The following is a 72,089-nucleotide window of genomic DNA, read 5'->3' on the forward strand; positions in this document are numbered from 1 at the left end:
TTTTGGGCATGTTTAGGGCCTGAAAAAGGCAAAACAGTAAACTTCCAGGAGACTTTCAGAACTTTTTCAGACTGTATGTTGTCCAATATTTTGACCATATCTCCTTGCTCGTTCATCGTATTTTTATGAAGTTTTGATATGTTGTAGAGAACATCCATACGAAGAGAATGGTATATAAATCATCCTCAGATTCCTTGTAGGTTTCTCCCAGTTCGTAATCTTGTACAGGGAAGAGTAAAATCTCTTCAGATGAGCTTGCCGCAAAGCGTATTTTTATGACTTTCACGCTATTTGATCGCGTATTGAGTGCATAATAATGAAACTTGATGATGTTGGACTGCTTGTATGCTGTAGTTTATGATCCTATTTGGTTTCCATGTCTAGATTGCTCTAACCTCATGTAATCTTCGTATTAGGTACCAAATACCGAAGTTGAGGATACTGAAATCAATAATAATAACGCGAGCAGACCTGGAGTTATTGATGAAGAGACAACCATCCCTTCACTTCAAGGCCATGATAGGGTTGTTACTGAAGTTATGGAAACCTCGATTGTTGCTACTCCAGTAGTAGAAGAAACCGAGCCACAAGTAGAGGAGACTGAAGAAACTGCTGCCATTATCGTAGAAGTTTCTAAAGTAATTGAGAACCGTATAGTGGTGCATGAATATCCAAGTGCGAGAGTTTCTTTTGATCCCAAATCTGATGCATCACTTCCATATCATGAACTAGTTGGTGGATTCGGCGTTCCTATTGGATATGCAGGCTTGTACGAGAAGATATGGAGGAAGTTTGGTCACATCATTGTTACCAGAGACCCTGGACGCGCTTATGCTTTAACAATGCAAGTAAGTGTCATCTTGCGTGTTGTAAGTGATATATGCGCTAGGGCCAGAAATACTGTCACTCCAGATGTACTCTTTGATTGGGAGTTCAACTTGGAGAATTTGAAAGACTTGGCTTCAACGTGAAGTGGCTTCGCAAGAAAATAGATGCAATCAAGAACTCGTGTGAGAATAACATACCCTTTCCCAATGATGCTGTGATGGAGAAGGAAGACAAGATTGCTAAGTTGAATGAGGAGCTGAACATGGAGAAGGCGGCCTTGCAAGTCTTGAAGGATGCAGAGGAGCAAAAATCTTTCTTTGCTGATTTTCTTTGATTTCCCTTTTCATAATCTCTTGAACTTCTGAACTTCTGAGAGATGTGAGGTTTTATTTTGGTTTTGGATTCGTAGGTGATTGAGGATTTTCTTTTTGGGTTTGATAGAGATTTTCTTTAAGCAAAATGAACTGAACTTCGATAAATTGCTGAATTCAAATACTGAATGCAAGTATTGCAAGCGTTTTGGAGAAATTGAAATACAAATGAAAGAAAATCCTAAATGCCAAATCCCAGACGTTATGAATGCTCAAACGCCCAGTACCTCAAATGCTTAACAATTTCAGGCATCAAATGCCTTAAGCCAATTCTCATGGATCACGGGCATGGTCCTGCCATCCATGTTGATAAGTTTGTAGTAGCCTCCAGTTATGGATTTTGCAACCATGAAAGGTCCTTCCCAATTGGAGCTTCTTGCAGAATAGAGATTACGCTTAGTTTCTTTAAGAACTAAATCTCCTTCCTTGAATTTTTTAGGCTTGGTCGTCCACACTTTGAATATTTTCTGCTGATTCGGAATTCCTCGTGTGATGGTATTCCATGGTTGCGGCACATATGGACACTCGTGCAGAGGGGAGTATCCAGCATACTGTCTGTCATGCTTAGCCATGTCTTCGGAAATAAATATTTTGAGAGAATGCTCAGTTTACAGAAACTCTGTATTCAACCATTTAGTGTAATATTGTCGTGGTGAAGCTATCCACTTGTAGATCTTTGCAATGGCTAAGTTGTTAGTGGGAAAAAGTCCTTGAACCAGAGCAACATAATTAAACATTGGTAGTATAGGCGCATGAAGAGGAATCAGACTTGCCTGAGTACGGAACCTTTTGATGAAAGAATGTGCACTTTCTCCAGGTTTCTGTGCTAATTCCACCAAGGCTTTAACTTCCTACGGATGCTCGAATGATGGAGTATCTTCTATTTCTTCTGATTCGGAGCTTTCTTCAATCGAAGGCATTAGAGTCACTTTTACGGTATGAATTCAAGGTCGTCCAAGAATCATGTCATATCCTGGATCTTCCCGGATTATATAAAACTTGGCCTTAGTGCAGACCGAATTGTCTTTGACTTTGAGGGTGATGTGGCCGTATGCATCTGTTAGTGTCCCTTCGTGATCTCTGATTGACATGAGAGCATGTGTAGATTCTTTTCGAGTAATTCCAGCGGCTCTGAGAGTTTTCAAAGGAATGATATTGATGGCAGTGCCAACATCAACAAATTCTCTCTTGAATTCGTTTCCTTTAACATGCACTGTGGTGTGCAGTCCCCATTCATACATTTCCTTGCCGGTGGCTGGAGGTTCAGGAGGTACTTCTGGAATCAGTAGAAGTTTCCCAGACACTATGTGGTTCAGAGCCATGAACATGTCTCCCCTATGCGCCTTCGACAGATAGAGAAATTCGCATACATGTTCGATAAACGACTGAACTTCTTCTTTGACTGGTTGTTCAGAGATGGAGAAAGTCCTGACTGGGAGAGGATCTCTGTGTACTCCTTCTGTCCCCAAGTTAAGCTCTCACGATTCAACCTTTTCCCTGAATATGCGCTTTAAGACTCTGCAGTCACTTGTGGGATGATTAACGAACCTGTGGAAGCGGCAGTAACGAAGACTTTCCATGTCTTATTCAATCGGTTCTTTCTTAACATATGGTAACTTGATAGCACCATCTTGGATCCAATCATCCAGGAGTCGATCATCTCTTCAATGGAAAGAGTAAAGTCAGGTGCGTCTTGATCAGGAGCTACTGTGCGCTGGTCAGGGGCTTGTGCATCTTGCTTATCCTTCTTTTGTGCTTTTGAAGGAGCTGAGGTATGCTTGCGTGGTGGTTAGGATTTCCGTTTGCTCCCTTCTGCGACAGTGTTTGTGGAAGGCTGGAGGTTGTACTACTTGTTGATCAGACGTCTTCTACCTCGATCATCTCACGGTTCTTTAGCCTTTGTAGCTTTTGTTCTTTCCAGTAAAGCGGGTGCAGTAGTTGCCGATCTCTTCGCCGTTTCATGAAGCTCTGAGAAAGTATGGAAAAGAAGATTTTCCAACAAAGATCTGTAGACCAGGATCATGCCGTTGATACACAAGTCTACAAGTTGTTGCTCTGTGACGTTTGGATCATGACAGTCCAGGGCATGGACTCTGAATCTTTTCACGTAGTCATTGGGATGTTCATTGTTCCTCTGAAACATTCTTCCAAGATCAGAGAGAGTAACCTACTCTGACACAAAGAAGTACTTTCTGTATAAGACGTTAATCATTTCTCCCCAATTGTTGATAGTTCCTGGTGTGATGTTTTTGTACCAGGTGTATGCCCTGCCTTTCAAGGATTTTAAAAATTCTTTGAGGCGAACAACATGGTTATGCTCAAGTTCGCCCAAGGCTTCCAGGAACCGAGAAACATGCTCCCGATCATTGCCTGTTCCGTCATATAAAGTGAAGGTTGGAGAGGTATAACCTTTTGGAAGAGGAATCCTTTGCGTAGAAGCAGGGTATGGAAGTTGGTGACGATGGATATGTGACGTCTTGTCTTTTACATGGTTCTCCAAGAGGCGTTCCAAATCTTCCTGAGTAATGAAATTTGATGATTCCTTCGCTGATGGATCGTCTGCAGCTTTGCGAACTTCGCTGTCATCCACTGTATGAATTGGAACTACTTCAGGATCAGCATCTGAGGATGTTTCCTTTTATTTTCATTTTCCTCGAGTCTTCTCTGACATCCTGTCAGTGAGAGTCTTTAGATAATTGAATAGCTCCTTCTGTGTTGCAGCCATGTCAGTTTGATTCTTTGCAAGAGTCTCTTGCACCTTGATGAGATCAGCCATGGTAGGTGGTGGATTCCCCCTGACTTCCTCAGGGTGTCCTCCGAACAGGGGGTGAACTTCCATGTTAGAGTGAGGAGGAATAACATCACCACCGTTAGTGTTAGAGGCCATAATGGTATCCGGGATATCCTCATTGTTATTGTTGCTAGTGCTAGCGTCGTTTGTGTTGGAACCTGTAACTAACCCAGACCTAAGACTAGCCATCTTTGTGAATACTGAGATTGCAACCGAGAGAATGATCTCCCACTGTGGTCGCCAATCTGTAGATGAGGAAAAACGATTTGCTGGTTTTTACGAGATTGAGGAGATGCCCACGTCACTATAATGTCCGTGTCTCAGTCCTGAGAGTTTCGATATTTTCCGGTGTGCATTTGAGCAACATTTTGAGAAAATATGAAGAAATCAGGGATTTTTGCTGAAACCAGGAAAACTTCATGAGATGAAGAAATAAATAATAAAATAATGAAGGAATCATGAAGTGTGGGACCGGCTATGGCCAAGGCATGGTCGGCCGGCCAAAGAGCCCGGTCCCAAGGCACTTGTCCTAATTTTATAATATTTTTCATGATTTTAGAGAAATATCATAAAATCAAGGAGTTTGTTGAAACCAAGGAGTTTCCATGAGATGAGGGAAACAAAAAAAATAATAATAATAAAATAAGGGGTGTGTGGGACCAGATAGGGCATGACTGGCCGGCTATGGCCCGGTCCCATGAGTTTCTCTAATTTTATATTATTTTCATGACTCGAGGGAAATTTCATGAATTCAAGGAGTTTGCTGAAACTAGGGAGTTTCCTTGAAGTGAAGGAGTTTCCATGAGATGAGGGAAACAAATAATATTAAAATAATGAGACAAGAGCATGTGGGACCGGCCACGGCTAGGGCATGGCCGGCCAGCCAATGAACCCGGTCCCATGAGTTTTCTCCCTAATTTTATATAATTTCCATGAGTTGAGAGAAATATCATGAAATCAGGGAATTTCCATGGGATGAGAGAAATAACAAAATAATAAGGAACCATGAGGTGTGGGACCGGCTACGGGTAGGGCATGGCCGGCGGCTAGTGAGCCCGGTCCCACGACACCTTTCCTAATTATTTTATTTCTTTGATGCGAGTAAACACCATGAGACTGGGGATTTTCCTTAAAACGAAGGAGATTTGCTCGAATGAAGAGATTTTCATGAGATCATGAAAAAATAACAAAGTATGATAAAATATAGAATTGGGCGTGGGACTGGCCATGGCGTGACTGACCGATTGGTGGGCCCAGTCCCCTAGCGCCTTTGCTAATATTTTATTATTATTATTTTTTTATTTCTATTTCTATTTTGCATAGGTTCATTGTTCCTTCGTGTTTTGGAATGCTCGTTTGCACATTCAGGCGCTCGTTTGTGCATTATTGTTGAGTACACTCGTACCATTTTGGTCGGGCTTACTCTATAGCTGCTCAGATGCCCGTTCGTTGAACATTTATCACTAACTCGTGGAATTCTGCTGGGAAGAACCACGAATTGAAGTGACGAAATATTACGAAGAATCGTAGAATATTGCTGAATATTTAGTTAACGATTAGAGATAATTAATTGATGGCTCTATACTAGCAGGCATGCTTTCTAGGAGCATTAATTATCTGAGAATTGAGAAATATGAGCTTGTTGAAACGTCATATCTCCTTTATATAGTCAGGGAAAACCTTGTTGCATCCTGAAGACGTTATTGCTCTATACTAGCAGGCAAGCTGTCTAGGAGCCGTCCAATCTTTCGATTCTATATAGAAGTAATTACCGAAATTGCTCAGTATTCATGAGATGTGTCGTTGCCTCAGCTGAGAGACTACACATCTACATATACTATGAGAGACAACATTCTCAGTCAGAGATTTTGTGGCATGAGCTTTCATGCTTTCGACGAGAGACATGAGTCTCAACACTCATCTGATTGTTGGATCAGGAGTACTACAATTACGGTTTTACGATTTTAGCCTTTGTCGAAAATCCACCGTCTACAATGGGATTTAGAGAGACCCATGTGACACATTATGTTTTCTTCTGAGCTGATAGTAAATTATGCTTGGATGATCCAAGTTGCAGCAAATTCTTATTTTCCCATACACGTCGACCTTATTCACCGCTCGGAAATCTTCTCTCTGCTTATCTTCAACAGCGTTTCTCAGCTAGTTTCTCGGTCAAGGGACTTACCTGTTCTCAGCTTCATATCCTGTTCAACTTCAATATTTCCACATGTTCCCTGTTTGGATTGAGGTCCAAATCTGCCAAGCTCGAGCAAAACCAACTCGTTCCCAATTCTTTCTGATCAACTTATCAACGGCCCGAGCTTCAAATTCAATATCATGAACAGCAGCATCGGTGTCCCGCTTCTTCGTTTCTTTATCGTAAACGGCAGCAGCAAAACTCGAGTCGTAACTGATTTGAATCCCAGCTCGAGTTCCACCTTCTCTATGTTGTTCCAGCGAGCAATCATTGCTCATATAACTCCACAGACTCGAGCACGATCAATCCAACAATCACAGCCAACTCCATCTCGTCTCTGCCACTATCAATCTTCCCAAAAATCACCGACTTCACACGATAATGGCATTAACCAACAGATCCATTGATCCCCACCATCGTTCACGAGCTCAACTGCCAGTCTCTCTTGACAGCAGACTAACTCCAACTAAACTCCTTCACCGGAACCTTCACCCCGAACAACCCATCACTGCCAAGCTCAACTCCATATCGAGTCTTTTCCACAACCCGAGCAGCAGAACCATATTCTTTAGATTCTAACATCTTCATGCTCTGTCCAGTTCTAAACCAACTAGAGCTTAACTCTCGCCAGCAATGCCATCATCCACAATGGCAGCAACGTTCACTGCCAACACGAGCTCAAAACCCATCTCCTTTAATCTCCGAACAACTCCATCAATCACCATTCCCTGTTAATCTCCAAACTCCATCGTCAGCAACAATGGTTCCCGGAAACCAAACCTCCGTCGAGTTTTTCTGTTGAGTTGGGGAAGAAGCCCAAGGTGCCCCTAGTAAAATGGCCGGTGTCCTTAACAATATTTAAACAGTGGCATCCCCTTAGTAAAATGACTTCTCCTTAACTCACAGTGGGGTGCCAATAGCTCTTGTCTTGCAAAATGACCATTTTGCCATTTTAATCTTCTAAGTTCTTGTTTTGCTCATAACTTTTTCATATGAACTTAGAATGACTTCGTTCTTTCGCCAGTGACTTCGTCCTCTCGTCGTATACAAAATGATAACTAAAAATCCTCCATTTGAACGAGTTCCATTGGGTCTTTGGCCCTTCTTCACTTGTGACTTCACTTTTGTAGCTATTTTCAATTCTTTTCGGATGATTCTCCTAATGAAAGACAAGCACAAGGAAACAAGCGTAATATACAATAAATTCACCAGAAAGATAACAATTACTAGCATGGAATTGACACCAAATATATGTGAAATATGCACTTATCACTCAACATAAGAGATCTTATGGAGCCGCACAATATATACATAAAATATGGATCAGGGAAGACCAATACTGCGGAATAGATAAGGATTCATTGTATTTTCCATCACTATTTGCACAATGACATATAATAAGCATAATCCTCGTAAACAAAAGTTCATCCTATCTTCCATCAATAATGACATAATAGGCTTCAAACTTTTGTAATGTCAAAAGTTCATTCATTCTTTTATCAATACATGCATATCGACATACGAAAGACTTAACTTTTGACAAGGTATGAGACAATCATAGTTCGCGGACGCAAACACACATTTCCCATAACAAATTGCAATATATAAAACCATAAAGATTAATACTTCAAAAATCATCTTCCAAACAATTTTAGAATTTAAACAAATAAACCTAAAAACATGATGATGAAAACGTTGGACATAGCTATGTGTAATCACAATAATGGTTATTCCAAACTCTAGTTATTCTTCCTAAAAACACAAGCATAAGAAGATTTACTAGATGTTAAGATCTTTGAAGAATTCTTTATCATCCTCGAACTCCTTGTCGTCAACAGCCATTGGGACATAAGGTTCATGAAGATAGGAGTTAATATCAATAAAACTTCTTGACTGATGTCGAACCAGAGCCTTCTGAATCTCATGATTCTTAAACACAAAAGCCTTTATTTGTTGAATCTTCTTTTGCGTCTCCTTCAACACTGCAAGAACATCAGAAAACTTCTGAGAATTTGAAGGAACAACTCTTGGCTTCCTCACATTCCTTCTTTTTATTTTCAATGTCGGAGAAAACGGAGATCTCTCTTTTTCCTTCATGATTGATGGCTTGACAATCATATTAACATCTTTTCCATCAGAAGGCATGATGCTTGGAGTATCCATGAACGTATGGGTTTGTGAGAGGAATTCACAATCTCAACAAGTAGTCTTAAGATAAAAGAAGTTTCAGGGAAGGAAAAAGGAATGTAGGGTTACGCAACCTTTAACAGGTTCGTGCACGCACAACTCTGAACCCTAGAGAGTAGAATTGTCTAGAATACCCCTCCTTTTGATATACATGGAATTAAAAAGACTAAGAAAAGAATAAAACAACCTTTTCCTAAAGCCTGAGAGGTACACAACCTTGTCTCTTTGGATCAGGCACGTGAGACAAGATCTTCAAGTCAACATAATCAAGTTGTGTTGCGGTGAACAACAATTTAATAACCATGTTCCTCTTGAGAGGAATCCACAGACCTATGTCTATCAAAACGATTTGACCATAATTTCTTCTCTAATGGTCTTGTCTTGTCATTGGAAACTAACTTCTTAGACGAAGATAAAATCTTACATACCTCAGCGGTCTTCTGAGCAAGTTTAAGCTTGTTTCCTAATCGATTTTCTATTCGTTGAAGTTTGTTGACATGCCTCAATTTGTGTTTTTACTTGTAACACTTTGATAGTTTTCATGACCCTTGAGTGAAAAATATGAGCACGTCAATCTTGGATATAATTCAGGCATCTGAGATGTGCAAGCAGCTAGACACATAATGGAACCTGAAACATTATACACAGAGTTTCCAAAGAAGGGGTCAACTTTATCTTCCAGATCGGTTGAGTTTTCTTCTGAAAGAATATCAAGATTGATGTATGTATTGCTACAATTATCAAAATCAATATTTTCACAAAGAAGTGCAACGCTTGATTTCTCGTCTTCATTAGAATCATAGATATCAGACATTTCATCAAGAGTTGCAGAAAGACCTTTGTTCCCAGTGTATTTATTTCGATTTGGACACTCATGTGCAAAATGACCAAAACCTTTACATTTGAAGCACTGAGGCATATCCTCGTCACCAGTTTCATTAACATCCCTATTTTTAGGAGGAACACGACTATGAGTTTTATCTGACGACTTGGATTTATCTCTGGAAAACCGTTTACTCCTCTTCAAAAAAAGATCCCTTGTGATCAACGAGACTGACTTGTCAAGATATTCATGTGATGAATCAGACTCAGAAAGATCATCTTCAGAGATATAAACACTTTTACTTTTATCGAGTAATTTAGTGTTCTTATGTGCTTTGAAAGCAACATCCTTACTGGACTTGGACGTATTCTCATGATCAAAGATCTTTAGCTTCCCAACCAGAGTATTTCTGGAAAACGTTGCGAGATTATTTCCTTCAATGATGGCATGCTTCTTAGAATTGTATCTAGATTGGCAGCGATCTGAGAATTTTCATCACAATGTCCTTTTCAGGAATAGTCTTACCCAATGCAAAAGATGCATTAACAGTTTCAGACAGTTTGTGATTAAACTCATCAAACGTTTCTGCATCTTCCATACGAAGGTTTTCCCAATCAGAACTTAGGTTTTGAAGCCTAGCTTCTTTCTCATTGGTATTTCCTTCAAATACGGTTTCTAAGATATCCCAGGCTTCCTTAGACTTTGTCCACATAGTCACATGGTGCTGAAGGTCTAGGGTAATGACATGTATGATAGCATTTAAGCCGTCAGAATTTTGCTTTGCAGCAAGAACTTCTTCTGGGCTATATCTACCAATATCCTTCGGCATAGGTACATCGCCTTCTGTATCAAACGGAGGTTCATAGCCATTAATAACACGTACCCATGTTTGAAAATCACGAGCTTGAAGAAAAGCACGCATAACAATTTTCCACCATAGGTAGTTTGAGTCATCGGAGACTGGTGGTACGTTTATGGAGATAGAATTCCTTTCCATAGAGTAAGATCTCTACAAACACAGACTTGTAATATCTTTAAACGTGTTTGCCTGCTCTGATACCAATTGAAAAACAGGGGGTACAACAACCACACCCAATATTTCGATTAGCAATCTGTATGGACTAACTCCAATATACTTTCAAGAGAATCAACAAGACTCAATCTTAATAAAGTATATCAAAGAGTTATATCTCTCTTTATCGATTCAATTCTTACTCAAGCAAATAGAATTCTGCGAGTCTAATTGAATACAAGAGAAATCACTTGAACGGTAACAAAGACCAATGTTCAAGGATCAATTAATTTCAATCAACAACCAAAGGTTGGATATGCTAATTAATTGATTCAAACGCACAACCTGTGATATTTCAATTATACAACAAAATATAATGCGAAAAAGAAATAACACAGACACCAGAAGTTTTGTTAACGAGGAAATCGCAAATGAAGAAAAACCCCGGGACCTGGTCCATATTGAACACACACTATATTAAGCCGCTACAGACACTATCCTACTATAAAACTAACTTCGGTCTGGACTGTAGTTGAACCCCCAATAAATCTCACACTGATCCAAGGTACAGTTGTGCTCCTTACGTCTCTGATCCCAGCAGGATACTACGCACTTGATTCCCTTAGATGATCTCACCCACAACTAAGAGTTGCTACGACCCAAAGTCGAAGACTTTAATAAACAAATCTGTATCACACAGAAAAGTCTACGATAATAGATAAATCTGTCTCTCACAGAAATACTTACAAGTTTTGTTCCGTATTTTGATAAATCAAGGTGAACAAGAACCAATTGATAAACCAGACTTATATTCCCGAAGAACATCTCAGTATTATCAATCACCTCACAATAATATTAATCGACGCGGCGAAAGAAGATATTGTGAAATCACAAACGATGAGACGAAGATGTTTGTGATTACTTTTATATCTTGCCTACCGGAGATATCAATTTCAAGCCAATCGTTACGATTGTACTCAATACGATAGAATCAGCAAGATCAGATCATACAACTACAAGAAAGTAGTATCGGTATGGCTTCACAATCCCAATGAAGTCTTCAAGTCGTTAACCTACAGGGTCTCGGTAGAAACCTAAGGTTAAAGGAGAATCGACTCTAGCTTATACAACTAGTATCACACAGGAGGTGTGGGGATTAGGTTTCCCAGTTGCTAGATTTCTCCCTTATATAGTTTTTCAAATCAGGGTTTGCAATCAATGTTAGCTTAGTAACAAAGCATTTAATATTCACCGTTAGATGAAAACCTGATTAGATTCAAGCTAGTATCTTTCAACCGTTAGATCGAAAACGTAGCTTGTTACACACAAATGAAATGCACATTTTAGGTTTGTGTAACCATACCCAAACATGTACGTTCGTTGGTTCAACAGTAATTAACCAAATAGTTAGCCATACGATCACTTTCATATCAACCATATTCTTCTTTACCATAACTAGTTCAAATGACTCAAATGAACTAGTTAGAGAGTTGTTCAATTGCTTAGATCTTATAGAAGTATACAAGACACAATCGAAGAAAAAACGATTTGATTCACTCGAATCGATTCATGAACTTTATATCCACGGTTTGCAAACTTGCATTCCTTAGTTTATATAAGTATAAGTTCACGAATAATCGTTTTTAGAAAATAACCAACCTAAGTACGCATACTAGGTACGCGGACTTAAGTACCCGGAATAAGTTTGTAAATGGTTTACAAACTCCAGCAGATTTTCTCGGGAAGAGAACCTCCGACAGTACGCGGACTGGGTTCGCGGACTCTGTTCCGGTTTTCCTGAGCAGCAAAGTACATATATGTGTTACCACACAATGCTTATATCCAACAATGGTTATATAATCTAAACTCTCATTTCAATCATTGAAACATTCTTAGAGGACATTATATGGTTGTTGTTCACAAACTATTTTTCGTAAAAGCCATTTTTCAAGTAATTTAAACATAATATGACTTTCGTCACTAGGTAAAGATGAACTTGGCTAAAGCGAAAGCTTAACAACACATATTTCGAGAAATAGATAAGCGAGATAAACTCGGCTCGAAATAACAAATGTGTATAATCAAATTCTATATAGCAAAAAGACTTTTGTCTCAAGATAGGAGATAGAGTAGATATACCTTTGAGTGATAGATAAGTTCAAGTCTCCACATACCTTTTAGTCGATGAATTTCCACCAGTTCCTTGAGTAGTTCTTTGTCTTGTATGATGATCACCATGGAGTTATTGAGCTCAACTACACTTTCTATCCTAGTCCGAGACTTAGCTATAGTAGATTAGAAATCAATACTTATAGTTTTGATCACTAACATTGAAAAACATGCTTGAGATAACAATGCATGTGAGTTCGACCGAGCAGTGCTCTAACACTTTGGACATTGGTCTTTGGTACCGTCCAAGAACTTTCTTTGTGATTAGGTTCACGGATTCAATTCTATAAACGTTCTAATCGCAAGAGAGATAGAGATATAACCCTGGACACTTTCCTTTATTGAGTTTTAGCTCTCAGAGTTATGTTGAGTTTGTCCATACAGATTGCCTACTAAAAAGTTGGTGGTGTATTTTGGTACCCCCCAGTGTTTTAAATTGCTTTATACCGTTTGAAGGTGGAGATCAACCGAAGCTTTTGGAGAACTTCTTCAAGAAAACGTAAGTGAAGACTGAACCACCTATTTCTCAAGTTATATTCATTTTTCTATCTATGATACGATATTGCATAACTAAATAGACTATCATAAGCATATCAAGAATTTCGAGTCACGATTCTTCTTGTAATTATTTCTCGAAATATGACTAAGCTTATTAATTAACATTTTTTTTATACTTGATGAATTTCGATTAAGGACAATTTATTGTTTGCAATCAAAAACATGATTCAAGAATTATCACTCGGAAATAACCTGGAACAGTGATATGTGTCGTTGATGTTATTTGGGAATGTTTCAAATTGATTTAGAGAGAAATATAAAACTACTAAAAATTCAGATACAAGACAATGTACATACCAATCTTACAGACTGGGAAAACTGTTATAAGTCTGAAGTCGTAATACATGTAATCAATACACGTAACGGAGTAGTTATATGTCGACAAACAGATTTTTGGTACGCATATTAGTATGCACACCTTTTAAAGTCTGTGAAATCGTGAATCCGGATTGGTACGCAAACCAGTACACGTATCATGAAAGAACTGTTGGCTACGGAACTGGTTTCGTATCCATACCGGTATAGTACCAGAAAAGTTATGTGGACCCCGGAACTCGGTTATGTTTAAATGGTATCCATACCAGTACCCATACCTAAAAAGTTTTGTGAACTCCGCAACTCGGTTATTTCTTAAGGTTTACATACCGGTATACGTACCATGACATAACTATTTACGAACAGGTTAAGTATTTGTACCTTGTACGCCTACTTACCATGTCGATTAAATTCATATGCACATAAATTATTTCTCTGAGATAATTAGCATTTGAATAATCCCTAAAAACAAACAATATAGATATATTGATCACATGATTGTGCTTCGAGTTAAGTCTTAAGTGTCATATGAAAATGCTCAAGCTTAAAGTTCAGTTGGATAGCTTCGGCTAACATTCATAAGCGCGGTCTTGTATACGGTTCGGTTACGGTTCATCCTAACCAGAGTCTTGTTATGTAAATCAGATTCAAAGATTCATCTAACCGTGGATATTGTTTGCTTGGTTCCAAAGATATTTTAGGTAAACCTAAAGCACCATGTACTTTGAATGTCTATAAAAGGGGAACTTCAAGCAACTGGGATCTTTGTACCCGACACTACTTTTCTTGGTGTGTCCTGGTTGCAAAACTAGAGTCGTCCTCTTCCTAAAATCCTTTTAGGGTTTAGCGACTACAAATACTTCATAGGGATTCGTGAAGCTAGGTCCATATGTTGTTTATATGATAGCTCGAGTATCCTGATCTTGTTCGATTGTTGAGCTTCTCACTTGAACAAGATAGATAGAAATCACCAAAGTTCTCTCTGTCTCATACTTTGTTGATTCCACAAGTTTAATACTTGTGAGGTGAATAATAATCTAGGTTGCACTTCGGGTTGCATAAGTCCGGATTTTGAGGTTAGATAGACTTTGTCTATTGTTATCGATTTCCAATCACCTTGATCTACGATCAAAAAGGAAATCACACATATAGGCTTATCTGTGGGAGAAAGATTGGTTTAAAGTGTTTAATTGAGTTGAAGAAACTCTTAGGTTGTAGAGTGATCGTATTTTTATATAGTGATAAATAGAGTTGTCGTTCACTTGAACTTGATGAGATTGATTTTTAAGGTTGAATTAAAGAAAATAATAAAACTAGCAAAAATATAAAAAATATGAGTAACAAGATGGAGGGGACACTAGGACTCAGGATTTCACCAAACAACAATTTTATGCGGTTCAAATATCAATTCTAAACAGTAATAACTCATAAAAATTCATTAACTCTAATTCATTGCCTAAAGTAGATTTCGAAAATAATGGATGTAAATCTAAAGCATGGGATATCAAAACATTTAAGAAAGCATAACCCATCAATTGAAATAACAATCATTCAACGAAAATCATAAATCAATTAAATACAGTGCAAATAGTCATAATAAAATTAATATAATTACCGCATTCATGAGATTTGGTTTCCTTCGTCGTCCCAGAAATGGGGTCTAGCTCCTCATGATAATACCAGAGATGATAATATGATTAAATAAATTTATTTTATTAATCACCATTGGAGTTCTCACAATAAACCGTACAATCCTTTTTCTAAAATAATAATAATCAGAAACAGTGAAAAATAGAATTGAAAATATTAAACTCCAAATGAAATAACGCTCTTGGCTCCGGACTACCCGCCTCCCCAAATGTGCTCTCTAGCTCTCTATTTATACACACAAATTCACATTACTCAAATATATTCTTCCATAACTCCAAAATCTTCTTCTTTTTAATTAAAAATATCTTCAGAATTTTTCCTTCTCTTTATTCTATATATTTCTTTACTAAACCCATATCTTCTTTAATTCGCAGAATAAAATCCAAGATAAAATCTTCTAAGGATATCTTTCTTGTTTAATAGAAGATAACTTCCTTTTTCTTCAAAACTTCATGTTTATAAGGCAATAAGATATTCTTATCTTAAAGATAATGAATCCTTTACCGTTGACACCAAATTTCCCGCCAATTTTTCTTTTCAAATCAAGGAAGAATATGGATTCCCCTTAACCAGTGATGGGGTGCGATTAGCAGCTGGCTCCCTGGGATGCCCCTTATCAGTTATGTGCCTCTTATCCAAAATTGAGAGTCCGAATAACATGTGTCCTCCGGGTGCCTATACCAACTTTTCGAGCCAAATTTTCCATAAATGTTTATTTTCCAAAAATACCTACAAACACATAAAATACCATAATAAGTAGAAAATCGAGTACCAACAATACTGAAAATTGAGGACAATTCAGTCACAAAAATGTGTCTATCAAATACCCCCAAACTTATTATTTGCCAGTCCTCGAGCAAATCTAATCTAGAAAATAAAATCCAAACTCACTAGGTGGACCTAGTGACCGAGTTATAGTCTCGGGAGGGTTTACCAGAGGTGTACCCACAAAACCTTAAACTCCAAACCCTAGCTACTTATGCAGAACCTTGGATAGCACTAAAGGATCTCCTTGGTTGGCATACAAACATTGACTATAGGAGGAAGTACCCTGATGCGAAATTCCAATTGTTGTACACGAGTTTGCACTCAGCATACTATAATTCATATATAAGTGACAGAGCTCTACTCAGATAGTTTCTAGACATCATAACCGGAGTCAACCAATCACATGGAAAGATTAAGAAGATGGATAAAGAGAAAAATAGATGGTTTAAAGTGAACGGTGTTTCCCATATCTGTCTGAAGGCCTCTGCCAAGATGAACCTATCCTAATGGACTGAGATACCGGTCTGACTAATATCAACACAACTGGAAAATACAAGGGAACCAGTGGTCGATAAACCTAACTCTAGGTCAACACAACTGGCATATACAAGGGCACCAGTGGTCGACTTTATTGAATTTATTCCGGTTGGTCTGATGGTCTGGTCTCAATTTTTTTTTTTTATGGTATCTCAATCACTCTATTTCACCCTAGCAATGGTAACAACTTGAATCGTGTGCTCCACCAAATCACTTAAAAAAATAAAAACATAAGGATTAGGATTCAACGAGATATGGCGAAACTACCATTTTTTTTTAACACCCGGGCTCTGTGCTTTTATGAATAGACTCTTTAGATGTTTCCATCTAATCAGATTGGTTCCTCAACTCTTATAACCAAGATGTTCCCATACACTTAGATTGGTTAGTGCCAACCTTAATAAACATAAATTTCTAGGCTTTGGAGTTTATTTATTGCAACTAAAAAGTTTCTCCCATACCCCCAAACTTAAATCTAACATTGTCCTCAATGTTCTAAAGATAAAATTAAAAGCATGAACAAGGAGAAACTGTTACTACTCGAAGCAAAAGAGTTAAGGAAAGATATTACTGTGTTGCATGAGATTGGGTTACCTCCTAAGAAGTGCTAAGTTTAAAGTATTCAGCCAGACATCGGAAGGAATTAATCACCTCATAGAATCATAAAGTAATAGCCGGAATAACTGCGGATCACCAAAACCAAATAGAGCTATCACAAGTAAAAGGAATCTGCAACATGCCAAGAAAATTAACAAATAAAGCACTACCTTGTGTAGTTTCCTATTTAAGATAACTACACCTAAATGTGGTTCAGGTTCAGGTTATATAACATGGTCTAGATAAAATATTTCCATGGGTTGCATTTCCTCATAAGTTAGATCCGAATGTTCAGGTTCTAGAGTCTGTAAAAACTCAAATAAAAACTTAGAAGCACATAATAATAACCTGAATAACTGGGGATCCTCTAAGTCAATCATATTTGACTCACACATCTGACCACAATGAGAGTGGTGGTGTTCCTTAAACAAATGTGTCGACCCTAATCTCCTAAAGCAATTAGGTTTAGTCTCAAAACTCAATAACTGACACATTTCAAATTCAAACGTTCCCACAATTGGAATAAAAGTTTTTGGTGGGAAAACAAAATCAATCTGGGTATCATATCCTGGGTAAACCACATCAACCAGAGGATGGGTTTCTAACAACTGAACTTCTTCTCGGACATTATTAGGTTCGGGAAAGCGCGTATGAAGATAATCTTGTAAAATGGTTGAGGCACATATGTCAAGTCCCAAGTGAGGGACCTTTCTAAGAGTTAAAGCACATGGAGAATGATGATCACCCCCAAACTTAGAGTTTTCAATGTCTCTAGAAAGACTAGTCACAACTTCCCTAATTCCTAGGTCATCAGATTCCTGGAAATGGTCAATTGATTCTTCTAAGTCAGGTTCATCCTCACTCATCTCTACGAGTTCATTTTATTCTAAGAGTAGAGTTTCTAAATTTATAGACTCGAAAACAATATTCTCAGGATAAACTAGTTCCTCTAAACCATCATTGGCTTCGTAATCAAAAGGAAGTACAACTTCGTCTAAAACGGTATTATCTCTAGTCAAATCCCCGTCCTTTCGAATAGGTGGATAATAATTAAAATTATCGGGATTTGAACCAGAAATATTATTATCATTATCAAGCTCAATAGGAGTAACAAATTCCTGATCACCATGCCTAAATACTTCAGATTCTTCATCAACATTGTCCACATCATACTCATCATTATCATAACATGGAAATGGCTGAACCTCATCTACACAAGGAGTGTCACCAATTATAACCTTGATATCTTGATTATGAAAATAACTATCCTCATTTTCAAGAGTATTATTGGATACACTATATTGGAAATTCAAGTCATTTCGAGCAATACTTCCGTTCGTCTCTAACTCAAGTTTATGTATCGACTCAATTATCCTCTCAAGGGTCTCTTCTAAAGAAAGCTCCCTAAGTTTTGGATCTAAGTTTTCACTTAACCTATTGAGGATATCTTCCAAAGAAGATTCAGTCGTTGCTGCAGTTCTTTCGTCCATAACTACGTTGTTCACCTCATCTAATTTGTATGTCGATTCAGCTAACTTACGTGATGACTCAGCTAAATTACTGAGAGACTCTTTTAGAGAAGGAATAGGAACCGAAGGATCATAAAAAGGACTACTTTTCAATAGTTTGATTGTATCCTCTAAAGACGAAGAACTAGTATTATAATCTTCTTTCCTGTATGACCGATTCACGTGTGGATAGTAATTGGGCTCACCATGGTATGACCCAAAACCTTGAAAAGGTTGGCGTGCCCAACCACTATTCACACTATGATCATAAAAAGAGTAATGTCCATGTTGTTCAGTTGGATAATCATTGTATTGGCTATACCAGTTCGACATCCTAACTGCAAGGGAATTCTAAACAAGCACAAACAAGGCTGACTCGACCACAACAAGCCTATTTTATCTAGCCAACAAAAATCATGATGGCTCCACTTAGATTGTTTCTAGACTAGCTTCTATTCTTTCGAAAAGGAATTCGTTACAATCTGAGCAAACCTCTCTGGAATCAATCCGAGTTAAAGTAAGTTGAATAGAGACGAGGGAAGCTCAGTGGAGCTTTGACACCCAAGGCCTCACCAGCGTTACAAGGCGGCGTATTTAACTCACAATAACCATCATGAACTTCAAAGTATGCTCAAAAGAGTAACCAATATTTTTCGAACGACTTTCCTAATAAGCTCGTTACTCTATCGGTTTCGTTCTAGTCCAAATTTTAAGGCTTAGGTTCGCGTAGGTTAAGTGTTCCTAAGGAGGGCAAGAAGGAAACGGTGATGAAATCCAAGTCCTTATCTTGATTTGTCCAGGCCTTGACCTTTACTAGAAAATTAAATCCGATTTCAGGACCTCAACATATATGCATACGAAATCATCCAGTAAACCCGCTGACAGGGGTTTCGCGGGTGTTTAGAATTCTTACCTCCCGTTCCAGACGGGGGATGAACCGTTGCAGTCGACTCGGGCCACCGACTCCAATGTCAGTGTACGAACCCGAGGGGCCGAGACAGTATCGTAACTATCGTCCTTCCTTGTGCAGTTTATATTTAAACCAACCCTTCCTTAGGGTTTTAAAAATAAAGTCCAATGTTCAATGTCCAAAAGAAAAGAAGAAAAAAAATGTCCAAAAATAAAATATTACAAAAATAAAAACCTTAATTACAGTTTCTAAGAAAATAAAAATAAAATTATTTACAAAATCTTCTTCTTCACTCCTTTTGGATTTCTCTTTTCTTTCCTTTTTGGGCTTTTCCTTTCTTTTCAGAACTTTCTCTTTTCCTTTAGCTTAGCTCCAAATCTGAAAGCAAACAAAAATACCAAAACGCGTAAAAAAGAACAAATAAAATAAAACATAAAAACAAATCACCGGCAGCGGCGCCAAAATGATCGTATTTTTATATAGTGGTAAATAGAGTTGTCGTTCACTCGAACTTGATGAGATTGATTTTTAAGGTTGAATTAAAGAAAATAATAAAACTAGCAAAAATATAAAAAATATGAGTAACAAGATGGAGGGACTATTTGCACTGTATTTAATTGATTTATGTGGGAATACAGTGCAAATAGTCATAATAAAATTTATGGAGGGACTATTTGCACTGTATTTAATTGAAATAACAATCTTCAGAATTTTTCCTTCTCTTTATTCTATATATTTCTTTACTAAACCCATATCTTCTTTAATTCGCAGAATAAAATCCAAGATAAAATCTTCTAAGGATATCTTTCTTGTTTAATAGAAGATAACTTCCTTTTTCTTCAAAACTTCATGTTTATAAGGCAATAAGATATTCTTATCTTAAAGATAATGAATCCTTTACCGTTGACACCAAATTTCCCGCCAATTTTTCTTTTCAAATCAAGGAAGAATATGGATTCCCCTTAACCAGTGATGGGGTGCGATTAGCAGCTGGCTCCCTGGGATGCCCCTTATCAGTTATGTGCCTCTTATCCAAAATTGAGAGTCCGAATAACATGTGTCCTCCGGGTGCCTATACCAACTTTTCGAGCCGAATTTTCCATAAATGTTTATTTTCCAAAAATACCTACAAACACATAAAATACCATAATAAGTAGAAAATCGAGTACCAACAATACTGAAAATTGAGGAAAATTCAGTCACAAAAATGTTTCTATCATAGAGGATGTCAGCTAAGGGAATCAGTTGCGCGGAGTCCTGCTGGGATTCAAAATGCCTAAGGAGCGCGTCGGTAACTGAATTGTTGTGAGGGTTTAATTCGGTCTCAACTATATTTCAGTCTTAAGTTAATTGGTAGTAGGCTAGTGTCTATAACAACTTAATACAGTTTGGTGTTTAATCTAGACTAGGTCCCAGGGTTTTTCTGCATTTGCGGTTTCCTCTTTAACAAAACTTCTGGTGTCTGTGTTATTTTTTTCCGCATTATATTGTTTATCTTTATAATTGAAATATCACAGGTTGCACGTTAATCAATCAAATAGATACATCCATCCTTGTTTATTGGATACGACTTGGTTGATACTTGGAAATTGATCTTTGGAATCACCAAGTACTCTTACACGCAAATCAGGTTCATGGACTTGTCTTTGTAAACTTTCTGATTGTGAGAGAAAGAGATATAACTCTAAATATTATTCCTTGATTGAGATTCATTAAGTTGAATTCTCAGAATTGTATTTGAGTTTGTCCAAACAGGTTGCCTAAGAAAAAGTTGGTGGTGTATTTTGGTACCCCCGCGTTTTCAGTAACGCTCATGGATTGTGTGTTTTATCTTGGGTAACGTAAAAGGATGAAGGTCAATCATTCGAAGTTACGCTAGTTGCGATACCCATTCATTTTATTTGTCCATGTGACTGAGGTAATAATGGATTTGTGAGTAATGTGTGCATAATTTGTTGAAAGACGTGCATCAAGTATAATAATATGCTTATTTGAGTTTGTTTTACATCCCTATATGAATGTGGTATGTGAGAATTACCTTGTGTATGGTGATCGGGATTTACGCAAGATAAGGATTCTTACGGTTTAAGAGCCCAAATAGACAATTAAATATGTTGTTTAGTGTTTATCCTTAACATCTCTTAAATAGTTAGTAATTTGAGTAGATTTTTTGGGTATATCTTATGTAAATTCTCACGGGATTGTAACTCTCCTACTAAGGTCATCTAGCTAGGGATTTAAAGACTTGTTGTACATGCTAAGTGCAACCTTAATTCCTACGAAAGTAAGATATGATTTAGTTTAGGTTGGGTATTTCGCTCGAGGACTAGTAAAGATAAGTATAAGGAAATTTGATAAGTGCATAATTTAATACATTTTAGTATTAATGTATGCTCCTACTTGCTTATAGAGTTAATATCTCTATCTCTTCTCAGTTAGAAAGTCTAGATAAAGTGAACCTGATCGTTAAGAAGAGTACTTGGACGATCTCAAAAATCAATATTCAAGATCAATCTAGTCGTATTCAATATATTCAAATCTGAATTCTGCCAAGTATGAAACTTGTTATCTGTCTTCCATATACAAATTCTACAAACGAGTCTCTTAATTGATCTTAATTATACATACGTACTAGAATTGAATACGCACTACTTGTGTAAGTCATATTATAAAGATAAAAAAATATAATGCGAAAAAGGAAAAACACAAGACACCGGAGTTGTGTTAATGACGAAGCCGCAACTGCAGAAAAACCCCAAAATCTCGTCCGATCTTGAACACGAAACTTTATTAAGTCGCTACAGACATTAGCCTATTATTAGACTTGGAACCGGAATGTACCTGAGACTGAATCCATCCTCCAAGTGATTTAGTTAAAGTGGCGCTCGTTACTTCTCTTTAACCTCGTAAGGCTCTACATAATTATTTTCCTCGGCTGATGTCCTTTATGGCCTAAGAGTTGCTTCAACCTAAGAGAAGACTTTTGATACCAATCCGCCTCTAACTGATAAGCCTATTCGTATTCTCTTTAGTTCAATGATCAAGGCTTGGAAATATGTTTGTAATAGACAAATCTAGCAAACCTCATAAAATCCAAAACACTTACACTCAGTTAGCTGAGAAACTTAGATTCTTAACCACCTCTATAGAATAATCATGAACTAATCAATTAAGAATAATATTCGGATATCTATCTTGAGTAATCACAAAGTATGGACGAAGAGAACTTTGTGATTTCTATCTATCTTGCCTGAAAGATATCATGAGAAGCTCGATAACAAAAAAGCAAGATCATGACACACGAACTATCGAGGAAAAAGATAGTCGGACCTAGCTTCACGAATCCCCAAGTTAAGTATTTAAGTCGTAGACCTAATTATATTTTTCATAGGAAACTCAGATGACTCTACCAATCAACTAGGACAGGAAGTGTCAGGGATTGAATTTCCCAGTTGAATGAGTCTCTCTATTTATAGATGTCCAAGACTAAGGGTTGCTTAGAATTTAATTTAAGATAACTTGAGATTCAAGCAAACACTTTTTTATGTTAGATGAAACTCTAATTAGGGTCGCAAGTAAGCATGTGAGAAATTTGTCTTTAAGACACATAAAAGAATATACACAGTGGTCTGGGTACGTGAACCGTGTATAATGATAGTTCTTTGCAAGTTTTCCTTTCGAACTAATAAGCAATATCGTGCCCATTTAAACACTTAAGAATTTAATCTTGATGCACATACACAAAGTGTTTTAGTGATCATATATGTCTTAAGGTGTGTATGAGAGTAATAGCAATGCTAAACATATTTAGAAAAATAAGACTTTAAGCATATGTTAAAAATCCACTAGGACCATTGGTGAAACAGTTCGTGAACCGGGTTCACCAACTGTTAATGACTCGTGAACTCATGGCACTACGGTTCGTGAATTGGGTTAGTGAACTGTCCCATTTTGAACTTAAGGTCAGTGAAGTGGTTCCTTTTTGTATTTTAGAAACTCCTATATTTATGGTTTGCGAGATGGTTCGCCAACTTATCTAGAGCCGAAATTAGAGAAGTTCTGAATTCCTCTCTTTGATGTTTGAAACCTTCCCAATGATAAAATCTCTTGGGGAGTTTCCAAATGATCCACAAAATTAATTGTTGAACAATAAATTGTTTCGAACTAATATCGTTAAGGTCAAATGAACATTCATTGCTTGAATCATATTTCGAGATGTTTAACAAGACAAGCTTGACTCAAAATTTCTTCTTTGCAATAAATCTACTAAAAGCCACCCGACATAGTCTCAAATAGATATAATGGTAAAGCCTGTGAGTAAATAGAATGGTTCATTTTTCACATACACTGTTGATGAAGATCTCCAAATGTCTTCGTCGATCTTCAATCTCCGAGGGTGATGTCTGATACTCAACTACCAACTTATATACATAGTCCGAGACTTGATTTAGCAGACAAAATTTCAAGATACAATTTTGTTCATCTAATATTAATAACAAATTTGAGATAACAAAATTACGTATAAATTCCTCTCGGCGGGAACCTGAATTTCTACCATGTACAAATAGCCTAGTGGCCCTAGTCCCATAGTGCTTGTTTTCTCCTCCAACGGCCACATTTAGATTTTCTAGCTTAGCCTACGCTCAACTTAGTCTACACACACCGAAGTTTCGTACTTCGATTTGTCCCGAGAAAGAATCGACGGCTAGCACCTAGCATTCTATGCATTTGGATTCATAAGGGTTAGAAATGGAGCCCGCCTTCTGTTTCAGTCGATGCAAATCACGGTGAAAAAGCCGAAATATATCTAGACTTTTCGTTTTTTTTGGATAGGTTAAGCATGTTTTGTTAGGTTAGACGATAATTAAATGAAGCACACATATGCCAGACAAATGGCGTGATCCGATCCTTCCTTATTTTTCACTGTCTCATTTAGTTGCACGGTTAGACCTAACAAGAAAACAATGGGTCATTCTCCTCCTTTCCGCCTATCAAATCCAACAACGCTAAAGGTCAATTACGTAATAATACAAAAAAACAAGCAATACACCCAGACTGAATGAAAACCATAATAATGACCGGTACCAGTACACATGAAAAAACAACAGGTTCTCTCTCTCTCTCACTATCTCTCTCTGTGGTAATCTTCATCATCTTCTCGGTTTGTGTAACTCTCTCTCTCATTCTCCTATCCCTGGTAACAACATCCAGGTAATTGATTTACTGAATTACACTATATCTTTTCTGGTTTTACTTAATTTTGTTTTCTATTGTCTGTTAATATAACAATTTTAAGCTTTTTATACAGATGATTTCGTGTATGTCAAATTATCCTACTTGGGTTTTCTTTGTTTTGTTTTGGTTTGCTTATTTAGAAAGTGTTACTGCTATTAGTATCTCCTGTTCCTTGTAAGTGCTCTGTTTATAATAGAGATTTTGAAATAAATTCCAATTCGGGTTGTTTTGATTGGAAATTTGTAACGTTGTTAGGATTAGTTACTGAGAGATCAGTTTCTGTAATTCTTTATTTTTTTTTCTTATTATTTGATTTATGTATTATCTAGTTACATCTTTTCCTTTTTTTTTGTCATTTTAGGACCAATGATGAAGGGTGACTGTAGACTGTAGTTTAGAAATTTACACTAACTATGAGATATTATCTGTTAGAAATTCAATTATGATAAAACTGTTCATGTTATTAATAAAACCATGGAAGCCATGTTTTTATTTTTATTATGTAGCCGTAACTTAAGTAACACTCACCGTGGCACCCAAAATGTACAATTCAGCCTTTTTTGGCTTAAACTAAGTCGTATTATATTGGTTTCCTTGACATTCTGCCGAATTACTTTAAGTGGGAGTGATAAGTTCCTTATTTTTTCTTAACTTTTTTGATTAAACCAAGTTCACCAATCTCTATTGTACCATATCTTGTATTATATTGTCATTTGACGCAATGACCCCGAATCCCGATTGTAATGTTACAACAACTACTTGGTGTAGATAGTGATCATTTATCTGATAGATTGGTCGACAGTTATTAGATTTAACTTCAATCGTAGATGTCAAATACACGAATACCAATTTGGGATGGTAGAATGCACTGACTAGTCCCACACATTCCTTGTGAAGTTTTCTTGAAATGAATGCTTAAAGATAATCAGATAAATGCAATTTTTTGTCTTAAATCACTGAGGCCTTCTCAATCCTTATTACAAAATCCAAATTCTACCCTCATCTGTCAGTCAATGAATTTGGCTCTTACTATGTTTGAATTTCCCAGAATGACCAAATAACCCTCGCATTTGGAATGACAATACTACCCATACTGCCAGTAGAACTCTGTTTATAGCTCTCTTTTGTATACATGCATCTTCCACAATTCATTCTTTGATTTATCGATAGAAATTTTCTCAAAGAAAAACCCCCCCAGTGTTTTTAAGTATTTTATTGTTTTACAGGCTTGATATACCAAAAGCATGAATTCAGGTGGGTATACGTATACAGTAGAAGTTACTAGTTTATCTCCTAATGCTAGTGAGAAGGATGTGTATGAGTTCTTTGCTTTCTCCGGCGAAATTGAACAAGTTGACATAGTCAGGTACTACTAAAACTCTTATTTTGTTAATTGATGATACATATTAAACCTTTCTCCATTTTTCCATCATGTTATGGGTGTAACTATATTGAATTTGAACTTTCAAGTCTGAAACTTTTAAGTTCATACTCAACATCCATATTTTGTTATAGATAACTTCTTACAAACAAAAAATAGGACTTTGTTTATCCACCCAAAATTTGCTTTGGTCATTCATTTACGTTCTATAAGTGCGTGGGGCTGTCTTCAGTCAATTTTTACTAGATTTGGATCCCAGCATATTTTGGGATCCAGAGTGTATCAAGTTTTAATTTTTAGATGTTTCAATGTTCAAGCTTTTGGTCTGTACCGTTTAACTAGATTCTGGTTTTCAACTATAGAACTTCAGTTGATTTCTAGATGTAATTCAATTTGAATGATCATATGCAAGTATGTTCAACATTGAGGCAACACCCCCCCTAGTCGTTTCGTCAATGAGTTTTTCCAGTTTAGCGACTACGAAAGACTGGGTTAAAGTCACACTTTTGGCAGTTTTTCTTTTTTGGTAGAAGAAGATGCTTTCAGAAAACCATGAAAAACTATTCTACCTGAAACTCTGTTGCTTAAGAGATCGAGTTGTCACTTCTCTTACATATCTTCTCATTCCTGTTTGGAGTCCAACTTTGTACTTGGAAGACCAAAAGTATGTCTTTTTTTATAAGAAATGACACATTTTAAGTTAACAGTACTTTGGAATCGGTTTCCGTTTAGAAAATACACTACCATGTTTGATTGCTCTAATTTGTGTGCTTCTGTTTATATCTGGGAAAAAACAGGTCTGGGGAATATGCTTGCACTGCCTATGTAACATTTAAGGATCCACATTCTCTGGAGACTGCTGTGTTGCTCAGTGTAAGCTAGACCTATCTTTCATTTTACCATCTACGTGGTGTTTTTCTGTTATTTGTATCTTTAATATGTTCAATCTGAATTCAGGGTGCTACAATTGTAGATCAACGTGTATGCATAACACCTTGGGGAATTCAGTACACAGATCAGTTTGATTTCTGGAATAGACCTACTTGGAAAATTGATGATGAAACTGTTTCTCACACGGTAAGCTTAACATTTGATGTTTAAATTTCTGATTGACAGTTTATTTGTGTTAAATTTCTGAATGAATTCTATTTGAGATGAGAAAAAGACTTCAGTCCGAAAATCTATCTCCTGAAAGATATTCAAACTCATGAGTATTTTGTTTTGTTTTGTTTTGTTTTGTTTTGTTTTGTTTTGATTGTTTATTTTTATTTTTTTGATTGATCAAACTCATCGAGCACCTATGCGTTTTCTGAAAATTAATTGTGTTTCATATGTATCTGATCCTTCTATCATATTAGCGTGCAACACATGCAAATCAATTTGTTTCAACCCCTGGAGAAGCAGTAACACTGGCTCAAGAAGTAGTTGTAACCATGCTATCCAAAGGATATGTACTGGGCAAAGATGCTCTGATCAAGGCCAAAGCACTAGACGAATCTTATCATGTTTCAGCTTCTGCAGCTGCAAAGGTTTATGAAGTCAGCAAAAGAATCGGACTTACAGATAAGATAATGACAGGGGTCGGGGCAGTAAAATCTGTGGATGAGACCTACCGAGTGTCAGAGATTACTAAAACAGTTGCATCTGCAACTGGAAGAACAGCTGCGGCAGTGGCACATACAGTGGTGAATAGTACCTACTTTTCGAAAGGAGCTTTATGGGTTTCAAGTGCTTTAACTAGGGCAGCTAAAGCTGCAGCTGATTTAGGTACTCCTAGTAAAAATTGAATCTGAATTTTAACTGTTACGGTTTAGTTATATAGCTTATATAGTTGTATGAAATTGGCTGGTGCAGAGTTTATAAAAGTGGGTTGTTTTAACTGGATTCTGTGAGATCATGCATTAGCCTCTTCTGTCTATGGTTAGCAAACTCATTTGTCCAAATAAGTACTGAATGATTTCTATTCACGCACCAGTTGTCCATGTAATAAAACTATTTATAGAGGAAGAAACTGCAAACTGCATTGCTGAAAAGAGAGGATAAGCTTAACTGGTTACTTCCATCTTTTTTTTTACTCGGTGACTGGTTACTTCCATCAACAAACAAATAAGAGCAGTATACAACTTTCAAAGCAAGTGTTGCAATATTGTGCCCAATGTTCTACTTTTGCAAGAAATTCAACTCATTACGAGTCAGACAGATAAAAAGAAACGTCAAATCCCCTTAATGAAATAAGGCGTGCTCTGGTGATGCCACCGGAAAAATCCTACCCCAATAGAGTGCCCTTGAGAGGATTCGAATAGTGACCTATGAGCATTCTCATCTTCTAAGTCATCAAACGTGTAAAGAATCACCGAATCAGAGACATCCGAAGTCTCCCTCGACGTTCCTGCAAGTAGGCGTGCTTGCTGCTTGGAAACAAACAATCTGGCACGACTTATTCAGATTCAGAACTCAAGTCAGCCACAGAGAAACAAAGTAACACAAACACCTCTCCAGCAGAAGCTACTTGTTTTTTTGGCTTTTTGGCTCTAGTTAGCTAGTGTTCCATAATGGATCCGAACCACACCGCTAACATTTCACAGTCAATTTGCGAATTTGGTGCCACGCATGGCAACGCGTTTGAGTGAGAAAGCAAGACTTAGACTCAAAGGTGTCGGTGACTGTTTATTGGACCAAACCAAACCAGAGAAACCAAGATTTCTTGAAATTGACGAGCTTACCCTTCATGTATTAACAATAGTATCTTTAAGCAAACAGAAATTAATGTAAGAAAAAGAAATATGGGACCTAAATTACTAACAAGGGAAGGAAAAAACTAGGATTGCTATTCAAGTACTGATCTCCCGTGCACCCGCCAAATTTGAGTATTACTCTCTTTATGTATTTCAGATCTTGGTACAAACCTTAAAATAACAAATCACTACCTCATTCAGAAGGGACTCCGGAAAAAGAAGAAACCTAGGAATGGGATCTGTATTTTATTAATGGAATTTCACTGAATTTTTGTAGATTTTTTATTATTCTTTTAAGAAATAGTTTTTGGGTGAGAATTGAACGGAAAGATGGAGAATTCAGTACCGGTACGATATCCATACAAGAATCTAAGAGAAGAAACGTTACGAGAAGAAGTAGAAATGGTTAGATTAAGTGATGTAAATCATCATATTGATTTGCATTCTAGATCTTCATCAGCCGATGTTAATGGATCTCCATCTTCAAATAATAACAATAATAATCATAGAAATATTAGTATGAAGACATTGATTCTAAGTTGTATGGTTGCTGCTGGTGTTCAATTTGGATGGGCATTACAACTTTCCCTTTTAACTCCTTATATCCAGGTTAGTAATTCCTTCTAATCTCCTTTTTATTCATTTTGGAATAAAAACAGTTGAATTTTTAAATCATGTATACTGTTATATTTTGATTATTTGGTTTTGGAACACTATAGGAATTTGTTAGCTAGGAAATTATACATCTCATATTAATTAGGTACCAATACATCTGCAAATAAATTGCGTATATGTATATATTGTAGTTGCCGAGGTATAGAGGCTTCGTTTTAGATTTGGAGAAATTTTAGGTTTAGTAAGCTAGTGGGTGAATTGGAGGACCTGGAAGAAGAAGGCACTGGTGTTATACTCATAGTTGTAATATTGGGCAGTGCTTTCTCAGTGTTAAGGAAGTTAATTTGGGGGAGTTCAATTAGGTGCATGTTGAAATCATGAGTACTGTAATGGTTTTGGTAAATCATTTAGATTTTGAAATATTTAGGATTCTATATTCAATAGGCGCGTTTGTGGATTTATAGGACCTGCAAGTAGTAGGAACTGGTTGTAGACTGTGTTTCCATATTGTTAGGGAAGTTTGATTAGGTACGTGTAGAACTTAAGGACACTGTAATGGTTTTGATAATTTAGTTTTTTTGGGAAGCTGTAGAGGTTGATAGGTAAGGAATTAAACAGCTCATATGAAACATCATAGTTGTGACGTTAGGCAGTGTTTTCTCATTGTTGCGGAAGTTCGATGGGTGCCGAAACCTTTGATTTACCATTTTAGTTGACCAAAATCAAAAAATCTCGGAGGAATTTTTCTTCTATATGTAGCGTCAATTTTTAAGATTTGTTCAAAGCTAGATCTACATGAGGCGTGTAATGCATTATTTATTTTTTGATTACGGACATCCGTTGATGTGTTCGACGTTGTTCAAAGCTAGAACTATGTGACGCGCGTAATGCATGTTTCTCTTATACATGTTGGTATGGGTTGCAGAAATTTTACTTGAGAGTGCTCTGTGAAATTGGATCATGCCTTAGGGAGATGGGCATGCAAATTATTTTATGGTTGTTTATTTAGTCTAGCTCGACTAAGTTCTGAACAATATATATTTTGTTTCACTCTTTATGACACTCATACAAAGACTATATATATATATAGATACACATCTTGATGGAAACACTTGATTTCTTATTTCACCACTGATCTGATCCTTTTCTTTTTTTAACTGGTTGGTGCAGACACTTGGAATAGGGCATGCTTTTTCTTCCTTCATTTGGCTTTGTGGCCCTATTACAGGCCTTGTGGTAGGTTATTTACTTGGCAGTTCATTTTAAGTTGTTAGTGTAAGAAAATGTTAAATAAAGTGGCTTTTATGTGAGAGTCAAAGGGCTGTTCCATTTGAAAGACAAAATAAAGATTATTATTGCCACATATCCCATGATTTTCAAAAATTAAAAAAATGCAGTTTCTCTATACTTAAGGTTATCTGGTAGGTTATTTAACCTTAGATACTTTATCTGATCAATATTTTAATTTCTCTATATTAGCAGGTGACGTAAGTTCCTTTCAGTTATTGATATCTATATCTTCATTTTGACAACCTATGACTCTATGAATTATATGGTTCTTATTCTTAATCTGGTTTAAGTGCCTTTTTAGCCAACTGTGAATGATCTATTCTCATATTGGTGTCTAGGTTCAACCTTGTGTTGGTATCTGGAGTGATAAGTGCTATTCTAAATATGGAAGAAGGCGACCATTTATTCTTATCGGATCTCTCATGATCTCTGCTGCCGTGAGTTCAAAGATATCTTACATTATATTTTCCAGTAGCTGTTGCAGGGTCCTTTTAGTTTTGACATTATGAAGTGTCTTTCAAATTTAGGTGACAATAATCGGGTTTTCTGCAGACATTGGATATTATATAGGGGATACGAAGGAGCATTGCAGGTGAATCTTGCATCTATGCGAACTGTCTTTTCTCTTCAAATGTGCACTTTGGGGTTTATGTTTGACCACTATTTCTTCTAATGCAGTACTTATAAAGGTACTAGAACTAGTGCAGCTATAGTCTTTGTCGTTGGTTTCTGGATGCTGGACCTGGCTAACAATACAGTTCAAGTAAGTTATATTGTTGGTTTCTTTCTATCGATTTAGGTTTTTGTGGATCAACTACCAGCATTGAATTTCATGATTTTTTCTAGGGCCCAGCTCGCGCTCTTCTCGCTGATCTATCAGGTCAGATGTTTTACCGATCCTAATTCTAATAGGATTATTGAAGAACTGTAAGACATGTATGCATTTGCGTTGTAACTTCCAAGGCCACAAGATCATCAATCATTACTGATTTTGTGTTAATTACAGGTCCTGATCAAAGGAATTCATCAAATGCAATATTTTGCTCATGGATGGCTGTTGGAAATGTCCTAGGGTTTTCTTCTGGTGCCAGCGGAAATTGGCACAAGTGAGTTTTCTTAAGTTTATGATTTGCTTGAGTATATATGTCCTTCCCATTGACCTAGCCACGAGCTTTATATCCTAGTTCCTGCTACAAACCACCTTCAGCTTGAGAACCAAATGTTTGCATCAGTTTGGCTTTCTATGTAGCCAAAGCTTCACCCTTCTTGTTAAGATATGCAGCTCCCCTAAATAACGTTAGAAGCATATTTTTTGTTTGGCTTCTACAGACAAGATCATCTGATTATTATTTTTATTAAACTGTAGATGGTTTCCTTTTCTGAAAACACAAGCTTGCTGTGAAGCCTGTGCAAATTTAAAAGCAGCCTTTTTAGTTGCAGTGGTAAGCCTCTTAATCTTTCTATATTTTGTTTGATTTTTATTAATTTCCTTCCCTAGTTCCAACCCCTACAGACAAATATATAATCTGAGTCGTGAAATGTTTAAATCTTTAATCACGATAGGTCTTTGCTTGCCTGTGGGCATCTCTGTTATTGACTAGTTTGTAATGGGAAAAGAAAAAGAAATGAAAAGATGTGAGTTTCATAAACAATATATTTACCATCCTAGATAACTATCCATCCTTTCTGCCTCGTCGGCTTTGTAATGATCAGAATACTTGGAATTGGGCATCCCATGAAGGACTAAATATGCCTGTGGCTCTCTATTAGTGTTAACATATAAAAAAAGGTTACAGATGGACTTTGAGTTTGTTTAAAGTTTAGAATGTACATGTGGTTTTTTTTGCTTCTGTTCTAATCTATTTGACTGTTATCTTACAGATCTTCCTCACGCTCTGCACTCTTATCACTCTGTATTTTGCTAAAGAGGTCCCTCTTGAAAAACCTGCATATGTATCAGATTCCGCTCCTTTATTAGACAACGGTCAACAATCTGTAAATGGGAATTTAAATTCTAGTGGTCATGCATCTGGAGTCAATACTGTGGTTGGTGGGAGTAAAAATGTAAGTCCAAAGCTTCCTGAGTCAAAAAATGAAGATGATCGGATGGAAACTTTTACTGATAGCCCTGGAGCAGTTTTGGTTAATCTGTTGACAAGCATGCGGCATTTACCACCAGCAATGCATTCAGTGCTTCTTGTTATGGCTCTTACTTGGGTATGTGATACATGTTTTGCACAAATTATTTGATTGAATCAATTATATAATAATATTTAACACACATGTCTACTTATTTTTCTATTGTTCATCTTGAATGGTCAGCGATATCATTTGTCAAGTTGTTGCAAGTTGTTCCCAGCCTCTTTCCTTTGTCTTCTAGATTCTAACGTATATCCAATTTCTTTCTGGCAGCTATCATGGTTTCCGTTCTTTTTGTTCGATACTGATTGGATGGGACGTGAAGTTTACCATGGGAACCCAAATGGGACTTCTGATGAGAAACATGCTTATGATCAAGGTGTAAGAGAAGGTGCATTTGGTTTGCTATTGAATTCGGTAAGAACTCAGCACCAATCAAATTTGATTTTTTTTTTATCTATGATATGTTGCATGATCAGTTAACTGAACTGAGGTGAAAATTTAGCATAGAAGTTCTGGAAATTCTCTTATTTTCCCGTGCTTCTAAGTGAATGGAAACTTTAAACTTATCTTTTCTGGTTAGGTTGTTCTTGGGATTAGCTCCATCCTTATTGAGCCAATGTGTCAGCGGATGGGTTCAACTATCGTATGGGCAATGAGCAATTTCGTTGTGTTTCTTTGCATGGCAGCAACAGCAATCATTAGCTTATGTTCGGTCGTAGAATATTCTAGAAGGGTTGAAGGTGTCACTGGAGGGAATCCAACGATCAGGATTGCTTCCTTAGTTGTATTTGCAATTCTTGGTTTTCCTCTTTCTGTAAGTAGCGCCATCTGTCACTTTCATTTCGCCTGCAGTACTTTTTAAGTCTCCCACTGTTTAACTGATCAATTGATTGCAGGTTACATACAGTGTTCCCTTTTCTGTTACGGCAGAATTGACAGCTGATACAGGAGGTGGCCAAGGTTCGCTTACGATCTCTTTTGAACTTTATATCCTGTTACTCATTCTGTTATCTACTGGTTGCAATGGAATTGTGATTCTGAAAATTAGGGGTTATTTTGCAGGATTAGCTATCGGGGTCTTAAATCTTGCAATTGTTGTTCCTCAGGTAATGCTTGGTTTGTCTTGATAGTTTTGAATCCTATTACAAGCTTGTCTTTATGTCACATCTTACTAGATGATTTATGCTTTCCCACCTTTACTCATCATGTGAGTTCTGTTTAACAATCTAAACTGCTGATCAGTGAGTAATAGTGGCAAATGATTGTCAAGGTGCTAAGCTGTTTGTTTACCAATATACTTGCAGATGGTTGTGTCCCTTGGTGCAGGCCCATGGGATGCTCTCTTTGGAGGAGGAAACGTGCCAGCTTTTGTTATGGCATCTTTTGCTGCCCTTGCTGGAGCTACTATTGCAATTATGAAGCTTCCAAAGCTTGCAAGCAATTCCTACAAATCAGTTGGTATGCATATGGGCTGACTACCCCTCTACCTTCTTCCCACATCCATCTCAATGAGGCAATCGACTGCGCTCCAACTCTGTATATGATTCTCTGGCAACACTAGTGGAAGCTCCCTTGCCGGTTGGTACCCAATTCACTGTTGCCATATTCAAATTAATTTTTCCCCCCTCACTTAGTTTGGCAAATAGCTCATACAGAAAACCGGATCTTCAGAGCTGTCAGGGCTCTGCTTGTATTTTTGTTCCTTGTTCTGAGCTTGATCTCAAAGATTTTGTATAATCATCAACCCAGAGGGTTGATCCACAAGTAGTCTGGATGAGGACCAATAGAGTCTACATTATTGGCGTCTTCATTTGTAATTGTAGAGCATTGTATACCCTACGATAAACTTTGTATGACCTCCTATATCAATTCTTTTATATATACTTCATGAACGGAATGTTGTATCTCTACTGGTCGTACTATAATCAAGTCTTCTATATATTTCATGAATGAACATTGTATCTCCATTTTCAGGCATTTTGGCAGGCTTTTACATTTTATCAACAAAATTGATCTATTTCGAAGCTATTCGTTATTTTAATTCTTTGTCGGTTCAAAACCCTAATGATGTGTTTGCAACCTCCTAGTACAAGGAGGGAAAAGTAAAAAACAAAGCTTCAGCAGATTAAAATCAACTTTTGTGTTTTTTAAATGTCATTACTTGTATCAACAATTTCTATTTAAACTGAGATAAAAATTTCAATAATCTACACAGTAACTACAAAAACTAATCAATTTTTCTATCTAATAATGACAGCATACGGGGCACCTAACAATCCCATTTTCATTACAGTAAGGGCACCTTTGAAACACTCCGTTTCCTCCGATTTCAATCCCACCACCATCATCTTCTTCCTCACAATAGATCTTGCAACTCCCTGAACAACTTTCACAGGGAATAAATCTAACATCACCACACATTTCACAAACTCCTTCCTCACCCACCTCACAACCTTCTAAAATGTTTTGCAGCTTCCCATCCTCGTGCATCTGTCTCACCTCCTCGGCATCACCGAGGTACATTCCCTTAACAAATACTTTGGGTAGTTTCCCATTACACTCATCTCCAAGTAACTCGATCAACTCCTCCCTAAACTCCTTGTGCATCGAAACATCCCTCTCGTCTATTCGAAATCCCGAGCCTTTCAGTATCATTCTCACATAACAGCAATCTTCGTACGTCGTTCTTACTCCTCTCATACTGGTGAAATAGATGACCACCTTGTCATGCCCAAACGGTGGGAATTTAGTTTGTCCGACTGCATTAGTACTTTGTACCTTGTTCTTGGTTTCCATTGTGGAATCCTTCGTGAACAATGTATTATTATTGCATGGAGAAGTTGCACCTGATGTCCGGAGTTTAAATGAAGTCCTTGGAGAAAGTTCTTCAAGTGCTTTTCTGAATGTGTTGATGATGTCTGGATCAAAATCCGAAATGATCGAATTTGACTGTGTACTTGATTCCTTATTTGCCATCTCAAGCCACAAGGGTTTTGGGGATTCAAGACCAGCTTCTTGTAACCTATGGTTGGACTGATAGAAATTTGTTTGGTTGAATACATTATGGAAGGAAAAACAATGGTCAGGTACTAGATTAGCTTCGTCTAATCCTTCCATCAACTCCCAAGTGTTAATGTTTTCCGGTTCACCAGGCGGCGTTCTTGTTGGTGTTTTCGGGATGATTTTACGAACCTCGGACGAAACCTTATCTTGGATGATGACATCCTTGGGCATTCCTTTGTTTTCCTTTTCACCACTGCACTCTTTGTTGATGAGATTCTTCTTGTTGTTACTGCTGCTGTTGGTGTTCGTCTCCTGGTGCTCTTGTTTGCAGTTGTTGTGATTAAGATGATTATGGCTTTGATCCAACGAGTCAAAATGAAGAGAGCCAATTGTAGTAGAAGTTAAAGCAACAAAATGTTGATCGGTACCTTTGCCGGCTTTACTACGTCGAACTGGTTGATAAACGGCTACAGAGGAGCTTTGAATATAGGGATTTTTGCAGCGCTGACATCGCGATTTCTTTGAGTTTGCACATCCCATTGAAACGATGCAACCTAAGGATTTTTATATATTACGAAACCAAATTTCAAAGAAATTGCTTGGCGCTTTGTCTTGTTTCCTCCCGAACAAAACTTATGCAGAAAATGAGCTGATCCAATTTCAGAATACACCGAGAATCAATTTAAAACCTCAACGGAGCAGCCAATTAGATGGCCAATGCCAATCGAATAATCTCTTCGGAGAAATCTACAAGAATACAGACAAATTCCTATATATGATCCAAATCTCCCAATTTATTAACAAAAATAACCAGAAGATTTAATTTACACAGAGAAATGATACTTGATCCTTAAAGAGATTGAAAGAAGACAGAGAAACTCTTTTGTTTTTGTTTCTTTTCCGTTAATCTGAGGAATTAGAGAGAGAGAGCAAGAGAGATTTATGGGGTTTGTGAAATATCGTTTTGTTGGGGGAATTAAATTTTGTTGGTACCACAACGTCCTCAGGTGATTTTAAGAGACGGTTATGCATTTGCATTTTTTTGTCTGTTTCCTTCCGCGTCATCACTACTAACGTTCATTTCCCGCCATTATACAACTAACCTGCTCTTTGACACATTAACAACCTCTCTCTTTATTGTTCGTTAAACCAAAGAGTTCATTAATTAGTTGTCATAGGATTTTTATTTCAGGGCTGCTAATGGGTACCGGTTAACTACGGGCGAGGGTGCTAAAACCAATTTTAAGATAAAAACAATTTCGGTTTGTTTTACATGGGTTTGGGAATCCTCCCGTTAAGTAAACTGGTACCTATTGGTAATTTTCCTTTTTTTTTTTTGTGAAAATTACAGGGAGACCCATTCTACAGATTTTCTACACCGTGAAATTCAAGGGCGGAAAAGTTCACGCGCGCATCCAATTTTCGTGAGAATATTTCTCCTAAACCCACAATTTATAAAATTTGGTTTCTTCGTATCTTTTCTTTTTCTTCTTCTTCACGGGAATTTCTTCTTCAATTATTTTTCTTTTCTTCCTCCCAACTGTGACTTACGATCAATAATATTGATAGACAGTATAATCACATGAAGATTGGAAACAATGGATGAAAGAAATCGAAAGTTAGGGTTTGAGGTGATGTTCTGAGATGAATCGAGATCTTGATGTTTGTTATTTCCGAAAAATGTATGAATGATTTTTTTTTAATTAGGTATTATGATTGAGAAGATGGATCTGAGATGGAGATAGGGTTTGTAATTGTTTCAATCAAGTAGAACAGGAAGAAAACTTGATTTGAGATTTAGAAAATACAGGGAATAATAATAAAGCTTATTTGAGCTGGGATGATGAACAACGAAGAAGAAAAAGAAGATGATGATGTTATGAGTGCATAACATGTCATGCAGTCGAAAAAATGGATGCATAACACATTATCCGGCATCTTTGTTATTTTGTGTGAAATTGAAAATGGATGCATAATGCATCATGCAGTCGAAAAAATGGATGCATAACCTGATATGCATCCAAAATACGGCTGCATAATGCATTATGCATCGAGAAAATTGTTGCATAATCTTTTATGCATCGATAAAATGGATGCATAACCTGATATGCATCCAAAATACGGCTGCATAATGCATTATGCATCGAGAAAATTGTTGCATAATCTTTTATGCATCGATAAAATGGATGCATAACCTGATATGCATCATTAAATATGGCTGCATAACCAATTATGCATCAAATTTTTTTATATACGCACTAAAATCAACCAAAACAATGGCTACATAACTCGTTATAGATGCATAACTTTGTTATGCAGTCGAGAATATGGTTGCATAATTTGTTATGCGTCTGCATAATGTGTTATGCATCTTTTTTGGAGGCTGCATAATGAATATGTAGTCAATTTTCGAAATTTTTTCCTAGAACGATAATCACCTCCGATTTTTTCGTGAAAAACAAAAATTTGATATTCTTGTTTGTACTCTTTGCGTAGCTCTCTTAAAAAGATTTCCAACGATATAAATTTTTTAAAATTCCAAGGCGCGGATTTTTAGATATGTTATATCCAAGTTACGTTGCCAATTATACCTCTGATGCATAACCCGTCATGCGGATGCATAATCCGTCAATGCAGACATTTTTAATAATTTCATATAATTATGGGTGTCACGGAACTAAAAATTAATTGTGGGTCTGACAATGAGAATATTATTTCTTTTGGGCTTGCGCCTAATTTCCCTTTTCTTTTTGTTTTTCTCAAATGTTACTAGACTGGATTTTCTAGGTTTTTCTGATTATGCCTTACGCCTAGAAAATCCAGGAGGCAGGCTAAGTAAACACAAGATCCACTCCAATTTAAGGAGTTTGGATGTAGTCCAGGGACCACCAATTTAGAGTATATATATAAAAAAAAGGCTAAGTAAACTGGGCTTGTGCATTTTTTTCGCCCATCAGACTTATGCCTAAATTTTAGATAAGTTAGTTTTATCGATAACTTTAAATAGGTATTTCTTTAAAAAGAAAAAAGAATTGGGATTTTAAGGGGAGTTGGAGCCAGGGTAAACTAGGTCCTAGCTACGCCTAGATAGAAAGCAACACACAGAATAAGGGATATAGACCTAACTTCGAGAATAGAAAATGAGCAAAAAATAGTTGCTATGTAAATATACTGGTAAACAGGATATTTCCATCTTCTCCCATTAGACGATAAATCATATTAAGGTGATTAGACCACCAATGAATAGTAGTTTCCGAATCACCCAATTTTTCCAATACATTTGCACAAACATTCCCCTAGCTCTTTATAGATGAGAAAACAAAACTGAATACTGCTAAGGAAACGAAGACACTTTTACCAAAGAACATCAAGTTTCAAAAGATCCAAAGGCTTATTAGGGAGTGCTAGAATCACATTCAAACCATATACAAGTCATGTAGTGAGCTTTAACATTTCAAAACACATGAATAACTCCCCAAAAATCAGCAGTGATAGAATTATCTACACAAAGCTCGAAGCATTTGAGAACCACGTAATTTTATTTTGTAAAATCACCCCACATTCTTCTAATCCTGTATTTTCGAACGAGCATTCATCCAAGTTAAATTTCACTCATCTGTAAACCAGAAGACGCCATTGCACTTATGTGCTTTCCTCGGATTAAACTGAAGGCTAAAACCTTCGGTATCAGTACCTAATGTTGTTCAACATATAATCCTATATATGTTGGAAAACGATTAATAAAAAAATAATTTTTTAAAGTTTTAATAAAAAAATTATAATTTATTGTTTTATTTTGTGAATGAAACTTTTTAGTCCCACATCGTGGAGTTTCCAATTTTTAGTAGTTTTAAGAAACTATATAAACCTTTTAGTCCCACATCGGGGAGTTTTTCTTCTTAAGTTGTATTTGTCAATTATATAAAGAATTTCACTACTTTTGTAAAATCTATGGGAAAGGGGTTGCTCTATATTTTAGAGGGACTCCTAAGGGAAAATATTTTATAGCGGTTTTTAAGCATTCGCGATTTTCCTTAACGGTTTTTTCGGAGTTGCCAAGCTCAAGTTGAGCATCTACTACATATGCTAGTAGTAGGTGTATTAGGGTGTTTTATCCTGGAGATATCCGTCCTGTGAGGGCTATAGCATCACTCTTGAGTGTAGCCGGGCGCTAATGTCTTAAGGACAGCGTGTTGAACACGTGACTCACTCTATTTTCCAAAGTTTTGCCTTGTTGCTGTTGCGGAGATACGGGGAGCTTGTTCGTTTCGTCAAAGCAATCACTTCCATTATAAAGGAGCTAAGTATCAATAACTTTTGTTTATTTGATTTTTCTTTGTTTTTGATTATTGCACCCAACAATCTTAAGACATTAACGCTTGTAATAATCGAAAACGATTGATTGGTTTGTGAATCATGGATGTTAATTGTGGAGTGAAAAAACAAAAACGAATTTCTGGTCAGCTGTAGAGTTTCAATTTTATCTTTTAATCTAGAAGGAATTTCGATTAACCCTTTTGACACAACGTATTAGACATCCTGATAGTTACCCGCGTAAAATTTCAGAATTTTTCGAGTTGTAAAAGTATTTTTTTGATATTTTACAAAACAGAAAAACGTTTCTGAAAAATTCTGACAAGCAGAAAATTGTTGTTAACTAAATTAATTTTTGTGGGGTAACCATGAGTTTTTTGAAACGCTGATTCAAACGAAGTTTGTATATATAGATGTTATCTTCAAAACTCATATTTTACTTTCTGATTTGGAATTGTGATTTGTGAATAAAGGTGTCATCTCCGAGGGACATGGCTAATAGCCGCATGTGGTTGGAGACAAATCTTCCAAAGATGGCAAAGGTGAGAACATCGAACGCAACTCTAAGCATGGTCTTCATGATAAAGGTATATTTCGTAAACCTGAATCCGGAATTACTTTAGTTAAGGGTGAGTGTTATGTTTGTAAAATTCCTGGCCACGCGGCAGTAAATTGTAGACAACATAAAAAACCTTAATAAGTAGAAAGTTAATGCTAATTTAGTTGAAACAAACTAGAACGAGTTTGGTGGCATGATGTCGGAAGTTATTTTAATAACCAATGTGAGAGACCAGTAGGTGGACTTTGGAGCCACCAAGAATGTTTGTTGAAACAGAGACCTGTTCACCTCCTATCATAGGATAGGGGATGTCGAGAAACTCTTATTGAGTAACTCATATGCAATAGAGGTTGCATAAAAGGAAAAGGTCGATCAGAAGCTCATATCTGTAATATTCTCACATTGAATGAAGTTTTCATGTTCCGAGCATATGCGAAAATCTTGTATCTTGTTCTGTTGTAGATGGAAAAATATTTAAGATCTTAATTGAATCTGGAAAACTTGTTGTAACTAGGAAGTGATTTTTTAAGCAAGAGTTATAGGACTTTGGGTCTATATAAGCTTAACGGAAAAACTGATGATGTGAACGTAGTTGATTCTTGTGATATCTTTGTGTGATTGATTGTTTTACGTGGTAGACTTGGAACCGTAAACTTATAAGTCAATGCTTAACTGGCTAGCATAGGCTTCGTACCCAAATTTAGTTTGGATTTTGAACACAAAAGTGAAATCTGTGAAGAATCAAAATATGCTATAAAATCTTTTAGCACAAATGTTCAGAGTAATTCTAAGCCTTTAGAATTAATTCAGTTAGGCCTAGTTGACATGAGTTCAACCCAAAACCACTGTGGTAAAAGATGGTTATAACTTCCGTAGATGATTGTACGAGGTACTATCTTGTATACTTGCTTAGGATAAGGATGACACCTTAGAAGCCTTAAGATGTATAAACTTGAAGTTGGAAACCAATTAACAACCGTATCCTTAAGGAGATGATAATTTCCATGTTGATTAGTTCAGGATTACCTGCGGCCTTGTGGGGGGAGGCAGTCCTCTTAACTAGTATATCCTGAATAAAGTATCCTTTTAAGAATCAGATGAAACTCCATATGGTTTATGGAACGGTAGATGACCTTCTTATGAATGTGTCAAAGTGTGGGGGCGTTTGACTAAGATTGTAATTCCTCTTCCTAAAAGAACTAGATTGAAACCAAAAATGTTGATTGTGTTTTCGTATAGGGTATATTGAGTATACTTCTACAAATAGATTTTTGGTTGTGTGTTCTGATTTTTTCTGACATTGGTGTGAATATTATTACGGAATCTAGGGATGCTGAGTTCTTTGAACATGTTTATTCTAAACCTGTACCTCATTAGAGATGTGTGTTGATCCCCTAGATTTATCTTCAAATAGTCAGAACTTATTTTAAAGGAAGATGAAGTTGATGTTGAGCCTAAGAGAAGTAAAATAATTAGACTTGAGACTTCTTATGAAACCGACTTCATAACATGCCTAGCTTAGTCTGAGCCACAGACTTGTAAAGAAGCCTTAATATCTACTGAAACCCCATTCTGGTAAGAAGCTTCATTTAGTGAAATGGACTCAGTCCGTTGGAACCAGACTTGGGAGCTTGTTAGTTTACCTCCAGGTTGTAAGACCACGGGATGTCAATGAGTCTTTAAGAGGAAACGATAGGTAGATGAAACTGTGGAAAAATATTAAGCTAAGTTGGTAGCTAAAGGCTATAAACTAAAAGAAGGTGTAGATTTCCTTGATTCTAATTCAATTGTGACGGAAATTACTTCCGTTGAGATACTAATTGTTATTGCTACCATAAAGAACGTAGAGATACATCAGATGGATGTTAAGACAGCTTTTTCTAAAACCGTGAATTAGGTAAAGAAATTTACATAGATCAACCTGAAGACTTTGTAGTGAAAGTTTGTGAATAAAAAGTTTGTAATTTGAAAAATCTTTGTATGGTTTTCAAATAAGCACGTAAACAGTGACATGGAAAATTTAATCATGTGATAATGGATAGTGGATTTAAATTAATGAATCTGACAAGTATGTCTACAAGTAACTTGTTAAGGATGTCTGTGTAATTGTATGCTTGTATGTTGATGATATTCTTGATACAAACATAGATGTGATCAATTCCACTAAAAACATGCACTGAATGAGAACATTGACTTGAAAGACTTGGGCCCTTTTGATGTAATCTTAGGGATGAGGATTAGAAGATAATCAAACATTTATAAGTCTTAGTCGTTCTCATTATGTTGAGTTGTGCTTAAGAGATACAATCAGTCTGATTGTAAACCTGCTTGTACTTCGTACGATTATTCTTGTAGTCTCAAGAAAAATAAGGGTAGTGGAGTATCTTAACTTGAATACTCAAAAGTTATAGGATGTCTGATGAATTTAGTGAACTGTAAGAGTCCAGACATTGCCTATATTGTGAGTAAGTTAAGTGGATATAATTGTAGTCCAAAGCAAGAGAATTCAGATGCACTGAGTAGAGTATTATGGTACCTAAAATACTCTTTTAATTTATGAAAGGTATCTTGTTGTCCTTGGGACTTTATGATGCAAACTGGATAGTTGACTCAGAGGAGTCTAAGTCTACGAGTGGATATGGTTTCACTCTAACATGTGGGTTTGTTGTTGGAAGATTTCCAAACAAACATATCGCTCAATTCATTATGGAATCTGAGAGTATTGCGTTAGATAAAGCATGAGAGGGGCCGAGTGCCTAAGATGCTTTTTAGAAGACATTCCTCTTTGGCATAGGCATGTGCCAGCTATATCTATACATTGTGTTAGCCAAGATATAATAGTTAAAGCTAAGAAATAACTAATCTCAATCGTCGTTATTTCCATTGATTGGATAAAGTCCAAGGAGAATATCGCGCAATCTTTGACGAAAGGTTTGTACAAAGAGATAGTTAAAAATGCATCGAGGGGGTTGGAGATTAAGCTCATATATTAAACTTGCCATGAAGGATACTCAACCTTGCTGACTGGAGATCCCATGATCAAGGTTTCGAATGAGACAACTAATTTGTGGTGGGTAAAGGTAAACACTATCAGAGATTTTCATTCTCTGCCCCTTCCCTACGGTGTAGACGTGATAGTGTGACTGCATGTGGAGGATGACTTTTTAATAAGTCTTAATGAGTTCTATAGTTTCAATTTAAGATTGAAGTGGGGTGTAGCAGTAACACTCTTTATGGAAACTCACCTATCTGAATGAGGAAGTGGGTCGCTTTCTGTGAGAATATGAGCTGATTCTCTAGAGCATTCTGAGAAACAGGATACGTCCAGGGCCAAAACGGACAAAACGGCACGAGCTTGGAAGCAATCTTGGAGATATCACCCGTGGTTGTTATCACGAATTACATCAAATGCTAGCAGTTCAAGACATAGTTCACTGTCTCTAGCAAGTAATTCTGGTAATATCTCACTAAGCAAAGGTTCAAGACCTCATGGACACCTCTGCCTAAAATGGTATTTCCTGCGTTTTTTATGTGATTTTCATTTTGATGGTTTTGGTATTACTGGAACTTAGGACCTAAAGGTCACTAAGGGTTCACTAGTTCATGCTTTTTCACTTTGGTGAAAGATACCTATAGTCTCACCATGTGAGAACTAAAGATGAAAGCTCTCAATACTATTATGATTTATGCAATCCATAGTATGACCCTGGGGTCAACACACTTTTGTGTGAGGGAGAGGACGTAGAAATGACTAGTATGATTTCAACACTTGCACGATCAGCCTGTTTGGATCGTGAGGTTGGGATGTTTATTTACCAAGATCTATCTGTGTTTTCATGTTTTATTGAGTTTTCATTCATGTGGGGGATTGTTGGAAAACGATTAATAAAAAAATAATTTTTTAAAGTTTTAATAAAAAAAATTATAATTTATTGTTTTATTTTGTGAATGAAACTTTTTAGTCCCACATCGTGGAGTTTCCAATTTTTAGTTGTTTTAAGAAACTATATAAACCTTTTAGTCGCACATCGGGGAGTTTTTCTTCTTAAGTTGTATTTGTCAATTATATAAAGAATTTCACTACTTTTGTAAAATCTATGGGAAAGGGGTTGCTCTATATTTTAGAGGGACCCCTAAGGGAAAATATTTTATAGCGGTTTTTAAGCATTCGCGATTTTCCTTAACGGTTTTTTCGGAGTTGCCAAGCTCAAGTTGAGCATCTACTACATATGCTAGTAGTAGGTGTATTAGGGTGTTTTATCCTGGAGATATCCGTCCTGTGAGGGCTATAGCATCACTCTTGAGTGTAGCCGGGCGCTAATGTCTTAAGGACAGCGTGTTGAACACGTGACTCACTCTATTTTCCAAAGTTTTGCCTTGTTGCTGTTGCGGAGATACGGGGAGCTTGTTCGTTTCGTCAAAGCAATCACTTCCATTGTAAAGGAGCTAAGTATCAATAACTTTTGCTTACTTGATTTTTCTTTGTTTTTGATTATTGCACCCAACAATATACACTTACCATATTATGAAATTCCTAATACAAGAATAAAAAAAAAAATACAGATTTGTGTTATGAATCCTTATCATATCAACAAAATTATACTCGTTACTCGACATTGCACTAACATATGAGCATTGAAAGGATAAGTGCACTTTGTTAGAGCATTGCTCAGTTGAACCCACAAGTTTTGGTATCTCAAGCTTGTTGTCAATGTTAGGTGATCAAAACTATATCTTGAATTCTAGTCTACTAAGTCAAGTTTCGGATAGGTTAGAATTGTAGTTGAATACCAGAGATCACCCTTGAAGACTAAAGATCGACGAAGACATTTAGAGAAATTCTATATCAGGTATGAAGGCGGAACCATTCTATTTTACTTACTATATATATACCGTCATTTTATCTATTGAGACTATGTCGTATGACATACAGTAGATTAACAAAGAAGATGTTTCAAGTCAAGCTTGTATTATGAAAAATCTCGAAATATTAGTTCTATGAATTAATTGTTGATCAATTGAAAATTTCTCATGCAAATGATTATATTACTTGGGAATGTTTAACATCAAAAGAGAGAAATATGAACTTACTAAATTTCTACACAGGGTACGTTGGCGAACTCAGTTTACAAACCATAGATATTTGATATTCAGAAATACAGGAAAGTTGACAAACCAGTTCGCAAACCACAAGTTCAGTTGGGAACAGTTCACGAACCTGGTTGGTGAACCGTGGTGAAATAGATTCTATAAGTTGGATTAATTGGCTAGAAGTTGGCAAACCTAGTTCACGAATTGTGGTCAACTTAGTTCCGGGGTCTAGTAGGGTTTGTGAACCCGGTTCACGAACCGTATCACCCTGACTCGTGAACAAGCCCTACGGTTGGAGAACCGTTGTACCAACTGCCCTGACAATGTTTAGCAGATGCTCAAAGACTTATTATTTTAATATGTTTAGCAAACTCTCTTAAACACTTCTAAGACTTCATTGATTACTTAAACACTTATGTGTTTGTATCATGATTAATTTCTTAGGTGTTTTTAATGAACAATCAAGTAGCTTTAAGTTATTTGGCTAACTTGCCAAACCGAAAAGTTACTATACATGGTTCAGTAACCGAACCTATGTGTATAGTCTTCTATTGTAGTTTGAAGACCTATTGTGTTTGTTTGATTCTCAAGTTATCTTAGATTGAATTCTAAGCTAGCCCTGGTGATAGACACATTTTTGTGTCTGATTTGTCTCGATTTTATATATTGTTAGGGCTCATTTTTGTACCTATTATGGTGTTTTATTTATTTGTAGGTATTTTTGGCTAATAAACATTTTTGGAAAAAATTGGCTCGAAAAGTTGTCAGAAAGCACCCGGATGACATTTGTTATTCGGACTCTCACTTTGGATAAGGGGTAACCTAATTACTAAGGGGCGTCCCATTTCCAGGCAGTTGCTATTCGCACCCCACCAGAGGATATGGGGCACATATTCTCCGTTTGAAATCAGTTTTGGCGGGAAACTGTGTGCATCGTCTGGCAGATTTTGGATTCGAATTTAGAGATGTTCCAAGGAGATTTAATCGCATATTTGTGTTAGGCCGGACTCTGATTGACCAAACAGGGTTGATTCATGCATTTGGATTGGTTACAATGGGTTGAATAATCGGGTTGACATGAAACAGAGGGGAAGGTTATCACGGGATGTAGATATGGAAGTTACGCGGAGATTTTCAAGGGTTTTACGGTCAGATTGTGTTGTTACCTTATTGACGGGGAGATGACGTGTTTTGGAACTGAAAGAAGGAATTAAATCTTCATGCAATCGATATTTATCGAAAACAAGGAAAAGGAAGATATTTACGGAAACTGTGAGAGAATCTCGACCCTGTTTTGTTTTAATACGGAAGTTACGTGCAGGCTTTAGAGGAGCGAATATCTTCTGGTTTTGTTCTGGGAGATTTGGGAAAGTTTGGCAGCTGAAAGAGCGTAGACGAGGTAAAGAAGGAAAGAAGAAGCCGTAACTTGCAAGTAAGGGAACTAATATATTCGGTGAAGATTTACCTTGGATAGGGAGTTGTGATGTATAAATAGTGTGTTTAGAGTTCCAGAGGGGGTGTCGAGAGTTGGGGGGAAGCCAACAGAAGGCTACAGAGATCAGCAGGAGAAGTTGCAGAGAAGGAGTTTCTACTGGTATAGAAGAAGAAGCTGCAGAGCATTAGACACACAGAAAAAGTCGAAGAGAAATATCGTTGTTCAACAGCAGTACAAAAATATCGTTTATAAACAGCAGTTACATTAGGATTTTAGCCAATATCTTCTTTGTAACAGCGACGTCTATAACATCATTACAGCGTTGCAAATCTCTGTGTTATACAATTTCTCCAATAAAACACCTTTTTGAGCTATGGATTATTATTTTGAGCACGTTTTTGATATGAGGAGCTAAACCTCAACACTGGGATGATGGAGAAAGCCATATATCATACATGTGGTAATTATATTTAATTCTTTTTATGACTTTTTGCATTAATTTAATCGTTTTATGATTTTTCTTAATTAGTTGTGAAGTCGTATGATGATGTATGCTTGGTCTAAGTGCTTTTGATGCAACATGCTAGTGATTTACAGTTAATCTTTTTAAAATCTACCCTGGCAAAGAATTAGAGTCGATAAACAAGAGCTATAATTGTCTAAGAATTGATTTTTGAACCACATGGTATGAGGTTTGGTGGAATCCTGAGTCTCAGTACTCTCTCGACATTGTGACAAACCTTGTGTATATATTTTCTTTATTTTTATTGTTTTCTATTATTAAGTCCGAAATTGAGTCTACACAAGTCCGAGTTGAACGAACTTTATTTACCACTTTAAAAACTACATCACCTGGTCTTTGAAACTATAAATAGATCATCTCTGTCAATTGGAAAAATCAATCCGTGATATTTTGTGTCCTAGTTAATTCTAGAGTCGCCTATATTGACCTTTTAGGTCTATGACTAAAAAGACTTCGCTTGGGGATTCGTGAAGCCAGGTCCGACTATCTTTACCTTCATAGTTTGTCAATCCTGAAGGACTCCTCCCAAATGATACATATACAATAGTCATTTGGTTTACAAACAGAATATACAACATAATAAGCATAGTAGAAGTTAACCAACTATCGAACTCAACTCCTGAAGCTTTCGCTGCGCAACTCTGATTTGTCTCTGAAACTGAAAGTGGGAATGGGTGAGCACATCATCCCTAGAAGGGGTTCCTAGCAGGAATAACATTTAACTTTCAAGTAATTATTAAAATGATTTGGAAAACAATTCATGTTTTCCCAACACTAAAGCACAACCAAATCACAGAGTTAAACAATCATGTATATGGAACTAACTCCTTCGTCAAACAATGTATTATATTGAGTGTCGACCAATTTCTTACACACCCTATTAGTTTATACTGGTGTAGACCAATTCCTTACACACCTAATACGCATAAAAGCTCGAATTCATGTAGATATAAATGAAGGAGCAGTATCCTATATACCACGCATGAAAATTCTTATTTCCAGATAGGTGTCGACCAATTCCTTACACACCTATCATTTTCCTAATAGGTGTCGACCAATTCCTTACACACCTATTAGGCATACAAATGGAAATTCTTATTTCCCAAACAATTCATAAAGACAAACGAAACATTACAATTCCTTTCCAAGCAATGGAAAGATTAAAAGAATCAACAAATACTTTCGGAATTTAAAAGAAAACAATGCATGGAATACACAATCAGACAATGCATGAATTTGTTAAACATAAACTTCTGTAATAGAAAACAGCAATAATCACAAAAGAGTTAAATGTATTCCCACCTCTTTTGATGACAAGCCACGCCTACCTCGAGATCCACGATCCACTGGTTCATCCTTTGAATCGATCGTTGTTAATACAGATTAACTGTTAATCATACACGAACTCTAAGAATCTATCCGAAACGGCTCCAACAAATATTAAACAAGTATAACTAATGGTTCCAAACCCATTTATTCTTCTACCCCATTTTATTATCTATCTTTAACATATCTAAGGTTTACTAATTCAATTATATTTTTCAATAGTTCATTATCTAAGTCTTATAAATATCTACAACTTTGTAGAAGAAACCAAAGGCTAATAAGAGGTCCAAAACGTCTAAATAAGAAAATTGGTCTTAAGCCCAAGTCCACTAATCCGGCCCATTAACCTAAGGCCTGGTCCATCTGGTCAACTGACAGTCTCTAACGGTCAATCTAACAGTCAACGTCTAAGGTCAAGTCAATATTCAAGGTCAAAGTCAAACAAGAATCGGTCAACTGATTCAATTTGGGTCTAGACAGGAAACTCGATGAGTCTACTCAGTCAACAAGACTGATTCAGGTCAAAGGGTTTACTGAGTCATCTAAGGTTAAACTAGTCAGACATGCACTCTATTTCATTTTCATTTCAATTCTACTAGACTAAACATAACATCAAATCATTCATTTAAAAGTAGCTTCATAGCTCAATCTGAAATACAAATTTATTTACCTTAATCTGCAGTTGCAGGCTTTCACTAAGGCCACTGCCAAAACAGCTTTACAACTACTATTGTTCTCAGTTGAGCAACACTCATCATTAAACTCACACAGCTGATTCAAACACAGATTACATTACAACTAACTTCAGTTAAATCCCAACACAATACCAAATCAATCTCCCCTGCGTCTATTTCATCCACCATTTAACCGCAACTCAACAACAAAATTCAACCAACACCACCATAACCGCAGTTTCATATACCTCAAACAATTCTTTCATCTATACTCAGTTTACTCAAGAATCACGCATTCAACATACCAAAAACACATGCAGTTCTATTCCACTTTATACTACACCATTCTGAACAATCACCATCAGTACCAACATTTATACTTAAATCTCAAGTCTCATTCTTCAATCAATAACACCCACAACAACATCACAAGCCTCTTTACCTAACTCTAATTCATCAACACAAACTCCAATAAGCTCATCCAATCTCAGTTCTTATTCCATAACAACTCATAAACTCATTAAATAAACTAATTCAAATCAAAATACTAAAATTAAGATTATTTAGAAGCTTACCCAGTCACTAGCACCCTATGAATTGCTACATCTCCAAATTAATTCTTCTAAAAACCCAATTTCTGTTTTGGAGAAGAACAGAAACCCTAATCTTCTTTAATCTCGAATTATTCTTCATCTCTAACTCTAATTCATCCAATCGACCATTACCCATCTTGAATCCTCTTATTAAAGCATCAATTTCAACTTCTAATTCATTTTTGATTTCTTCCAGAAACCCTAACTTTTGATTCAGACATCAAACAATCCTGCAACTTCAATCAAACATCAACCCTTGCTTATTCATCTATCCACAACTCTATTCTTCATCTCTCGATCTAAAACTCGTTATCATCTTCACCTTCATCGATTCACAGAGAAACCCTAACTTTTGATTCATCCCATATTTCGAATTGAGTCAACAATAAACACCATCATCATCACTACCGACTACAATATGATCTTCTCCACCTTCTTTTGATCTCAGAACTTCCATTTGATCTCTCTCAAAACTCGCAGAAGAAGAAAAGGAGAAAAAAGAGAAGAAGAAGAACGAAGAATAAAGAAGAAGAAGAGAGAAAGATAGCGAGTTTATCCTCTCGGTTGAACTAGTGTATAAGGCCAACGACAAATGATAAAGGTACCCTCCCAAATGATATGGGAATCCAGGTCGATCCAAATTACAAAATGACTATTTTTCTCTTCATACGCATCTGATGATTACTTCTTCATCTGGTATCTGATTGACACGTTCTAGTAGTCCATCTCGCATAACTTATCGAGTTCTATCCTACCTTACTAATTTCTTATCTAGATCGTTGTTAGATTAATTTCTAATAATTAACGTTCGAGTTACACTAATCGAGTAATTAACGGCTAAGACGTCTCTTGACTAGTCTAATCGCGTTGACGAGCTCAAGGGTCTTTACATATTTCATCCTAGGATACAATGTTTTACATGTGTTTTAAGGAAGTAAGTTCATAAACTTGTTTATGAATTGAAAAGGAAACTGAAAAGGCGAGGGTACCCAAATATACCTCAATCTAAAACTTTTCCTACCTATAAGTCCTTTCTCCGAAAGTGATTGTGTATGGACTGAGTCAAGACAATACAACTAATCGGTTCACACTTCGTGTGATCGTCTATGGATACGAGATCGAGACAATACAACAACGAAGTATGTTACTTGATAAAAAAGGTTCGGACTTAACCAAACACAATAGGATTCACTTATCAAGTAAAAAGGAATTAACTTTTGTGCGATTTACTTTAATTATAATAAAACAATTATAATGCGAAAATATAAAGTAAATGACACAGCAAGATTTTGTTAACGAGGAAACCGCAAATGCAGAAAAATCCTGGGACCTTGTCCAGAATTGAATACTCTCAGGATTAAGCCGCTACACAAAATTATACCTAGCTTCGTATAATTGATACCAAGCAACTAAACCTAGAGTTCATCTAGTTCCGTCTGTATTCCCACGCCTCCAACTTATTAATAAGTCACGTACTTGGAACAATTCCTTTGGTTCGTATTCCAAACAATAAAGGAACAAAAAATCTGTTTGGTATCAACTCTATTCAACCAAGTGATATGAGTGGGTGAGATCAGCTAAGGGAATCAAGTGCGTAGTATCCTGCTGGGATCAGATACGTAAGGAGCGCAACTGTACCTTGAATCAGTGTGAGATTGATTTGGGTTCAACTACAGTCCAAACCGAAGTTAGTTTGTAGTAGGCTAGTGTCTGTAGCGGGTTAATACAGTCTGTGTTCAATTTTGGACGAGGTCCCGGGGTTTTTCTGCTATTGTGGTTTCCTCGTTAACAAAATTTCAGGTGTCTTGTGTTTTTCCTTTTCCGCATTATATTGTTTATCTTTATAATTGGATTTATACATGTTTGTACTATTTAATATAAGTATATAAGTCCGCTTAATTGTAATCGATTACAAGACTAGTTTCTTGTAGAATTTGTGTATTGACAGATAGATAACAAGTTTAATCACTTGGCAAAATTCCAATTGAATTATTTGGATACGACTAGATTTATCTTGGATATTGATTTTTGAGATCGTCCAAGTACTATGCTTAACAATCAGGTTCACAGACCTTATGTCTATATATATACAGATTGAGTAGAGGTTGAGATATTAACTCTATACATATTTTCACGGATCATTAAATTGGTCTACTTGCAATTCCATTAAGTTTTGTCTATACAGGTTTCCGAACGAAAAACTTGGGTGTATTTAGCATCACCTGCATTTTCACACTTTAGTTTTATAGCGGCTACAAATATTATAGAAAAGAGGAGAAATATGCTGTTGGAATATTTTCAACGCCGCTAACCAAAGGGGGGTCCTGGGGGGCATCGCCCCCCAGGCTGTGGTCGACCTGACAGGTCAGGTCGTGGGGGTCCAGGGGAGACCGCCCCTGGTGGGGGTTTCAAGGGGGCAACGCCCCCGGAAGAATTTTTTGAACTGAAGGTTTTATTTGGCCGATAAAAGCCTGTTCGAAAATTTCGAATCCAAAAGACACCATTGATGTCTGTTGATGAAGGAACCTGACGTTTCGTGAATAGAAACCTGTTGGCGAATAAAAACCTATTCCCAACAGGTGCAAAACCCTTTATAAATAGCTTCTCCCAGTTTCGTTTAACATATAAGAAAAATCAATCTGTTTTCTCTATTTCAAAAAGCATCATCAGAAATCAGAAATCTCTTTGTGTGTTCTTGATTGAATCAAGGGGTACAAACCTTGAATTCAGTTTTCGTTGCAGGGCTTTCATTGTATCCTGAAGGCAATATTTCGCATACCTGTTGTAATCGCCAATTGTTATTGGGAGGGTAGAAATATTTGTCTAAAAGAAATTTATACAAGCCTTGAAAGTTTTGGAGTGCAACACTTTCTTCTCTGTGTCATTCATCCTTTGTGAAACCCATTTTTTTTCCAACATATGCTATGTTAACACCAATATTATCCACGATGTCATATCTCTCCATTCTTAATTGTGTCGTGGACCGTCATGCCAACCCCTAATTTATATTTCCCAATTTGCGTGACTGAGACAACCTTCGTGTATGATGAGGCGTTATTGTAATCATGTGTTCATTATTTGTACGTTGTGACTAGTCTGCGTTATGTAGAGAGCACGCGATAACACAAGACAATATTGTGGATCATGTATGAAACACAGGATGAAAAGAGGTTGAGCGTCAACCTAGTGTGTCTGGCCATGAGAGGGCAGAGGCAAAACTTTCATTTTGTTGGTATTTTAAGACAAACGCATGAGCTTTGGATATTGATCATGAGTCAGTTGTAAGAACTTATATATATCCTGTTCTGGACAAGATTAAGGAGCATTTGATGTGAATAGCGTGGATGTTACTAGGAGTTGAGCCTAGGTTTCATAAGTCAAATGGAACATTTCCATGAGAGCTACTTTATATAGCAGAGTGTGAGTATTGCTTGTCGGCTGATGGGAATTAGGCTTGAGTCGCGTTTACAAGGCTTAGGATCGAGTGATATTCAAGCGGATGGGGTCTCATTGATTCATTCGGGACATTCCATCAAAGTTGTTATATATAGAAGAGTATGAGTTATTCTCCAATAAAATTGAGTCTCTCCCATGAGGCTTAAACTTGTATCATGCTCATCCACATGGAGTCACGCCCCCATGAGAGAGCGAATGATATTTGGGTCAAGGTTAGGTGTGAAACGACTCCTGGTCACAAAATCACCATCTACACATACACACCCAAAAAAACAAAAATCAGTGATGTAGCTTCCCAATTTATTAGAGACCAAAATTTCCAGCAATAAATTAAATTTTACCCACTTTCAGCCAACACTGGATTATCTGTCATTGCATACATTTTCCTGGACGAATTAAATATTTTCTTGTATACCACCGTGAACTTATTAAGAACGCCGGCTTCAATAAGCGCCGTATTATTAAAGCTCGAGATAGAAAGAATATCTAGTCCTCTGTCTGCATAAGAAATGCTATGTTTTTTCCAGCCAATAATAGTCTCCCTTATGTCATTCATACACGTGAACGTTCTATAATTAAAAGCTCAGTATTATAGATCTAAATAACTCTAAGGAAACAAATTTACCTTTTAGATGTTAGCAAAATTTAGTCTTAATTAGTCTGATATTGGTTGCATACATGGGTGAATCCATAGCCAGGTTTCATCTAGCTTAAGCCACCCCATAAAAAAATAAAAAAGTAAAAATAAGTAATAAACTTTAGCCAATTCTATCTCAAACCTAGGTAAAAAATTTCAAGCCATGCTGGTTGCACAAACCTTATCCGAAATTCCTTCCACAAGATTGGTACACCAAAATATTTAAAAAGATCCGACGGAAATACCATAATCTAGTAATCTAACAAGATATAACCCATACATAACGACACTGCTTTAATCTTTCTGTTGTCAGATTTTTTTTAGCCATTCAATCATTCAACTCCGAGATAGTTCTCTATTTTGTTTCAAGCCAAAATAATGTTCATGAATACATAGTAAAATTAGACATATACATTACCAAAAAACTAAATCATTTAAGTGATAGTGAGTGTATCTATATACATACTAGAATATGACCCGTGCCATAACGGTCCGGGTTTTGATTGTTGTCTGTAAAGTAATATTTTGATAAATTATTAGTTCTGCTAAATAGATAAATTCTATATGATAAATTAATAAGTTATTTTTATATCGAAGCATATCAAGTTGAACTTTAAATTTCTAAAATAAGTGTGTAGTATCAAATAATTGAAGATTTTATTTTCAATTCAATTTCTAATTAGTTTATAACATATTATGCATATAAATGTGTATAGTTTAATGTTAAAATTAAAATAAGAAAAAGAAACATAATAAAATCATTTCAAACTTTTAAAGGACTACAAAAAATTAAAGATGAATTCCAATGTTTTATAAATGTGAACAAAAACAAATAACCTTATATTTCTATTTTAATAAGCACCGTTATATAATTTCACGACTGCAATAACTGATTATTGAATTTTTTTCACCCCGCAACACACTTACATTTTTTTTCTTCTTGTCGTTGGAAGATGGTTCTTGCTTAGATGGACATCAAAAATTGAAATATATTGGTTATTTTTAGTAATAGAAAATTGGTATCTCCACTGTGTTGCACAACCTATTTCTTTTTATTTTGTAATTTTGGCATCCCACCAATCCTCTCTTTAAAGTGTTCGTGATCTGATTTTCGTTATGCTTAGCTAAATCAATAGCTTTCTTTTGGAAAAAAATTATGATAAAAAAGGAAACTCGGTTAGGAGTTGAGCTACTGTTGAGCAGCTTAGGGTTGCCTCTTCTTCCCAACTCATGAACTCAGGATATTGTACTTTAAAAAAAAAAAAAAAAAAAAAACTTAAGATATTGTGATAGTCAAATATTTTTTATCTGCTCTATAGATAAATTTCAAGGAGATAAATTTTCGTGTTGATTCTTGTACAACCTGTAAATTAGTGACGTAAATGTGTGATTTTTAGTGACATAATATGATTTTTTTTTGGCTATCCATAGTGTACAAAAAAAAGAAGAAAAAAAAGGCTTCCATGAAAAACAACATAAGTCGTCTTCTTCTACTACAATCATTTCCACCTACTTCAACAATACGACCCAGAGACCCATTAGACAGAGTGGCACATCTCGGTAAATACATCTTTAATTGGCTCATAAACGCCATGAACAATAAAACTTGCAGGAGGAACATTTGTGACTTGCAGGAAAAATATTAAACTCATTCTTCCTCACAGAGATCGTTGCAATCTTATGAAGATAACGAATCATGAGAACATCAATGTTCTGGATGAACGTATTTATATCACCATAAAATTGTGGGGACAAATTTAATCATATCACACTCAGGACACATAACGAATCACCAAACAGGTAAGGCTTCTTGACTTTTACTTCTTGTAAAAAAAAATTTAGGAGATAATTGTCTTTGTTGAGTACAGTGTGATCCCGTCTCACCTATAAAAGGTCGCTATAATTGTGGAAAATCCAGATAAGGTAGCATAAAAATTATTTCCAAGTAGTTGAAGGGTGATATGGCATTCCCATGATTTATCACCTTATCAGTGCCTCCATTTCCAACGAAGTGTTTGGCATGCACAATAACAATACTTCTGCAATGAAACAAACAAAATTAGTTCAACAAATGCACATCATGATTTTTCGTAGCATTTTCTCTGTCATATTTCATGATATAACACAAAAATCAGTCCAGAGTGAAAGGAAATGATGAGAAAGATTAAAAGGTTTGAATTATACCCCACACTGCTCTGGGGTTAATTGTAATGTGCGGATTCGGAATTGAATAGGGTATTCTATTTTAATCTTCCAGTAAAAGAATATACTCCATGACTTGTAGATGTTTCCAGAACAGACCGTGCCAATCTTTAACTTTATCTAAAATCTAAATTACATTTAAATAAGTCTGCCGTTAGTAGTTGATTGAGATTCAGATCAATAGTAGATCCTACAGAAGTAATATATTTTGTTACCTAAATTAAATGGAAATTCTACAGAGCACTGCATGTAAGGAAACTTAAGGGCCATGACCCACATGAAAAGTCAATGCTCCACATTTAGAAAAATGAGGAAAAATGCCTTGATGCTAACTGCCTAAGAAGCAAAGTGAAGTTCTGAATGTTACCAGCATAGGGCCCCAATCCACATTAATTGTAGCAAACAAATATATTCCATTTTCACCAAGTTAACGGCATACACCAATGTTCCTTATACGGTATGTCTAGTTGAAGAAACTCATCTAGTTCCTCAGGAGAGTTGAAAAATTCCTAACGTTATCTAGACACCTTCCGTTTATGGCATAAGATATTGAGACCATGATTCTTCTTTACCCCTGTTTCATGGAAAAATGCCCTGCAACACACAACAACGACAAATGCCAAAGCTCAATTAGACGGAAAAAACAAAAGGGACCTGGTGAAATTGACCCAATATCAAAAGACACTTGAAAAACAAATTTTAAAAGAACCTTCAACTCATTCTTTCGGTCTAACACTAATTTCATTTCCTCCTTGTGAAGCGACAAATATCTATAACAAAGTATATGGCGTAATTTCTTTATTTTTTCCAACTCAAACAGACCTGTGTGCCGACGGGTTTCAGTGTATTCCCACCATTTTTCCCTTCTGAGTCAAGGTAGTCTATTAAGTGCAGCTTCCAATAATGAATTTTCAGCACCATAACTCCATTTATATATTTTGAAAACTCTTTAACTGTTTTAAGGTCGATATCTTAGTAATCAAAAGAAAGAAACAATCAAAATCGTAGGCTTATCTCTCTCAACTTGTTTATACCCTGTAACGGTAGCCTTCTACACCACGAACAATATCCGTTTGAAAGTGCCGAACAAAAGAAAATATGAGTTTCTAAACAAAATGCGCAAGAAAAAGAAAAATGTGTAAAGTTATAAATAGTAATATGAAGATTATCCTAAAATCAAATACATAAAATATAGCAAGTGGGTTGGTCTCCAGTTGAAATATCTAGAAAAGTATTGCTAGCAGTTGAAATATCTAGACAAAGATCAAGCAGAAATGTTTTAGAATCGATACTCGTACAATAGAATTCAACGTGTAATAACACTCGTCCAACATCGTTTAGAATCCATACTGATCATCAACTTTTCTGCTACCAGTTTCTTTATCCATATTCCATTAATTTTCTTAGTAGAACCCTGCTGCCAACTCAAACCCAAACTACATCATCAAAATATAGTCTAATCAAACACACTAATTCACTTTCTACAAAAACTCCTATTGTATAATTAATCAAAGTAATGTAAGATTTAACTATGGTGAACTCCAACACACATAGCAAGTCTATGATTTTTATTAAACACATGAGATATTAGCAATCATCTGAAGGTGAGTAAGCTCATTGCAAACGTGGTGGAATAACATCTAGTTCACGAAATTCAAAGGAAACACATATATAGATAAGGATAGTCTACAAAACCCTAAAATCCAAATCTAACACTATCATAATCTCCAAGATTAAATTGATAACGGAAATATGGAAATAGAAAGCTCACATCAACTGTCCATGTATCAGAAGTGAGTTTCTTTATTGTTGCATACTGAACTTGATATTGAAGGGTTTCTATCTATATCCTGCGTATATTCAAGAAATTAATTCGTTACAGAACATCCCAAACCCCACTAAAAGAAGTGGGAATTTTTCTGCAAATTGTTAAGACTGGATAACGAAAAATAGGAGATTGAGAGTAAAGAAAACAATGAACATGAAAAAATGCAACCGACGACATGAAAGAATCAGTAGAACGACAACAACCGATACATGGGAATGGAGATAAACTTTGGGATTGATTATCAGATGTTAATACATATGGATGATGTAGTTACGCCATTAGTGAATCAATAGCTAATTTAAAAAATTCAAAATGAAAAATTGTGAATCAGAAATCTATGGTTTACATTTCGATTGCGAAAAATAAAAACCTAACATCGGAGGAGAGAAATAAGAATCTAAATTCTCAAACTCCTCAATTGAGTCACTGTGGATATATTTCTAGATGTGTGTGAGTTTTGAGCTTCTGAAAAGAAACGTATGTGCGTGAGTTATTAGCTTCAAAGAAGATTTCGTTCAATTCGACTCCATTGATAATTGATATAAATATCATTTATTGCCAACAATTTGAAACGTCTTGGGCCAAGAATTGAAACGGCTGAGACTTTGTACGTCAGACACGCTGGATGAAGTCGTAGGAAAGGAGTGCATTTTGATCCACGATTTATCTCTTCCTCTTTTCTGTATTTCAAAACTGATAAGATCCATCGATTGCTTAAAAAGACCCATTCAAAACCGTCAGATGGAACAAAACACATTTGTTTTTGTAAGATAGATAGATTTATCTCTTCCTCTTTTCTGCATTTCAAAACTGATAAGATCCATCGATTGCTTAAAAAGACCCATTCAAAGCCGTCAGATGGAGCAAAACACATTTGTTTTTGTAAGATAGATATATATATCACATCCATCATATTCACCTTGCCACCACCAATTTAATTAATGTTAATGCATATACTATTGTAATATTTTACACTTTGAACTTCTGATAAAATGAGTAGATATAGGGTTATGTATTTTAGATGCTCTTTTATGAGTAAATATAATGTTTTAGCATTTAATATTTGTTTTAATATCTTGTGTTATGAGGTGATGTACCAATTAAAGTTCAATAAATTTATATCTATAATGAAAGAGATTATAAACACCATGACAGTTAGATGTCTATTGCGTGAGATGAGTAACCTGTATTTCAAAATTATGATTACTTTACACCATTTTTGAACATTCAACTCTGTTTAAATTAACATACGTGCACACTATTTTTCAAAATCATTTTAGTTGGTTCCCAAATAAAATTATTTTATTTTTTATCTTGACAAAAATTCTAATGTTGTTCTTTATTTGAAGGTTGATAAAATATGGATAATTTGTTAAAATAATAAAATCAGCTATCATGATTGTAATTGAAAGATATAAATATCAGTCTTAATTTAAAAAAACCACATTTAATTCATCTTTTATGATCCTAATTACGAAGGAATTTAATTAATATAAATATCTATAATGAAAATAAAGCATTGGTCGGATGTCTATGCTTGAAATGAGACTAGGTTGGTAAAATCATCTGTTTGTCTCTTGAAATGTTATCCGTCCATCGGTGGCTCAAAATCCAATACTTTTTTGTAGTATAGATAAAGTATTTCCCAGTAAAAATTTATGTTTTCACCTTTGACTGTGAAAGATTGTGTGTTTTAATATTAAAATAGAGTTTCCCCTATAGATACCAATATTAACGTGGAGAGGCAGAATAAATATTCGATTTTAAAAAGAGAATAACAGTTATTTTAGGGGTCAGGATTGTAAGTATATAAAAGAGATAATCTAGAGAGTAATACAAAGAAGAACCAAGCTTAGTTTTATGTAGTACTTTTGACAAATGTTTTTGTTAATTAAAGTATTTAAAATTAATTTTCAAATTTGAATATTAAGTTAGTTTTTTGTATTGTATAATATTTAGGAAAATTACAAATTGATCATATTTTAGGTGGTCTCATCTTCTAAGTTGGTTTGGCCACCGATAAACAAAGGATTTTTTTTTTTGCTACGAAAAAAGGATATCATTAATTAAGAAAAGGATTACAAGATATGGTGTAGGAAGTGAGGTTGATCATCTTCTCATGAACCAATTACACTCAACCTTCTGCTGTACTTAGCAGTAGAATCAACATTGGAATTATTATCTCTACTACTATATTCGAATTTAAAGAAGATAGAGTTGTTTTCTAGTGTTGAACAATCATCTAGGATAGAGATGGTTGCCCAACTAATTTGAGTTCCAGTTTTATTCAAAAAATAAATAACATTCTTACAGTCACTTCTGATGCAGATGTAGTCTAGGCCTTTGCTAATGCTCCATTGTAATGTTTCAAATATTGCCAGACTTTCAGCCTCATCTGCCTGTGTGACCATGTATTATTCTGGATCCTTGGTAACTACCTGTCATATCATAAAAAATAATACAAATACCAAAGCTATTAGAATCGTCATAAAAAAAAGGCTCACAATAAAGAATGAAACACTCATCTAGCAATCCTGCATTAGAAGGTGGCAAACTACTATCCATATGCACATGAGACTGCACTAGAATTATTCGAAGTTAAAGAAAGAGCAGTTTGGTTGCAGAGATTGATGGACCATCTAGCAGTTATGATGTAATTAAAAAATTTATCTTCGGAGACTTTACAACATTTTTTCTTCCAAATACATCAAGCAGTAACGGAAATGGCAATCTAAACATCATTGGAGACAGAACTATACAACCAATTCATAATCCAATCCTTTATGGTAATGCCTGAATCTGCATCTTAAATAACTAAATGACCATGAGGGTTCATGGACCAGACTTCCTTAGGTAAATTTCACTTGAGAAAAATGTGTTCCACAATCTCATGGCAGTTATCAGAACAAGAAAGATAAATTGCACTATAATTATGGTTATATTTGTATAGATTGCACTTAGAATGAAGTATATTCTGGACATATTTCCAGAGGAATAACTTGACTTTAGGAAGAGTAGGAAGATTTCATAATTGCTTATAAGTGGGGAAATGGTTATTAAAATTTAACTTAGTCGATGGAACAACAACCAATAAACAATATGCAGATTTAACATAGTAGAATCCAATGTTAGTGTGTGGTCAAATAAGTCTATCATTATCAAATATAGGAATCCTAGTGTTAAGGATTTTGTTGCAGGCTTCAGAGGTGAAATATGATTGAACCAAATCTTCTTTCCAAGATTTAGAATCTTGATTTATGAAATGAGCTACAGGAATATTAGGACTGGGATAAGAAATACAATGAGGGTGGGTGACATACCTAATCCAATTATCATGGAAGGCGTTAATACTATTACCATTCCTATCTTCCCACGATGAATTTTTAGAAATAAAATCAAGACCTATGTAAATATTTCTCCAAATCGAAGAGCAAGCTTCAGGTTTTATGTACTTCATATGATTACAATTCTTAAAATATTTACATTTAAGAATATCACAATTTATGTAAATGCCACCATTTTATGAGTATAATAGTACAAATGTTTTCCCATTTTTCATGTAAATGCCACCACGAGTATTCTTGTCCCACCAAAAATCCCTTTGAGCTTGATTCATTCTCTTGAGAATTTTATTAGGAAGCAAGAAACAATTCATGTGGTAGTTGGAGGATTAGTTAAGCACATGCTTAACCATCACAGGTTCACAGACCTACCAGCTCAAATAAAGGAGTTTAGTTTGGGTCTTAGGTATTTAAAAATATTAAAATAACAAAAATATCATTTTCTCTCTCTCTTATTTTCTTTCTCTTCTTAAAATGTAAAAAGTAAAATCTAAAATATCAAATGTCTCTTGAACCATAAGTCCAATTAACAAATATTGTATATCAGAAATTTCTCGACCATATCTATACAACAAGTAACAACTGTCCTATTTTTCAAAGATTTAATTTTTGTGGTATTGGTAATGGTAGTTCATATTTAAGAATAGGCACCATTATAGAGTAGGGTAGTTTATTATAGAAATTCATTTTGTAGAATGAACTTGTAACATATGTAAGTCATTCTGGAAGTTCATTTTGTAGCATGAACTCGTAATACTGGTAGTTCAACATGACAGTTCATTTTGTCGACTGAACTCGTAATATTGGTGGCTCATTATGGCCGTTCATTTGTTGAATGAACTCGTTTTATTGGTAGTTCATTCTGGCAGTTCAATTTTTACAATGAATTTATAATATTTGGAGTTCATTATGTCAGTCATTTATAGAATGAACTCGCAATATTGGGAGATCATTCTGTCAGTCATTTATAGAATTATGAACTCGCAATATTGGGAGTTCATTCGGGTAGTTCATTTTTAGAATGAACTCGTATTGTAGTTGATTTTTAGCTAAATGATAACGTAAAAAGTAAGCTTTGGAAAATAATGAAATTGGTATTCATTATATAAATATAGATCTCATCAAGAAATTTCCAAATATATAAAATTTATTATACGAGTTGTAGTTTGAGGAAAGGGTATTTCTAAATTTAAGTTCAAGCCTCGTTCGACAGCTTTCCGAATACAACAACTCTACAAATTCTTTTCAAGTTTTTTGTCTTTATAACTTAGAAGGGAGAAAAATAAAAAAAAAAGATATTTCTAAGGATTATTTAACGGTTGGTACCCAGTAAATGTCCAACGCCTAACTTTGATAACCAATATTTAAAATATTAATGGTTGGTACCTAGACCTACCGTTGACCGTCAAAGTCCCTGCTTGACTTATTTTTATATATATTCTAAAAAATTTATTCCATATTTAAGTGAAATCACAAAACTGTCCCTAAGAACTTTATCTTCTTCATCATCTCTAACTCCTCCAACAACTCTGAATTGAGAACCAGCAGATGCGAAAGGCTATCGAAATGGAACTAATTTCACTATTTTAAAGAAATTATTATCATTTTGTCTTTCATCTTTAACGGAAGGCTCCTGCTAGTGCGCGAAGATTTTACTAAAAGTTCTTGTTATGTCGTAAACACTCAACTTTAATTGAGTGGTGACCTAACTTGGCCTGACTTTCCAACGTGTACTAACTCTTGCTTAATTTGGAATAAAATTAGTTTGGTTTCAAAATAAAAGAAAAAAACTACCGAACCTCCGTATCAATCTATGACGTAGCTGCAATGATTAATACAAAACTTAGACAAATCCTCATTTGAGCGTGAACTAAACCCATTTGATTCCCCCAAATTTCAATCTGATCTCTAAACAAACGTACATCCCTATTACAGTCTCCAAAGATTTTCAGTTTGCTATTCAGTGGTGACCTAACTTATTGAAAAGCTTCGCAAACTACATCAGAAATATACTATCCTAAGGCTAAATCCTATGGGCTAGATTGAGCTACTAGATTGGCAATTAAGTGTTGCAATTCAAAAAAAAAATGTGGCCTAAAAGTTAACACTATTTCTCTCTCCTAGCATTTGCTCGCAGTTCAACTAGCAGCGAGATTGAAACGCTGAATGATTCAGCGCTGAAAATGTGACCTTAACGTTGAACGGTACTGCGCTCACAAAAATCACACGGATCACAAAAATCACAAAATTCGATCTGACGGCTGAAATTTAAAGCGCTGAACCAAACAGCGCTGGGCAGTGGTCCCAGCTGATGTGGACTGCTAATCTAGCTGCTAGATTAGCACTCCCATAGGATTTAGGCTAACCCCTATGGGCTAGATTGAACTGCTAGATTGGCCAAAAAGTGTTGCAAATCATGAAAAAAGTGTGGGAAAAAAGTGTACACTAGCATTGGATAGTTTCTCTCTCCTAACAAGTGCTCGCAGTTCAACTAGCAGCGAGATTGAAACTCTGAATGATTCAGCGCTAAAAAAGTGTTTTTAATGCTGAACGGTTCAGCGCTGGGAGATAAATTTTATGATCTAACGACTGAGATTTAAAACGCCGAACCAAACAACCTCAGCGCTGAACCAAACAACGTTCTATAGTGGTCCCAGATGACGTGGATGACCAATCTAGCTGCTAGATATCTAGCCCATGGGACTTAGGAGGTTGCCCTAGCTGACGTGGATGGCCAATCTAGCAGCTAGATATCTAGCCCATATGACTTAGCCTTAGGAGGTTTTTCTAGCTGACGTGGACTGCTAATCTAGCTTCTATATTAGAAGACCATAGGACTTAGCCTAAATAAAAAGATAATGAAGTTGACGATTAATTACATGATTTCAGATTTATTACTGAATGCATGAGATGAATTAATCACACGGTCTTCTTCTTTCCTTCTCCTCAATTTTTTTTTATCATGGAGTTTCGGGGGGTGTTGGAGATTGAAGTACAGAAGAGGAAAATATAGGGTTCTTACTTCGTGAGGATAATTTTGAAAATCTATATTAATTTTTAATAAAAATTTTAGAAAATGATATATACACTGGTGAAACATTGACTTTGACCGTCAACGGAAGATTTGGGTACCAACCCTTAATATTCTAAATATTGGATACCAAAGCTAGGTTTTTATTTTCTCGATCAAATAAAATTAAAAAAGCGAAAAAAACGTACAGGGACTAGGACTTCAAAGTGACTAGCCGCTAGGCCACTCACCAGAAATACCTAATTGAAACGAAAATAAACCCTTCCAGACCATTCCACAGCAGGAATAAAGCCTGGCCTACCCTCAAAAAACTCAAAAATATCCTCAGCCAGCAAACAGGCTTGCTTGGCCGAGGCATCAGCTGAAAAGTTATCCTCCCTATAGCTATGAATATAACAGAAATTTGAGTAGAATGACTTCGTAATTTTCCACTTCTGCACCAGCTGCCAAGGAAACTCCTCCTTTTGAAAAGCTTGAATACAACTCTTCGCAGAACGTATGCAAATACTCCGCAAATTCCATCTCTTAGACATAATCGCACCATAAATAATCGCACAAACCTCCACATAGAAATTTGTTTGCCAACCAAGGCCAACACAAAGAACACCAAGCACCTCCGAACTTGCATTCCTGAAAACCACACCTGCACCAGCTTGGCCCGGGTTTCCGAAAGAAGCACCATCACAACAAACCATGATTTCATCTTGATCAGGAGGAGACCAACTAATCTCAATTGGGGTAGATGTTTTGCATGATCTATGTCGCACTTTGAAATAATTCAGAATGCGTAACTCCTCTAAAGTATTATGCATGTGGTCTTTCATTCTAATATAATTATCACGAATAACCTGATAAACTCTCCTTTTAAAGCCCAACCAATGAAAATCCATGTTCTCAAAATAAGACTTGTTATGTAACTTCCATAACTCCGTGACAATTGCCAGATTTTCAACTAACCACAGGTCCTTGATCATTCTACTACGACCCGTAGCAGCCTTATATGAGTCCACCAGGTCTTCCTTTGGATCGAGCTTGAAAACTCCAGCCACCCAAGCCCAAATCCTCCTAGCTACTATGCAATGCAAAGTGATGTGGCTAAGAGTTTCGCCACTTTTCTACATAAACGACACATAGTAGGCATGCTCCTACCAGTCTTCTTAATAATATTGTCTTCACTAGCACAACATTGCTTGGCCCAAATCTTCCAATATTGCACACTCAAAGTAGGGTGCACAACCTGACGAGAAAACAGATTTGCACAAGGTACAACGTCTGCTGGAAACTTAAGAGCGGCCTTAGCCGACTTAATTGAGAAAACACCTTTGCTGTCTAAGTCCCAAATTTTATAATCCTCCCCACCAGCAATAACCGACAAGTTTTCCACATCAATATTGCAACGAATCATCAACTCTCTAGTTTTTTCAGGGATAACCCAAGCACCAACAAAAATAATATCACTAACTTTAGCCTTAAAATCATTAGGGCCTTTGGAAGTGATGCCAAGTCTTTGCGCAATCGAAAAATCACCACACCAATTATCAAAGAATAAGGAAGTATTAGCGCCGTTACCTATAATTGAGCGGGTATGCTTATGCACAAAGTTGTAGATCAAGCGAATGCCAGGAAAAACCGAAGAACCCAGCTTGTAATTAATCAGATTACCATTGAGCTTAAAGTATTTGGCCTCAAAAATCTGGCCCAAATCTTATTTGAATCTCGAATAGAAATCCAAAGCTTCATGAGCATATCCCTATTAACATCATTTAACTTCTTAATGCCAAGACCACCTTCACGCTTTGGGAGGCATGGATCATCATATAGAACCGTAAAATATTTACGTTTCTCAGCATCCCCAGACCAAAGAAAAATTCTAATGGCCCTCTCAACTTACTTAATCACCGTGCAAGGCCATTTATAAACATCCATAGAATGAATAACATAACTGGAAATCACCGATTTAATTAGCACTAGCCTCGCTTGGAATGATAAAATCTTACCTTTCCAGCCAGCCAATTTGTCCATAATCTTCTCAACCACTTGACGAACGTGAATATGCCGAACGATTCCAGGTTTCAATTGAATACCTAAGCATTTATCCGGAAACATCGCTCTCTGCATACCCAAATAGTTAGAAATAGCAATAGCACGAGAACTTCTATCACCTCCAAAATAAAACTTGCTCTTTGCAAAGTTAACGCACTGACCAGACGCATGCTCATACAAAACAAGCAAATTCTTTAAACTTTGCAAACTATGAAGATTACCTCTGCAGAAAATAAGGATATCATCCGCGAAAAGTAAGTGAGTAGGCGCCACACCCTTCTTGCTAACCATAACCTGCATACTATTGTTCGCAAACAACTTGGAAAGATTGCGACTTAAGACATCTTCAATAAGAACAAAGTTAGGTGTTGGACATTTGTTGGGTGCCAATTATTAAATACCCCTATTTCTAACACTGTTTAGAACAATAATGAAGTCATTTCGCGTGGTTAACATTCACCCTACGAACAAATGATAAAAAAAAAGAACCAAAATAGCTATATTTTTTTTTAAAAAAAACCCAGAGCAATTGTATGGGGTCAATCTAGTGAACCATGATTTCTTATATTACGACTAGTTGATAGTTTCTATGGTAGTTAATTACGGATTTTTGATGTATGTGATTTTATTGGTGGGCTTTTAATATAGAAAATATATATTTTTGTTTATAAATGACTAGAATTTGGCCCCTGCCATAACGGCATGGCCACGAAAATAAGTGAAAAAAAATAATTTGATCGGTATTATTCATTTGTTGTTATTATTTAAAGTGACAATTGTTCTTCATACATTTTGATTATTATTTTTTTTATTTGACCGAGCTTATTTTATGGGGAACTTTTTTTCTAGCCCATTTCAATTTTTTCTTATATATGAAACCCACCATTAATATTTCATGTACGAGGAACCCATAATTATTTTCTAATTGGACTTAATTACACAAAGAACCTTTTTAAAAGATATCTAATTTTATTAATTTTGATACAAAAATGTGTAACGGAATAACTCCTTTTGATCCCTTAAAACACTCCACGTATAACTCCTTTTGACTTGCCTTGCTGGAATTATCGCCTCCCTGATACCTCCATAACTCATTTGACTTATCTTGTTTTATAATTTCATGGGATTATAAATTTTGGGATTCATGCAAATTCCTTGTGTGTTTGGTAACTAAATTAAAAATCCTAGGATTTGTAGAGTTTTTTTGTATTAAAGACTTTGTACCGTTTGGTGCTGTCCTCAAATCTTAAAATTGAATATATATGGGATTTAGAGTTAAAAAAAAATGGGTCCATAAATCCTTGATAAGTTTCCCAGTAAATCTTAGGGAGGAGGGGTCGGACTTCATATGGAGGATTTGCTGGAAAACTGAATTTCGTAGGAAACATGATTCCAAGGATTCAGGCAGCCAAATATACAGAGGGAAACGTAATTCTACCAAATTCCCTGTACCCATAAATTCCACCTTTAAAATTCTACACCAAACCCACCATTAATTTTTCCGTTCACCTGTTCGTCCGCTTGAAAAAATTACTTTTATTGTAAATGGCCAGCGAAACCCAATTATCAATGAGATAATTCCAATTTTTGTTTTTATATGTAATAATATAATGTGGTTGATGAAACATCCGATTATCAAGATTGATAAATGCATTTATCAACGGGTTAGGTCTAATGGAAATCGTAATTATTATTCGCAAGCCCAATTATCAAGGAAATACATGGAAAAATTCAGTTTTCACCATTTGTGAAAGTTCCACATTTCACACCTCATTGTATATGTGAAAATTCCAGTTTTCAGTTGAGATTTGTGAAAATTCTAGTTTTTAAAAGTGCAGAACTACGGGATGTTGGTAAAGTGTGAAATTTGCAACTTTCATGGTTCGTCACTAGTGAAAATTGCAATTTTCACATTCAATATTCAGTTGTATCAGATGTTTAAGTGATGTGAAAATTATTGTTATCACATGTCAGTTTGTCGTGAAAGATGTAGTTATCATGGATTAATTTCACATGATATAAAAAGAACATGGAAATTTTTTGATTTTCACTTGAAATAAATGCGTGAATATTCTACTTTTCACAATCCAACAGCTTGTGATGGTTATAAATTTTTACTTCTAATACAATATTTTTTAACGAAATTGGGTTTCTTGCAATAATTTCTCACCTTCCTAATCAAGTTAAGGAAAATAAATGATGAAATATGATCAGAAAGCCTGCCATCTTGAAGAGCCATTAAATCTTACGGATTCAAGTGTTTTCTCCGTAGAAGAAGAAATATCGAGAATTACCCTGTCGTCTATAACTTTCTATACCCCGAACAACATCCATATCTTCGACTTTTATCTTCAACAATATACTCCTACCAAGAAGTCTTTAAGTACCAACAAAAAAGGGAGATTTATTTACCAGGTACAGCTTTAGCCGTGCATTAAAACTTCGATATTTCTTCACAAAGTTCTTATTAGTAAATTTAATCACCACCAGTAATCAATTCTACGGACAGTAGTGATATCATCTCCTTGACATACAAATATATGAAACACCTTCTGGAATCCAGATCCCTTATAACGTAATGATTTAGTACTCTACCCACTCCTTTCTCCCCGTTTTTTTTGCATCTATAGAAGGCCAAGCTATTCATGGTTTCTCCCACGATGAGCACCATAGCTAAACCAATCAAGACTCTGCCATCTATTCTTCTCTATAATTAAATGGAAAAAAAAAAATCCAATAATGGAGAATAAAACCAGACAACTATCAAAGATTTTCAATAGAGACGAAGACGTTATCAAAGATTTTTTTGAGAGAGATGAAAAGTCAAACATCGAAATTCATATCTACAAAATCATTTTATTACCGAAAATAAATTTTTTCTCTAATAAATTTGTTAGTCAAATCAAGGCACCGTAAAATTTGGTAAATATTTATTCTGTTACTTCCATGAATAACGTCCACTACTAATTCACCATAAATCAATGGATTTTTATTTTTTTTAAATATATTAGTAATATATATCTCATAAAGGTTAGTTTAGTCATCTAAAATTCTGAAAACACAAATTTAACCTAAAAACTATTAATCTTAACCATAGATCTTATATTTTGGGCTAGAGATATATACCATATTAATGATGGGTTGATGAAAGAGAGAGAAGTACCAAACTTGGGTTCCTCAGAAGTTTCCACTACTATATTGAACACTACCATACTAAAATATAAAGTTATTTGTGTCATAACGACATCGAATAAACGTTGAACACTACTATTGACTAATTGTGATACCACCACCAGAACCACCCATTGCAACTACCTTTTTCATCAGCAGCATTGCCGCAACGGGCTCCATGCACCGCCACTCACAAACATCACCCTGATTATCCATAATATCTATTGGTGTAATTATTAACATAGTTGTTATCTATTGAGTGGGAGTATATATTCATTTAGATAATTAATAAGATATTTATCATGAGATAATAATGACACAGATTAAGACCGTTAGATATGAATTTCTAACTTTCAATCATAGACGTCACTTGTAAACACTTACTAAAACAACCATTGATTTATCTTCTCCCTAAACAAATCTTGAGGATGATACTAAAAACAATTGATAAATTAAGTCACTTAAGATTTCGAGGATGGTACCAAATCATCAAAGGAAATAAGGCTGGGCGAAAGCATGTTCTTGGATTTAATTTATTTTGTCTCTTTAGTCTATCTCTAATTCCCAAATTTATTTCTGATTTAGGTATGCTCAAAAGTGGGGGACTAAAGTTTTTAAGTCCACTCCTCCTTCTGGATGTGAGTGAGAGAATCAATTGTTTAGTTTTATGGGAATGTAGGTTTGTTATTTTTAGTCTATCAAATTTCTCCACTTTGCTTTTGATTTTTGGGATGGGAAAAAGAGAATATGTAATGCACTATTTCCCAATTAAAGCGTGTATTCATGGGATCGACCACAAACTTGGATTTATCAATCGAGAGGGAAAATCAAGATCTCTCTTTATGTTAACTAACTTAGTTAAACTTTGTTTTATAATACAAAACAAAGAAACACGAAAAAAATATCACCTAGCTATGATATAACTCGTGTCATAACCGTGCGACTTAGTAATAAGTTAATTTATTGTGTACTGATTCGTACCGCTCGTTTGCAGTTATTATTTTAATTGTCATGTATTTTTACCGAGTTTATGTTATCATTAAGACGATCCACCACATTTTATATTCTTTATAAGGTTAACCAATTATTAACAAAATATATTACTTTCACCAACACCCACCACATCCAAAATATCACTTGATACCACTTCTTTCCCCCACATCACCGTTGCTTCCACCCCCAACCACTGAACGTGCTTTTAAATTTTTAATCACAGACGTCATGAGAAAAGTTTATATTGAACAAACTTAAGTCGTCAATTAATTTATTCCACTATTTTTTTTATTCCATTGGTTTTTTTTTATTAAATTCTTTTTTATATTGTCATTAATTTTGTTTAACATTAAAAGTCATGATTTTTCTGATCGGGTATCATTTGGGTGATCTAGCGGTATATGATGATATTGCCTTATAATATCTGGTATCATCCACGAAATATTTGGTTTTTTTCCTTACCAATCAGGCGAAAAATAGTTAACTATATCTTTCACAATATAATGTTATGCGTTTCTAAAGACACAAAAATATTATTGTTCACTATTATTCACCAACACACACCACCATTAAAAACAACCATCGACACTATTCTTCCACCACCGGGAAAAGACCAACACCCACCATAATATTTTTGTGTAATTAATATCTTTACTACCCACTACTTCATCCAATACCACCACTAATATGTATCTTTCACAATATATTTGGTAGCTTTATTTTTAATATTAGGTGTAGCTATTCAAAAAGGTATTGGAGCTCAGCTTGTTGCTAGGCTACCAACCATAAGTTCTGTATGATTAAATGAACATTAGGATAAAATAATTATTTAGTAATAAAAATATGTATTTATTACATCAATTAAGGGGACATTTATGATGAAAAATTAATTAATAATTTATTATGAGAAACTAATGGGATACTAGTTAATAAAACATTTATAATAGTTTGGTTGAACAAACCAAGACCGTGAATTTATCTTCTTCCTAGACAAATTTTTGCCACTATTTACATAGCCTTTAGTTCAGCATAGATTTATCTAGCACTTAACCCGTGCTGAATACGGTATGGGCATAATTTTTATCTGGATATTAAATTTAATATTTGTTAATTATCGAGTTTACTCTCCTTATCATTACACAAAAATGAAGATAAAACCAATATATATTTTTACTCTTCAGTCCACAAATCTTTTATCATGTACTCATATATGATTCCTTTCCAGTACGTTTGATATTTTGACATTCTCC

The 72,089-nt window shown here is 35.7% G+C and overlaps 4 protein-coding genes across 4 annotated transcripts; 2 read left to right on the plus strand and 2 right to left on the minus strand.

Moving 5' to 3' along the window:
• Nucleotides 1-24,291: 24,291 nt before the first annotated feature.
• LOC113275986 (binding partner of ACD11 1-like) lies at nucleotides 24,292-27,893 on the plus strand. Its single transcript, XM_026525581.1, has 5 exons — nucleotides 24,292-24,432; nucleotides 25,683-25,822; nucleotides 26,635-26,710; nucleotides 26,795-26,914; nucleotides 27,196-27,893. Exons 2-5 carry the CDS (start codon nucleotides 25,701-25,703, stop codon nucleotides 27,622-27,624), a joined length of 747 nt encoding a protein of 248 aa, XP_026381366.1. The 5' UTR covers nucleotides 24,292-24,432; nucleotides 25,683-25,700; the 3' UTR covers nucleotides 27,625-27,893.
• Nucleotides 27,894-28,611: 718 nt separating this feature from the next.
• On the plus strand, nucleotides 28,612-34,596 carry LOC113275987 (sucrose transport protein SUC3-like). Its single transcript, XM_026525582.1, has 14 exons — nucleotides 28,612-29,181; nucleotides 30,358-30,423; nucleotides 30,816-30,914; nucleotides 31,005-31,069; nucleotides 31,156-31,240; nucleotides 31,324-31,357; nucleotides 31,484-31,583; nucleotides 31,844-31,919; nucleotides 32,359-32,694; nucleotides 32,890-33,033; nucleotides 33,200-33,433; nucleotides 33,516-33,579; nucleotides 33,682-33,725; nucleotides 33,924-34,596. Exons 1-14 carry the CDS (start codon nucleotides 28,903-28,905, stop codon nucleotides 34,092-34,094), a joined length of 1,797 nt encoding a protein of 598 aa, XP_026381367.1. The 5' UTR covers nucleotides 28,612-28,902; the 3' UTR covers nucleotides 34,095-34,596.
• A 189-nt stretch (nucleotides 34,597-34,785) lies between these two features.
• LOC113275988 (uncharacterized protein At3g28850-like) lies at nucleotides 34,786-50,857 on the minus strand. The gene is made up of 3 exons (XM_026525583.1): nucleotides 49,541-50,857; nucleotides 48,847-48,931; nucleotides 34,786-36,369 (listed from the first exon to the last, which is right to left on the minus strand). The coding sequence occupies exon 3, from the start codon at nucleotides 36,160-36,162 to the stop codon at nucleotides 34,864-34,866; it is 1,299 nt and encodes a 432-aa protein (XP_026381368.1). The 5' UTR covers nucleotides 36,163-36,369; nucleotides 48,847-48,931; nucleotides 49,541-50,857; the 3' UTR covers nucleotides 34,786-34,863.
• Nucleotides 50,858-64,871: 14,014 nt separating this feature from the next.
• LOC113272731 lies at nucleotides 64,872-65,606 on the minus strand. The gene has a single exon (XM_026522530.1). It carries the CDS (start codon nucleotides 65,604-65,606, stop codon nucleotides 64,872-64,874), a length of 735 nt encoding a protein of 244 aa, XP_026378315.1.
• Between the last annotated feature and the right edge of the window lie 6,483 nt (nucleotides 65,607-72,089).

This window comes from Papaver somniferum, chromosome 4, assembly GCF_003573695.1.
Source record: "Papaver somniferum cultivar HN1 chromosome 4, ASM357369v1, whole genome shotgun sequence".
Lineage (NCBI taxonomy): Eukaryota > Viridiplantae > Streptophyta > Magnoliopsida > Ranunculales > Papaveraceae > Papaver > Papaver somniferum.

What these genes read in the sequence shown, in the direction of transcription:
- LOC113275988 (XM_026525583.1), bottom strand. Translation starts at nt 36,162, where the DNA reads ATGGGATGTGCAAACTCAAAGAAATCGCGATGTCAGCGCTGCAAAAAT.
- LOC113275987 (XM_026525582.1), top strand. Translation starts at nt 28,903, where the DNA reads ATGGAGAATTCAGTACCGGTACGATATCCATACAAGAATCTAAGAGAA. An exon ending in GCCAGCGGAAATTGGCACAA is followed by an intron (nt 31,584 to 31,843) that starts GTGAGTTTTCTT and finishes ATTAAACTGTAG; the next exon opens with ATGGTTTCCTTTTCTGAAAA. An exon ending in TTGCAATTGTTGTTCCTCAG is followed by an intron (nt 33,726 to 33,923) that starts GTAATGCTTGGT and finishes ATATACTTGCAG; the next exon opens with ATGGTTGTGTCCCTTGGTGC.
- LOC113272731 (XM_026522530.1), bottom strand. Translation starts at nt 65,606, where the DNA reads ATGATCAAGGACCTGTGGTTAGTTGAAAATCTGGCAATTGTCACGGAG.
- LOC113275986 (XM_026525581.1), top strand. Translation starts at nt 25,701, where the DNA reads ATGAATTCAGGTGGGTATACGTATACAGTAGAAGTTACTAGTTTATCT. An exon ending in AGACTGCTGTGTTGCTCAGT is followed by an intron (nt 26,711 to 26,794) that starts GTAAGCTAGACC and finishes ATCTGAATTCAG; the next exon opens with GGTGCTACAATTGTAGATCA. An exon ending in ATGAAACTGTTTCTCACACG is followed by an intron (nt 26,915 to 27,195) that starts GTAAGCTTAACA and finishes CTATCATATTAG; the next exon opens with CGTGCAACACATGCAAATCA.